General features: G+C 34.1%; 3 protein-coding genes across 3 annotated transcripts; 1 reads left to right on the forward strand and 2 right to left on the reverse strand.

Annotated features, from left to right (window-relative positions):
• Positions 1–799: 799 nt before the first annotated feature.
• On the reverse strand, positions 800–13648 carry LOC117338854 (alpha-S1-casein-like). The gene is made up of 2 exons (XM_033900217.1): positions 13179–13648; positions 800–926 (listed from the first exon to the last, which is right to left on the reverse strand). The coding sequence occupies exons 1-2, from the start codon at positions 13646–13648 to the stop codon at positions 800–802; spliced, it is 597 nt and encodes a 198-aa protein (XP_033756108.1).
• On the forward strand, positions 12009–32436 carry LOC117339636 (acid-sensing ion channel 2-like). Its single transcript, XM_033901336.1, has 9 exons — positions 12009–12313; positions 22239–22374; positions 23002–23547; positions 23780–23878; positions 24531–24717; positions 28536–28592; positions 29554–29698; positions 30231–30319; positions 30762–32436. Exons 3-9 carry the CDS (start codon positions 23110–23112, stop codon positions 30908–30910), a joined length of 1164 nt encoding a protein of 387 aa, XP_033757227.1. The 5' UTR covers positions 12009–12313; positions 22239–22374; positions 23002–23109; the 3' UTR covers positions 30911–32436.
• A 6094-nt stretch (positions 32437–38530) lies between these two features.
• On the reverse strand, positions 38531–42343 carry LOC117338855 (matrix metalloproteinase-24-like). Its single transcript, XM_033900218.1, has 8 exons — positions 42270–42343; positions 41562–41704; positions 41047–41307; positions 40375–40635; positions 39934–40095; positions 39443–39537; positions 38732–38883; positions 38531–38627 (listed from the first exon to the last, which is right to left on the reverse strand). The coding sequence occupies exons 1-8, from the start codon at positions 42341–42343 to the stop codon at positions 38531–38533; spliced, it is 1245 nt and encodes a 414-aa protein (XP_033756109.1).
• Positions 42344–72089: the final 29746 nt, after the last annotated feature.

The following is a 72089-nucleotide window of genomic DNA, read 5'->3' on the forward strand; positions in this document are numbered from 1 at the left end:
GGAACCCTCTCATCACTCAGGAACCCACTCATCACTCCGGAACACTCTCATCACTCAGGAACCCGCTCATCACTCAGGAACCCTCTCATCACTCAGGAACTCACTCATCATTCAGGAACCCTCCCATCACTCAGGAACCCTCCTACCACTCAGGAACCCTCTCATCACCGATGAACCCTATCACTCATGAAATGTTTCATCATTCAGGAACCCGCTCATCAATCAGGAACCCTCTCATCACTCAGGAACCCTATCACTCATGAAATTTTTCATCATTCAGGAATCCCCTCATCACTCAGGAACCCTCCCATCACTCAGGAACCTCACATCATTCAGGAACCCGCTCATCACTCAGGAACCCTCATATCACTCAGGAACCTTCTCATCACTCAGGAACCCACTCATCACTCAGGAACCCTCTCATCACTCAGGAACCCTCTCATCATTCAGGAACCCTCTCATCCCCGAGAAACCCTATCACTTATGAAATTTTTCATCACTCAGGAACCCTCCCATTACTCAGGAACCTCACATCATTCAGAAACCTTTTCATTATTCAGGAACCCGCTCATCACTCAGAAACCCGCTCATCACTCAGGAACCCTCTCATCATTCAGGAACCCTCTCATCATTCAGGAACCCTCTCATCACTCAAGATCCCTCTCATTATTCAGGAACCCTCTCATCACTCAGGAGCCCCCTCATCACTCCGGAACCCTCTCATTACTCAGGATCCCTCTCATAACCGAGGAACCCTCTCATCACTCAGATACCTTCTCACCATTCAGGAACCCTCTCATCATTCAGAAACCCTCTCATTACTCAGGAACCCTCCCTTTCGTGAGGAACCCTCTCGTTCCTGAGTACCCATCTCATCACTGAGGAAACCTCCTATCCCAGATGAACCCTCCCATCTCTGAGGAACCCTGGAAGGATGGAAAAAACTGTATGAAGCATTATTCTTTGTTCTTATCCTAGTTATATTTAAATTTCTATTTAAAGGTTTTAATAACTTCGTTTGTTATACCTCTCTTCGAATTTTAAGGACCATTTTCTTTAAAAATCCTGACTTCCGAAATAAATCTAACTGTGGCTTATGTTCTTATTTTCTTTTGTTGACCTGACCGTGGTATGCCGGTAGGCGATCTTAACCTCTGACTGTATTTACATAGTGATAGCTGATATACTCTAAAGTCAATATAGGTATAACTTGGAATTTCCATTTGTTTGCCACCGTATTTTGTTCACATTGTAACGAGGTTATTCTGATAGATGTTTATATTTGAATTGGACACTATTTTTAACTTTTAAGTATTAATTCCTTCTGCTTATATATTTCTTATTTGCTTATAGGTGCGTCAACCTCCAGATATTGTTTGTGTGTGAAATTAGGGACTTTACTAGAGAATTACAAAATACGAACATCCTTATTCATTCATTCGATTCATTCATTCATTCGATTCATTCATTCATTCGATTCATTCATTCATTCATTCGATTCATTCATTCATTCGATTCATTCATTCATTCATTCATTCATTCATTCGATTCATTCAAACGATTCGATGCATTCATTCGATTCATGCATTCGATTCATTCATTCGATTCATTCATTCGATTCATTTGATTCATTCGATTCATTCATCTTTCATTCATTCGTTGATTCACTTTTTATTCATTCGTTAATTCATTTTCATTCATTCCTTCATTTATTCAAAATGCAAATAAAGAATTATTTATTTCACATTAAATAAGAAAAATTGAGATGTGTTTTCCCACAATAAATAACCATGACTGTAATGTCATCGAATAAATAGACGCAGACGAATGCAAATGTCAAGCAGAATTTTCATTTATTTATTTCTCTGCATTTGCGTAAACATTTAAAGTAAACACGTTTTTTTTTTATTAAACCTAATTAACTAATCAAATGACAGGCATTGAATGCTATGACGTATTAGAATGAGGTGTTTATGTGACATCGATCACATCAAAAACAAATATATTTAATTAAACTAGAGTCTATCAACACGGACTAATCAATTGGAAATTTTCCAGTTAGTAGTACGGTGAAGCATGAGGTAATGGGCCATTGCCAATTAACAACAATGTTAATTGAGACAAATATCCAAAAAGGTCAAATAAAACCAATACTCGACTAGTTATTCCGCGTAAACATCAGTGCTAAGTTCATGACATATTAAACCAATTAATTGAAATCAACGACTACACATTAATGATGTTTTGAAGGCCATGGTACGGTTGGTTTTAGTTTTCTTTACCTGTTTACTGTACCTTAGACTGTTAATGACCTACATTTTACTGAATTGCCTGAAGACATCCTGACGTCTACCACACGCGGTAACAACAGTCCGCCGTTCTGGACCACGTGTTGTCATCTCGCATAGTTGGCGGGCAATGGTGTCTTTCTTTCCTTTTGTTTATGCTTGTTTTTCTCTTTTGTTGTTCTCGTCATTGTTTTCTCCTCCTCCTCCTCCTCCTCCTCTCTGCCAGTTCTTATAACATTTTTAATGTCTTGTCTGTGCTGCTTTCGCCATTTTTCACAATAAATTCAGAAATCTAGAAATATACAAATAGCTTTGTTCGATTATCGTTAACTAAAATCATTTCTCCCTCGAAGAAGATTCCCAATAAATGTTTACGACAATCGGTTCTTCATTTCCTGACCGTGTCGGATCTCTATACTAGTATCAACATCCTATAACTTTTTAACCTGATGAAAAATTATACAAAAATGTATGTTCGTGTTTCATTTTATCTAATTTTAGTTTGTTAATTTTAAGAAAGATTATAAACTATGTCTTTGTTTGGATTTGTATTCCGACGATGTTGCAGAGATTATTTACAGAAAACGATATCACAAAAAGCAGCGTGTTGAATCAGCCCACATCTTTATAAGGAAAAGGGAGGAAATATTCTATTTCAAGCTTCAGATGTGAATTTTGAAAAATATAGATTAATTTCTTTTAAATGTTATGCTCTATTATATAGTGGATGACTAGGCCAATTTAAATTAGACAAACCTTGAACAAATTGAAACCATTCTTCCTTTGAAGTACAACACAGAGGGCTTCAACTCTCTATGCGTCGAATTCCAAAGAAGTGTGGTTGGTATATACACAGACTGGTTTAATTGACATCATTAAGAATTAAGGTGTAATGTATTGCTATTTTCTAGGCCAAGTCAACACGAATCCCAAACTTCTGTGAGGAAACCTTACTTTAAATTCCACTTATAGAAACGTTATAGTCTATTTTCCAAAGTAATCGATTTAATAATGTTTGAGAAAACCAACAAAATGTCCTACCGATATCCACATCCCCTAAGTCATTCTTTTGTGGTTGTCGGTTTGTAAAATACACATTATCTAATTCAAAATGAAAATAAATAGTGTTCTATTGAAAAAAAAAAACTCATCCAAATGTCATTTGATATTTGTGAATGCAAACCAATATTTGTATAGTTTAGAAATAGAAAAAAGTTCGAACATAAACCATTAACTAACTTAAAACATGACCGAACGAGAAACATCAATGTGGAGAATCTTTCAGACTTTTGAGAAACGAAGATAAGACGTTTCAGAGGGGAAAGCGGTTTCTGCTTCATCAGTGTCATAAGGTCAAATACAAAAATGTCATGTTCTCAAAATTAGAACTAGAGCAGTATCAATACCTCGAGACTGGCAGATTAGCAGAATAACGCTGATACTCGCACCACTTTAAAGGTAGGCTGTTACCTGTTCAATGTCATCATAGACCTGCATCTCTCTAACCCTTATGCTAAACGCTTGCCCGCCATCATTCACCATTTATTAGTGTATATCGTTATGTTACTAGAAAGCCGCGGTGGCCGAGTGGTTAAGGTGTCCCGACACTTTATCACTAGCCCTCCACCTCTGAGTTGCGAGTTCGAAACCTACGTGGGGCAGTTCCAGGTACTGACCGTAGGCCGGTGGTTTTTCTCCGGGTACTCCGGTTTTCCTCCACCTCCAAACCTGGCACGTCCTTAAATGACCCTGGCTGTTAATAGGACGTTAAACAAAATAAACCAAACTTAACCAAATTATTAGAAAGCCCTTAAGATAAGAAAATTCATGTATGTTTTCTTATGCAATATATAGGGTTGTACGTGTAGATTTCCATGTTTTGGGGCTTGAGACTAGTTCTGGCTATTTGCACATTGGTATTTGACTTTTGTATATGGTTATGACAGTATGCTGTTGGCTGTAGGAGTGTTTGATAGGTGTGTGGGACGGTGTTAATGTGTATGTTCGTTGGTCCAGATTTCGTTTGGTGTGGTTGTTGCTTAAGATGGAGCATGCCACTTGTGTTTACGTTCAATAGTTTATTGACCTTTAGCCTTTCGGCTAATCAGCATTAACATGTACAACACATAATACCATACAGTCGGCGAATCACGGTAAACGGACATATCATGGCCAATTTGGACATTCGATCTTAATTAAGTAGCAGCAATGAGAAATTTAGAAAGATTATTTAATTTCTTCTTAAGTTTTGAATAACTTGAACATAAATGGTCGTATTCTATAATTTCTATCAATGTAACGTTCCCTGAGTAAATTGTAAAATGGACTGACAAGAATGAAATGTAATTCGTCCTCGATTTGGTTGTACAGGGAAATGTTTCCTTTCTATTTGATAAAGATGCGGTTGTTTTTGGCGCTGTGTGACTGTACGATTTGTGTGGTTATGATGTATAATTTTGTGTTTTATAAATGTACACCTGTTCACTAGCCCTCCACCTCTGGGTTTCGAACCTATGTGGGGCTGTTGCCAGGTACTGACCGTAGGCCGGTGGTTTTTCTCCAGGTACTCCGGCTTTCCTCCACCTCCAAACCTGGCACGTCCTTAAATGACCCTTGCTGTTAATAGGACGTTAAAATTAATTAACTGGGAAAAAAAAACTGTGAGAGGGGGATTAGCTTATATGTGATGTAAGAGAGTATTTTCGTGTATGTTAGTTAGCCGTGTAAACTTATGTATATTAATATATAGGTATTCTTTGACCAAATAAAATTAACTACATCAACATCATGCCAAATGGTACTTGTGCAAAGTAATGTCACTAAATGACGTGCCGGCAAACATAACACTCATGTAAAAACTCTCGAAGTGTGTGTATATCTGATTGTACCCTCGCGACCTGCATACGTGGATAAACAAACTTTATATCGCACAGGTATGTCCTAATTTGACCCCTTGTGACCTTCTACCCGAGACCAGGTAGGAAAATGATATATGAATGAGGTTATTGTGTTTACGTTGCGTGAGCAACATGCCCGAGTTATTTTCCGGTATAAAATAAATTTCCTTCGGGGACAATTATTGATTTTTATACGTCAACATATTGTAGCAACTCAACTGGATTTATTGGCATGATTTCCAGTCTGCGAAAGATAAACTCTGTTTGCGTCGTAATTAATGATGTGAACGATTATATGTTTTCTAATGGACGTCATTGTGTAGGCGAAGATTGAAGCGAGTATAGGAAAACTGAAACATTTCTGTGTTAGAACGTCTATAATGGTAATAAAGTAAATAATTAAGTATCGTTGATACAAAACTAGAAAATAATTATTTAAAGTCTGTCAGACAATACACCATTTAAAGTCTGTCAGACAATACACCATTTAAAGTCTGCCAGACAATACACCATTCGTAAACAATAGAAATCTGTCAGACAATACACCATTTAAAGTCTGTCAGACAATACACCATTTAAAGTCTGCCAGACAATACACCATTCGTAAACAATAGAAATCTGTCAGACAATACACCATTTAAAGTCTGTCAGACAATACACCATTTAAAGTCTGTCAGACAATACACCATTCGAAAACAATAGAAATGTGGGAGGACAACAACATGAAAAGAGGTGTCACAAAAACAAAAGAGACAATAATACAACAGAAAACGAGGAGAAGGCAAAGTAGGGCGATGGATCACTATTGGATCAGGAAACACGAAATACAGGGAAGAGATATTTACCAACACGAAATGAGGAAATATCAAATCCAGGGAAGAGATATTTTACCAACACGAAATGAGGAAATATCAAATCCAGGGAAGAGATACTGTACCAACACGAAATGAGGAAATGTCAAATCCAGGGAAGAGATATTTACCAACACGAAATGAGGAAATATCAAATCCAGGGAAGAGATATTTTACCAACACGAAATGAGGAAATATCAAATCCAGGGAAGAGATATTTTACCAACACGAAATGAGGAAATGTCAAATCCAGGGAAGAGATATTTACCAACACGAAATGAGGAAATATCAAATCCAGGGAAGAGATATTTTACCAACACGAAATGAGGAAATGTCAAATCCAGGGAAGAGATATTTACCAACACGAAATGAGGAAATATCAAATCCAGGGAAGAGATACTGTACCAACACGAAATGAGGAAATATCAAATCCAGGGAAGAGATAGTTTACCAACACGAAATGAGGAAATGTCAAATCCAGGGAAGAGATATTTTACCAACACGAAATGAGGAAATGTCAAATCCAGGGAAGAGATATTTACCAACACGAAATGAGGAAATATCAAATCCAGGGAAGAGATACTGTGTCAACACGAAATGAGGAAATATCGAATCCAGGGAAGAGATAGTTAACCAACACGAAATGAGGAAATATCGAATCCAGGGAAGAGATAGTTTACCAACACGAAATGAGGAAATATCGAATCCAGGGAAGAGATAGTTAACCAACACGAAACGAGGAAATGTCAAATCTAGGGAAGAGATAGTTTACCAACACGAAATGAGGAAATATCAAATCCAGGGAAGAGATACTGTACCAACACGAAATGAGGAAATATCAAATCCAGGGAAGAGATATTTTATCAACACGAAATGAGGAAATGTCAAATCCAGGGAAGAGATACTGTGCCAACACGAAATGAGGAAATATCGAATCCAGGGAAGAGATAGTTTACCAACACGAAACGAGGAAATGTCAAATCTAGGGAAGAGATACTGTACCAACACGAAATGAGGAAATGTCAAATCCAGGGAAGAGATATTTTACCAACACGAAATGAGGAAATGTCAAATCCAGGGAAGAGATACTGTGCCAACACGAAATGAGGAAATATCGAATCCAGGGAAGAGATAGTTTACCAACACGAAATGAGGAAATGTCAAATCCAGGGAAGAGATACTGTACCAACACGAAATGACTAGCTGTTATAGTATTAAAGTCATATATGTCATAGTATTATTGTCATATTTGTCATAGTATTATTATCATCATATCTATCATAGTATTGTTGTCATATATGTCATAGCATTTTTGTCATATGTGTCATTTGCTACAAAAACAATCAAAGCAATAGAGATGAAGATCAAACACAAAGTTAATTCCAATTCAAAATTATATAGCATGAATTTTTCAACAAAAATGATTGAAAATAGAAACTAAATACAATCTCTACAAAAAAAACACACTAGTGAATCAACGAAAATGACGGAAGGGAAATAACTCCTTCTTAAAGTCAGTCAGACTGTTTAGGAATTTAGTAGCTGATGTTCCTATTACCACTGACAAATCCTAGAAAAAAAACGAACAGCTAGCCGTATGCTTGTATTTCCTATTTTCATTATCCTGCATACAGTGTGTCTCTTACCAAATTACTATTTGATGGTCCGACTCCCTCGTGGGGTTTTGTACCATCCGTGATATTACTGAGTGGTTAGCTCTGCTCGCAATCTGATTAAAATCTGTCGCTTATAGCTTCGTCACATGTACGTCAGGCGTATAACAAACGGTGGACAAATGATTTTAATTAGATTGGTTCTGCATGTGTCTGAAATTTCTTATCGTCGCGGCATCGGCTTAGAATATACGTATTTGAAATTGCTTTTTTTTTTTTTTTAATGATTTTTTTTTTTTTTTTTGTCATATCGTTGTTGAGACTGCCTTTCTCTCCTCAAAGTGTGATCTGGTTAATTTTAACATTTTTCGCTACTTTTGGTCTCAACCATCTTTGAAGAAGCATAGAAGTAGAAAGCATTAGAGTGATAACTATTCATTCATTATTCGACATGATACGATATAGATAGTACTAAAGCTGTATATAAGGCTTGTAAAGACAATTTTTACATGGGTCTTTCATACAGTCATAGAAACAGAAGCCATGGCACCTTAATACTTTGTCAAACTATCCCGAAAGGGGTTTCACAAGAAATCACAAATTGTAGTCACCACTTACAGACAACACAGTAGTCTTATACAACACAATGGTGATTTATTATGTCTTCTATGAAATGATGTAAATTTAATCGGTCTCTCATATTGTTTTACTTCCCTTTATTTTCCCTCCTGATTATCGACTTGTCTTTCCTTTTGATAGTCTGTCCTTGAACGTTTGTTATCGGAAATGACTCGATAAAGCATCATGTTTTCTTGTGTCTCGTGCTTCATATATCAGCTTTGTCGCATCTATTGATGTCACCGTAATCATATGACCCGGATTTTTTAGGAAGCAAAGTTAACAATTTTTTTAAATGTGACTAAACAAATATGTCTGTATTCACGGTGCTGTGATTATCAGTACATCAATTACTATAGACAACATGTTTATGCAGTATGAGTCTACTTTACTCGGCTCCTGAATATTTAACAAGAAAGTCACAAAGTGCGTGTCCTTGGGTTCCAGTATTGTATCAATCAATAATTCAACATATTTTATATAAATAGATCCATTTCCAATGTCTCTACATTTTAGCTGCTTTGTGTACACTGTAGTTCAAGTCTGCTGTTGCTGCTGTTGCTGCTGATTCTACCGCCGCCGCCGCCGCCGCCGCCGCCTCCCGCCGACGACGTCGTCGTTGTTATTGCTGTTGTTAAGAAATACATGTACACCATTTTATATAACATCTATCAGTATTTCTGTTGCTGGTGATGCTACAGACTTCATTTGGTAAACACATCACAGTTTTATCTTTAACTTTTCAAAAATATTATGAAATATCTTTGACAAAGTGTAATCCAGAAAAATGGGACAAGTGTAAGGTGGTTGTCATAGTAAAATGTGTGTATTGTGGTTTGATCGGCAGTAGCCCGGATGACATTTGCAGAAATAGATAGATACTGGGCGTTTGAGGAGGGACAACAGGAGGAAAGGAAATGACTGATAAATATTGAAAGACAAATTTTAAAATACGTTATCCTATGTATGGTATTCTTTATTCTCAAAATTAAAACCTCAGCGAGTTTTGAAACCGATAAAATATGTTTCAAAATCGTCATTTTATCTTAAACGACTAGATGAATTATGCTCTTGTGCCTGGAACTTCGTATTTCAGCCTTGTGGTACTTTTGTAAGTAGAACCATACTCGTATGATCTGGATTTTAAAGAAAAGATTTTTTTTTTTAAATGTGACTAAACAAATATACTGTATCTGTATTAACGGTGCTGTGATTATCAGTACATGACTTACTATAGACAACATGTTTATGCAGTATGAGTCTACTCAGCTCCTGAATATTTAACAAGAAAGTCACAAATCGCGTGTCCTTGGGATCCAGTATTGTATCAATCAATAATTCAACATATTTATATATAAATAGATTTATTTTCTTTGTCTCTTCATTATAGCTGTTTTTTGTAGTTCAAGTCTAGTGTTGTTGCTGCCTCCGACGCCGCCGACGCCGCCGACGCCGCCGCCGCCGTCGTCGTCATTCAGAAATACACAAATACAACAATGTAGTAGTTAACATGAAGTATATCAATTACTAACTGTCATGTAATAGGTAAACTGTGTCAGTTACAATGAATTTTTACCGTTTTATCGATTCAGTTATTTACAATAAATAGAAGCAATTTTTGACGTTTGATAAATAATTTACCATGCACTGAAATGATTCTTTTTCATTACAACAAAGGAACAGTGTGTTTCCAATTATTAGGTGAAGGCGATTGAACTGATCCATTTAGGATGGCACACTGTACACTTTTTTCATAGAAAAGGACAAATAGTCGTAGCAACCAAGGTGATTTGATGCCTTGTGAGTTCGAGGCCTGGTCAGGGGACGAGTCATAAAATTGTCATCATTTGTCATTTGTATGGTGGCTCCAAAGGGCCAAGTATCGAATCTTTTCGACCTAAGGTCGAGAGTGCGAGAATGCGAGATTTGATACTTGGCCCTAACGAGTCACCATACATTTGTGTTTCCGTTATATAGAATCTACCAGCATGTCTGTTTGCTAGTGGAGCTGCGGACTTCATATAGAAAAAAAATGAAATTTAATCTTTTTGAACTTTTCCAAAATATTAATATGATACTAAGATTAACACCAATCAGTATGATGACAAGTTTTCCTGTAAACCTTATTAGTGATGTCACTCTGGTTGTTTCGTATCGCCATTTTGTAATTGTAGGCGTGATTTTTTGACGCTATTTGTTAAATCAGCCAGATATTGTAATAAACAATATCACTTTGGTTTGAGATGTGTCTTTGTAAAGATGCTATTTATGACGTAAATGATGAGCTATATAGTAGAAAATACAACAAATACCAGGTCATACTTACTGTCCGGCGTCATTTTGATTGGTTTGGGTAGATTTTGTATTGATCATCACGTATCAAGGACGGCCTACATGTGTGCATAATGCACGCATGTAATATAAGTGTTTTGGGAGGCTGCGGTATCTTCGTGTTTGTGTCCTTCTGATAGCGCGAACCTGATGCCGTTTTCATAGGCCTAGTGCTTTGCCTCTTTTTAGCAGGACATCTCATCGGCTGGTTACGTTATAGGAACCAGGGAACCAAGGAACCACGGAACCAAATGATTTCCCATAGATGGTAATGTTAACGTTTACCACTGTCCTGCTTAATGGAGTTTTCAACACTGTTCGTCCACTAGCCATAATTTTTGAAGAACGTCATCTCGAAAACCTGTAAATAGAATGTTTAAAAATTCCACCATCTTGTATTGAATTCAGCACCAAAAATTCACCTAAATTTACTCCCCCTGACAAAAACAGGCTAGAAAAAAATCTATATATTTTACATCAACATGTATTGCCCAGCACACACATAACACTTTGGAAACTTCTCTCGCCTGTTACATGTATCCAATCAGTAGGCCCCGATGCATTCACCTTCCTATTAAATCTCGGGAAAACCCACAATCTATTTTTGTCTTGGTTCTGTGGTCCCTATATACTGACAACGGGTGAACCCAATCGACCCACTCCCTAAATGATGTGCTACCATTTTATAGACTCTGGTATGTCTCGGCAAGGGGACAGAACCGATAGTCTTCCTCACAGGGGCGAACGCTTAACTAAAGGCAGAAAGTGAGGCATTGTCAAGGGAGACATTAGGAAGAAGAAAGTTGCTTATAACGAAAAGAAAAGATCCCAAATTTAGTCGCCTCATCATGCAATAGGGGCAGCAGGTAATTTTTTTAGTCCTACCTACAAGGTAGTATATACTTTGATATATAGATGAATGAGGGAACGAGAGGTCGGACGACAGGAGGAAATGAATGGACAAATAACTGTTCAAAGACAAGTTATGAAACAAGATATCTATTTTTTGGTATTCTTTATCCATACAGATTAGTCAGTTTTTGACACAGATTAAAAATACACAATCTCATCAATATCATAGCACTATCCTATGCTCGCTATGTTCATTCAACAATTACACTTTTTACTTGAAAATCGTTTAGTTTCGAAATAGAGCCATTCTACTTGGCGCACTTTACGTTATCATGTTATATAAAAACGAGTTTGCTTTAATTATACCCCGATTAAACTATTATCTATCAAAACCTAATTATTTTTCAAGTACTGACGTAAATGAAAGAACAGCTCCAGCCTCATAATGGCAAAGCACCGTGTGAAAAATACAGGTTTGAACAGATTATCCAAAAATCAATCAATTAAATAGCTGTATAATCGCAAGCCACTAGCACGTTTGTATTAGCATACCTGTGCGCGGGGCGCCAAGCATCAGCAACCGAATGAAGTCAGCCAACCGTGACATTGTTAATACAGGTGAAACAGAACAGGTAAGCTTATGTCTATTAGCGTTGTAAACACGGCCTGGCTGTAGCGAATCCTTACTTGCAGACCGGAAGGGATTTATCGTGAAGTGTAGTATTGTAAAGTGACGTGGCCACTGGATGGTCATCGGACTTGTAAGCCGCCCATTGGTTATTGTGACAAGGTTTACAGTGTCGTGAATACCACGGACAATCGGCAGACGATACATCCATATATGACAGGACTCCTTGTTTTGTGTAAGTATCAAATATATATATATATATCTAAATACCATTAAGGTACCGTTATCCAGAATATATATTTATGATAATTACAAAGTATTATATAGGTATAAATGTACCATATATATTTTGTAGATATCAAGATATAATATTCTTGAATGCAATTTAAAGTCAATGACTACTAATACTTTAGTTTTTTATGCATTCTGGCAGATATTATCTTTATAATGAAGAAAAAATTCTTCATCATTTTCAAGAGTGATGCAAACCGTTACACAATATACATCATACAACACTTAACACCCGATGAAGACGTTTTTTGTTATATTCAAAATATACCGATAAATACTTGGTTGTAATATATCAAAGACAATGATATAATAGCAAGCAGTAAATTTTAAAACAAATGTATATTTAACTGATAGGTAGAAATGTACAGAAATGGCGAGAAGTGGTATGTATTTTTGTAGTGCGAGATGTCACATGTCTCGTTACACGGTGGCGTGGAAGATAATCCATATTGATTGCGACTGTTTACTTATTCACGGGACACGTGGAGTCGGGACAAGGCAAGCCAACATTGCAGAACGAAACCCAACAATCAGAATGGCGGCTCGATTCGCTTCGCTAGTTTATATCAAGACTTGTGTGGATTTATTTTCAGACAGCGAAGGGTTCCCATTCTTACCCGGTGATGACCCTATGATAGCATATTTTTGGGTACAACTCGTATACAGACTTACCATGTCAGTCTGTAACACGATATATTTGGGATAAAGTAGATTTACAAATGTATATATTCATACAACAACACAGAAAACAGGATCGAATTCAAACAGTTCTCTCAAGAAGAGGATGTTCTGATAGTAGACTAGGATACATCTGAGATAAAGACGGTTGTAGGAGGGTAGGATACATCTGACATAAAGACGGTTGTAGGATGGTAGGATACATCTGAGATAAAGACGGTTGTAGGAGGATAGGATACATCTGACATAAAGACGGTTGTAGGATGGTAGGATACATCTGAGATAAAGACGGTTGTAGGAGGGTAGGATACATCTGAGATAAAGACGGTTGTAGGATGGTAGGATACATCTGAGATAAAGACGGTTGTAGGATGGTAGGATACATCTGAGATAAAGACGGTTGTAGGATGGTAGGATACATCTGAGATAAAGACGGTTGTAGGAGGGTAGGGTACATCTGACATAAAGACGGTTGTAGGATGGTAGGATACATCTGAGATAAAGACGGTTGTAGGATGGTAGTATACATCTGAGATAAAGACGGTTGTAGGATGGTAGGGTACATCTGAGATAAAGACGGTTGTAGGAGGGTAGGGTACATTTAAGATAAAGACGGTTGTAGGAGGGTAGGATACATCTGAGATAAAGACGGTTGTAGGAGGGTAGTATACATCTGAGATAAAGACGGTTGTAGGAGGGTAGGATACATTTAAGATAAAGACGGTTGTAGGAGGGTAGGGTACATTTAAGATAAAGACGGTTGTAGGAGGGTAGGGTACATTTAAGATAAAGACGGTTGTAGGAGGGTAGGGTACATTTAAGATAAAGACGGTTGTAGGATGGTAGGATACATCTGAGATAAAGACGGTTGTAGGAGGGTAGGGTACATTTGCAACAAAGACGGTTGAAGGAGGGTAGGGTACATTTGCAACAAAGACGGTTGTAGGAGGATATGATACATTTGCAACAAAGACGGTTGAAGGAGGGTAGGGTACATTTAAGATAAAGAAGGTTGTAGGAGGGTAGGGTACATTTAAGATAAAGACGGTTGCAGGAGGGTAGGGTACATTTAAGATAAAGACGGTTTAAGGATGGTAGGATAAATCTGAAACAAAGACGGTTGTAGGAGGGTAGGATACATCTGAGATAAAGACGGTTGTAGGAGGGTAGGATACATCTGAGATAAAGACGGTTGTAGGAGGGTAGGATACATCTGAAACAAAGACGGTTGTAGGAGGGTAGGATAAATCTGAAACAAAGACGGTTGTAGGAGGGTAGGATACATCTGAAACAAAGACGGTTGTAGGAGGGTAGGATAAATCTGAAACAAAGACGGTTGTAGGAGGGTAGGATACATCTGAGATAAAGACGGTTGTAGGAGGGTAGGATACATCTGAGATAAAGACGGTTGTAGGAGGGTAGGATACATTTAAGATAAAGACGGTTGTAGGAGGGTAGGGTACATCTGAGATAAAGACGGTTGTAGGATGGTAGGATACATCTGAGACAAAGACGGTTGTAGGAGGGTAGGATACATTTAAGATAAAGACGGTTGCAGGAGGGTAGGGTACATTTAAGATAAAGACGGTTGCAGGAGGGTAGGGTACATTTAAGATAAAGACGGTTGTAGGAGGGTAGGATACATCTGAGATAAAGACGGTTGTAGGAGGGTAGGATACATCTGAGATAAAGACGGTTGTAGGAGGGTAGGATACATCTGAGATAAAGACGGTTGTAGGAGGGTAGGGTACATTTAAGATAAAGACGGTTGTAGGAGGGTAGGGTATATTTAAGATAAAGACGGTTGTAGGAGGGTAGGGAACAAGGATACAATATATGTCATCAAATGTATGATAAAGAAGTACCTGGTAGATCTTTATTGTAGAGCTACATCAAAGTTAGGATCCTGACCGGTAATGGTATTTTGTAGCCTTAACTCTCAGTATTTTAGCGAGTGGGACGACAGACTCACCCGTTGTCAGTATAATGTGACCGTGTGCGGTGTCCTGCTGGATGTCTTCGGCAGTATGCTTCAGTGAGGTAGCACTATAAGGTCGAAATCAGATTCGCACTACCACAATGAGACAAAAATACATGCAATACACTACACGCACACATCTCGCAAACAGTGGAGGCCGTCCTGAAACGACCATAGATATTGATAGGTCAAAATCAAACCAAACACCATATGACCGTAGCTGTTTTGTTAACACTTTAAGAAACCGTTCTCATATAACCTACGTCATTGTGTGCATCAGACGTCTTTATTGGCTGTTTTCATTCGGCCTTCGTTGTTGATGCAGAATTCTAACAATTAAAGATTGGCCAAGGTTGACCAAGTGTTATATCACACGAGTACCGGAAGTCTGGCGTTCGATTTTATCGTGAAATTAGTGCTCTCCGATTTTGCAAATTCAACGTTATTTCTTCTGTTAGTGGATCAATGTTTTTTCATTATGTTTGTTCAAATAAACAGGATGGTTAACACAAGGTTTTACTGTGTCATAAAATTACAAACAAATATGTCCTGTAGAATGTCAAGTGGAAATAACCCAATACCACCTACTCAATTATTGTATAACAACTCCAGTGCTGCACAGCCTGCTATCAACAAGCTATTCCGTTCCATTAACACTATACATGAATATCCAATAGGTTTATGAAATAATAAATAGCTATAAGACACTATATAGGACGCAAATAATAAAAAACCTAAACAAGTATTCATTTATAGCTTTATGAAATAATAAATAGAGGATATTGAATGGTTTCCCGTTTAAAATAACATATTTCACGAGTATGAGAGAATATCGATATGTTTAAGAGTGCGAAGCACGTGTGAAAAATATCGAAATATTCTGTCATACGAGTGAAATATATGTTATATTAAACGGGAAACCATTCAATATCCTCTATTTATTGCATTTCATGAACTTAAAAACAAAATTAAAAACATCGAAAAATTAATAATGTCAAAAATCGCGGGAATCAGTAATGACGTCATCTCATTGTGACGTTACTCCACGTCAACTTGACAGCGCCATTTTGAAAGGACTGATCAGCGCAATTTAAGCGTTTTCTGCTGTTATAGGAGAATCTGTGCACGAATAGCTAACGTCTAGTGGGTATTTTGTCAAAAACTAGTCTTAAAATTTCAGAAATACAGCAAAATAACCAATTTATCTATCTCCGCTTCGTTTGGAAAAATCGGCAAGTTTCAACGATATTTTTCACTTTGTGCTTCGCACTCGTGAAAATATCGATATTCTGTCATACTCATGAAATACATGTTATATTTAACGCGAAACCATTCAATATCCTCTATGTATTTATTACAGAGTTTAATATAAATAATGTAAGTATAACACTTAAACCTTTGTTAGATTGTTTTTATTGTCAACACAAACAAACACAATGAGGACGGCGTTCGTTTTATCTCATTCTGTCACCCATATTGTGTTTATATTGACAATGGACGGGCGCCATTCTATATGTCATCCAGACTACATTTATATTGACAATAAGTACAATCTAACAAGTGTGTAATTGTTAATTACTGGTATATATCTAAATCAATATAATTTAATGTAAAACAAACACACACATGATCTATATAAGGGATACTAATGGAACATGCTTCACATATTGAACTCACAGCTTCATGTTTGTTCTTCGATCAAACCTAAAACAGATTCATATCGTTTTGCTTCAAATTTCGAAAAAGAATCGATTTTTAGTTGTCTTGTTTAGTCTTGTTTTGTTGTTGTTGTTTTTTTTTTTTTTTTTTTTTTATATCAGCCAATCAAAAACGAAGTTACAAACGGCGACGTAGAATGTCACGCAAATGTACTTTTTGTAAAACGAGATGGGAACCCTTCATATTCTATGAAATATTATTAGTTATATATGTTAATGTTTGACTGAACTATTCAAGTATTAATTTTACACGTTACGTTATAAAAACAGGAAAGCGAGCGATGGCCGCCATCTTGGGAATACACTCGGGTTGAAAGGGATTTTAATTCGACGCCCCAAAGGTGCCGGGCATTTCGTTTTAAATTACAGGTGCAGAACAGGACTTTTTTCGAATTAAAATTTTTTTTTTAATATATTGGATTTTTCCCTTTTTTCCTGTTCTTTGGTTTTTAAATTTTGTTTTGGGAAAACGAAAGTTTGGGGAAAAGGGGTTCATTTAATTTTAAACCCATTCAAACCTGCCTCTTACATATTTTGAATTTTTTCGGAAAATTGGTGGGGAAACTGAGGTTTTTTATTTTTGTTTTTTTTATTCCTTATTTTATTATCCTATCTTTTTAAAAAAAATTAAACCTTACTATTAAAAAAATTCCCTCCCCTGGAAAATAAAGTTATTCTGGGTATTCTGGCGTTAGCCCTTATTACTATAAAATTCTGGCGTTGACACAAAATAACTACTACTACCCCTCAACTATTCTATTTTCTTTCTCATTTAAATCCAGTTTCTTTATTCTGTGAACACTTCAGCCAGCTTGATCATTATCAGAGTAACGTTGGGTGTTTACACCTGACTCAATTAATCAGATGATTCATCAATAACTTAAATATTATATATGCGATGTAAAGTGGAATTACATAGATAATCAGTATTACGAAGAATACTTTACAATGCGTTAAACTCTTTGACATTGTCACTGGCGGATTTAAAGCCCCACCACCCCACCCCATCCCCTAAAATTGTCAAAGTAAGGGTATCTCAAAAAGCGAATTCCCGTATCAATCAGCGAAATGATAGTATAAAATCATTAAAAATATCTCTCATATACTTGTTTTTATAAATCTATCGTGAAATACACTAGAATGCAGGATTTTGCATTTACCTGGTAAATTTTTTTAAGGGGAGTACCCCCGGACGCCCCCTCCCCTCCCCCTATAATTTCGCACGCCCCCTAATTGAAAATCCTGTTTCCGCCCCTGATTGTTGACACTAAGCGGCCAAATGTTATCAAGTTTATTAAAATCGAAATCAAGTAAGTAAGTAATACTGTTTCGAAAATTTGAATAAAAAGGGGTTTAAAATAAAATGAAACTCCTCAATATTTCGATAATCATACAGTGATAGATCTATAGATAAGTCCCTAGTCTTGTACATGTATGTACTCATGAAATGCTGATTGAACTCGAAGAATTTCTGGCAAACAGTAAATCTAACATTCTGGGAAATGAAAATGAATTGATGATGGATCATCGATCACAACGTACAAATCGTTTGGCAGGTCTGAAGTATGATCTTCGTATTTGACGACGACATGATATTTGTAAAATGTGTAGAAAGAAATGAACAAGTCTGAGGTAAGTAATGTTGGTACACATGTATACGTTCCGGTAACCTGATGACAGTCTTATTCGTGATTCACTTTTCTTTTTGTTCGTCCAGATTTCAGTAAACTAACAAAAGTAAATCTATAAATAAGCATTTTGTTTTACCTTTGTGACAAACGTATGCGAATCCATTCCCCCATTTATCTTTTTTTTTTCTTTCTAATTTTCAAGTATAAAATGTCTAGGCCTACTACGTGAATGTGATTGCAGAATAGGCATTCTTGACTTCGTTTGCTTTTCCTGTGTACTGTCATATACGGTGCATGGTACTCTCACGTTCAAAATGATAAATAATTTATGATTATAAATCATCATTCATTGACAAAACTCTTCAAATAATCGTAAATTAGACAAAACTCTTCAGCGAGCCGAAGCGTTTTCCGGACAAAATGCATGCGGAGATGACCCCCAAAAGTGCACCTGGCGGCAGCCGATTATACAATCACATGACCTTTCAACTTTGTATGTAAATGAAGAATCTGGACAGGCTCAGGGAGCCGTTTGAAAAATGGCGTTCAGAGCGAGGAATTCGGCGATGTTTTCACGGATTATTGTGTTTTGGATGTAACAATTCGTATTGAGTGGCACGGTAGGTTAAAGATGAATGTTTTCTGATGACGGTCGCATATAGAGTGCGCCGTGTCAGTTTGAATAAAGTGTTTTTTAGTCGATTGAAGTGTAGTGGACTGCCGTTTCGCTCGTGGCGGAGTTTCCGGCCTTCTGTATTACACAGTACACATACCACTGATATCATTTTTTTTAATTTTTTTTTCTCTAATTTTCTATGCAAGCGCCTGTGAGTATAATGTGACCGTTTGCGGTGTCCTGCTGGATGTCTTCGGCAGTATGCTTCAGTGAGGTAGCACTATAAGGTCGAAATCAGATTCGCACTACCACAATGAGACAAAAATACATACAATACACTACACGCACACATCTCGCAAACAGTGGAGGCCGTCCTGAAACGACCATAGATATTGATAGGTCAAAATCAAACCAAACACCATATGACCGTAGCTGTTTTGTTAACACTTTAAGATACCGTTCCCATATAACCTACGTCATTGTGTGCATCAGACGTCTTTATTGGCTGTTTTCATTCGGCCTTCGTTGTTGATGCAGAATTCTAACAATTAAAGATTGGCCAAGGTTGACCAAGTGTTATATCACACGAGTACCGGAAGTCTGGCGTTCGATTTTATCGTGAAATTAGTGCTCTCCGATTTTGCAAATTCAACGTTATTTCTTCTGTTAGTGGATCAATGTTTTTTCATTATGTTTGTTCAAATAAACAGGATGGTTAACACAAGGTTTTACTGTGTCATAAAATTACAAACAAATATGTCCTGTAGAACGTCAAGTGGAAATAACCCAATACCACCTACTCAATTATTGTATAGCAACTCCAGTGCTGCACAGCCTGCTATCAACAAGCTATTCCGTTCCATTAACACTATACATGAATATCCAATAGGTTTATGAAATAATAAATAGCTATAAGACACTATATAGGACGCAAATAATAAAAAAACCTAAACAAGTATTCATTTATAGCTTTATGAAATAATGAATAGAGGATATTGAATGGTTTCCCGTTTGAAATAACATATTTCATGAGTATGAGAGAATATCGATATGTTTAAGAGTGCGAAGCACGAGTGAAAAATATCGAAATATTCTGGCATACGAGTGAAATATATGTTATATTAAACGGGAAACCATTCAATATCCTCTATTTATTGCATTTTTGCCAGTGAAATATATAGAGGATATTGAATGGTTTCCCGTTTAATATAACATATATTTCACGAGTATGACAGAATATCGATATTTTCACGAGTGCGAAGCACGAGTGAAAAATATCGAAATATTCTGTCATACGAGTGAAATATATGTTATATTTAACGGGAAACCATTCAATTTTCTTTTTATTGCATTTCATATACTTAAAGACAAAATTAAAAACATAGAAAAAATAATAATGTCAAAAAGTGCGGGAATCAGTAATGACGTCATCTCTTTGTGACGTTACTCCACGTCAACTTGACGGCGCCATTTTAGCGTTTTCTGCTGTTATCGGAGAATCTGTGCACGGATAGCTAACGTCTAGTGGGTATTTTGTCAAAAACTAGTCTGAAAATTTCAGAAATACAGCAAAATAACCAATTTATCTATATCCGCTTCGATTGGAAAAATCGGCAAGTTTCAACGAGGTGAATACAAAGGTCCGCTATCATTGGTCAAAAAACGGAAAACTTATATTTTCACTGCAAAACCTTATATTTTCACTGCTCATCGCTGTAGTGAAAATAGAAGTTTTATTAGTTTGATAAATTTCTATATTTCAGTGACGAAAATGTCATAAAGAAAATTATCAAACTAATAAAACTTATATTTTCACTGCAGCTATGAGCAGTGAAAATATAAGTTTTCTGTTATTGACCAATCAGAGCTAACATTTGTATTCACCTCGTTGAAAATTGCTGATTATTCCTGTCGAAGCGGAGATAGATAAATTGGTTATTTTGCTGTATTTCTGAAATATTCTGACTTGTTTTTGACAAAATACTCTTTTGACGTTAGCTATCCATGCACAGATTACCGATAACAGCAGAAAACGCTTAAATTGCGTTGATCAGTCCTTTCAAAATGGCGCCGTCAAGTTGACGTGGAGTATCGTCACAAAGAGATGACGTCATTACTGATTCCCGCAGTTTTCAATATTGTTTTTAAGTATTTGAAATGCAATAAAAAGAAAATTGAATAGTTTCCCGTTAAATATACCATATATTTCACTCGTATGACAGAATATTTCGATATTTTTCACTTTGTGCTTCGCACTCGTGAACATATCGATATTCTGTCAAACTCGTGAAATACATGTTATATTAACGGGAAACCATTCAATATCCTCTATGTATTTATTACAGAGTTTAACATAAATAATGTAAGTATAACACTTAAACCTTTGTTAGATTGTTTTTATTGTCAAGGCAAACAAACACAATGAGGACGGCGTTCGTTTTATCTCATTCTGTCACCCATATTGTGTTTATATTGACAATGGACGGGCGCCATTCTATATGTCATCCAGACTACATTTATATTGACAATAAGTACAATCTAACAAGTGTGTAATTGTTAATTACTGGTATATATCTAAATCAATATAATTTAATGTAAAACAAACACACACATGATCTATATAAGGGATACTAATGGAACATGCTTCACATATTGAACTCACAGCTTCATGTTTGTTCTTCGATCAAACCTAAAACAGATTCATATCGTTTTGCTTCAAATTTCGAAAAAGAATCGATTTTTAGTTGTCTTGTTTAGTCTTGTTTTGTTGTTGTTGTTGTTGTTTTTTTTTTTTTTTTTTTGTATCAGCCAATCAAAAACGAAGTTACAAACGGCGACGTAGAATGTCACGCAAATGTACTTTTTGTAAAACGAGATGGGAACCCTTCATATTCTATGAAATATTATTAGTTATATATGTTAATGTTTGACTGAACTATTCAAGTATTAATTTTACACGTTACGTTATAAAAACAGGAAAGCGAGCGATGGCCGCCATCTTGGGAATACACTTGAGATTCAATTGCGTTCCATTATGCAATATCGTATGTATTTGGAACAACTGGTACGAACGCGATAAAATCCGTAATTCAATATAACAGATCGATTTGGCATTTGATGACAGATAGATTGACGGTATCAATATTAACTTTTCGCTCTGTATATTAGTTGATGATGATGATGATGATGATGATGACCAAAAAAAATAAATGATTATAAAACAGATGTAATATTGCATAACGTTTCAGGTTTTACAATGACGCCCTAGTTGTATTCATGACTGAAGATCACAATGCGACCCCGAGCGTCCAATAAAAGGACAAACGATGGTGACGATGATCAGGATGGCACGTCATACAAGTACTACGATACGCCCTTTAACAGGTACATGGAATATACAAATATATAATTAAGGATATTTTCCTATTCCAGACCATGCTCTGGAGTTTCTCAGTATATGCCTCATGTTTATACGCATACAGGGTTTCGTTTCGACTTTGCTATATCAAGACATATGTATCTAGAATTTGGGTTTATTTTTTCTGATTCAAGTATATTCTCTGCCTTGATAAAACAATGGTTTACTGTAGGAGAGGTCTCTGTGATCTTCGTGCTTTATTTGATTCGACAGACGGATATATAGATCATAACGAGTTTCATTTGTAATGACGACAGACACCATGACAGGTGGCAATACCTCTTAAAAACATGCTTTATCATAAATTTCTTGTAAAGTTTATACATGTTATTTATATTGATATCTATCTGAATTCGAATTATATTTCACATACAGCGTTGTTCCTCAATTGCATTGTTTTTGTAAACTTTCTAAGGACCAAATGAACGTTCTGTTTTATGACCTTTTGATGTGCACCTTGGTACTTACTGTCGCATTTAACAAACTTTAGTTTAGATTCTCGTAGTTGCTATCATTTTACTTTACTGGTAATTAAAAGAGAACATATCTGGTATATCTCAATTTTGATATACTTACCTCTATGTATGTTTCAGGAACATTTGGCTGGTGCTTCAGACCTTGGCCACTATCCTCATGTTACTACAGATGTCGGAGCATACTAAGACTTACCTATCATATTATACACCTACACCAACATCACCATGGTAACGGCGAAAGAACTCGAGTTCCCGGCGGTAACCATTTGTAATCTTAGTCCCTACAACAAATCAATAGCCGTAGAAGAAAATGCCTTCACGGAATATCTTTTGAGGACTAACACATTAAGTTTCATGGAGACCACATTGAATTATACTGACTCCAGGACAGCGGGATATAAAAATGGATTCAGTCACAACTTTGTGGGACGAACTAACAACGAATTGAAAAATTTCTTTGTAACCTGTGTTCAAAAATGGCAACTTATTTACTGTGATGATTTCTTCACACCGCGCATGACGGAACTTGGGGTGTGTTTTACTTTCAATGGTCCAGACCGGAAGTCCGTGATGACTAGCAGTACCGGAAATACGTCATCTCTCACAATGTATATCAAAGTTGAACGTGATCATTTTCTGTTTGATACTGAGAATGATATTAAGGTATGATTTTCCATTTCCTATTTTTATAGTAATAACGTATCAAATATGAAAAATGAATAATGAAAAGCTGTATACCACTTCTTATGAATACACTGAACATAATTAAATATATATATACTATATTATACATATTGGCCAAAACGGAAGGTATTAGGAACACCTTCCATATATTTTTTTTTTTTTTTTTATTATACATTTTGTATTACTTTTATTTGTCATATGATCCATTTAGGTCGTACTTCATGACAAATTTGAAGAACCTGACATCAGACAGAAGGGGTTCTTGGCAGTGCCTGGTTATTCTACATTTGCTGCGGTGTCTAGTACAAAGGTAAATACGCATACGCAGCTTGGATTCTGATATGCATAACCTATTTGACAAAAAAAAAATGCTTTAAAGTATAACTGCATACTAAACAAAGATATGTTTTCAAATGCTATCCAGTCAAAGCTGCCTTCAAGCCCGCCGCTATATAATATAGCCCTGTCTAGATTTTCGTTTCAAGTCCCAATATAGCATTTGCTTTCATTTCAATCCAGTATACATAACCCTCTGTATGAAGGGCACCTGTCTAAAAAGACCATGTTTCCGAAGTAACGTTTATGTAGGGGTTTTACTCCTAACGCTTGATGTATTAAACTTGCTATCATTGAGCTCATCGCCCTTCTTAAGATAGACGGTCTGACCCCACATTGATAAAATTATATTCCTGATTCAAATGCAGTCTTCTTATCACCAAAAATTATTCAAACTGACGCAATTTTGTTATCCTTGCTGAAACGCATTAGTTGGTTAATTTATTTCACCAGCAGTTTTACGTTATAACGACCAGCATTAAAACTATGCCGTTTATCTTTTTTTTTAAAGATATTTCTTGTTTTCTACTGAAATATGCCTATTTCAATAAGCATATGTTGTTGATTATGATTTATTGTTGTATAAGATTTATTGTCTAATATGAGGTCTCGTCTTTACCATACAGAATAGGTACCTTGGCCGTCCATACCGGAGTCTACCAAGGGAGGAAAGCTATTGTATCGATACCAGTATGCCCTCGTTCACCAGCCCACTAGGGTTCTACCGTCGATATAGCTATACTGCTTGTATGATTGAGTGTCGACAGAATTATACAGCACGCAAATGTAAATGTCGAAGTCACACAGATCCAGGTAAGTCCAAGTATACAGGGGTCTTAAATAAATACCATACAACTACTCTATGATATATAGTACGATTAAACTATTCTTGACATTATAATGAAGTTATGGTTGTTTTAAGATAGACTAAGTTAATTATACTTAATACATGTTATACTACAACAATTCCACTGCCAAGCATTTGATGAGGGAATTTTTGGCGTGAATTGGGACAATATATGGAGAGAACAGGAATTAGTCTATGAAATACAATAACGCTAACATTATGTAGGTGTTTGCTACAAAAATAATATATATTATATAGGTAATGGTACTATATGTATAATATCTGATATATATTATATACGTAATGGTACTGTATGTATGATATATATTGTATAGGTAATGGTACTGTATGTATGATATATATTGTACAGGTAATGGTACTATATGTATAATATCTGATATATATTGTACAGGTAATGGTACTATATGTATAATATCTTATATATATTATATAGGTAATGGTACTGTATGTATAATATCTTATATATATTATATAGGTAATGGTACTATATGTATGATATCTGATATATATTATATAGGTAATGGTACTATATGTATAATATCTTATATATATTATATAGGTAATGGTACTGTATGTATAATATCTTATATATATATTGTATAGGTAATGGTACTGTATGTATGATATCTTATATATATCATATAGGTAATGGTACTGTACAATGTATGTATAATATCTTATATATATTATATAGGTAATGGTACGATATGTATAATATCTGATATATATTATATAGGTAATGGTACTATATGTGTAATATCTTATATATATATATTATAGGTAATGGTACGATATGTATTATATCTTATATATATTATATAGGTAATGGTACTATATGTATAATATCTTATATATATATTATATAGGTAATGGTACGATATGTATAATATCTTATATATATTATATAGGTAATGGTACTATATGTATAATATCTTATATATATTATATAGGTAATGGTACTATATAGAGGATATCTAACAGTGTCTTCAGTAATACCAAATATATTTCACGAGTGGGCTAATATTTTGATATTTTTCACGAGTGCGCAGCAGCTCGGCGGAGCCTCGGGTTTTACCACATTTTGTGACCCCTCGGGTGGAATATCCCTATCCTACATGACCACATATGATAGAGTCTTATAATATTATATAGGTAATGGTACTGTATGTATAATATCTTATATATATATTATATAGGTAATGGTACTATATGTATAATATCTTATATATATATTATATAGGTAATGGTACTGTATGTATAATATCTGATCTATATTATATATGTAATGGTACTATATGTATAATATCTTTTATCATATGACTACTGTTATATACGGTGTCATAAACCCATCACATAAATTTTCTTTATGACACTAGTGTAATAACACCTTTCGCTATGCTGATTGGCTGGTTCCGTGAGAACTGTATTGATACGCGTGGGAACGACCTACTTCTTTTTACTACGACTCGTAAAAATGGCGACTAGTGCTTGTAAACTTTGAAAAAAAATCAACTGAACGACAAATTGGTCTATTAACATAACATATTGTACAATCAAAGATAAAATCCAAGATGTAAACATCCTAAGTTTTTTAATTATATTTATACTATAAGATGTTAAATTAGGCCTGGCAAACATCTATTTTATGACCCCTAGTCTAGTAACATATTTCAACTCCGATAGAAAATTGCGGTTGCGTTGTCCGATGAGACATATCTAGTCTATATTCTTTTCAAATAAACAAATAATAACATTATTTAATAAAATCCTCATGAAAAACGGCAATGTAGTTTGTTACAACTTGCCTTCAACGGTTACTCAGAATAACATGCTGACACTGTCGTCGACAAACACGTGTAATGTCAAAACAAACAACACTGCCAACAAATCGGCATCCAAAGTCGCTTTTCACGGCAGTCTGAACACAATGTTCAGTGGGAATATTCACGGTGGAACATTTCACATCTCCATAAACTCCCGCGAGGACGAGGATAAACACAAAGCAGTGAAAAGGCGCCGTACAATGGTTCTGTACGACAGCGACAGCGAATAGACATTTGTACAACGAAGCCTCCATTATCGCGCCAAGTGACGTCACGGCTTCGTCACATCAAAAACAGTCGCTCATGAACTTTCAAACTAAAATATTTTCCTCATTGTTTCAAACACCAAGGACAATTTATCTATTATAGATTAAATGAAAAAATGCTGAAATTTTGTTTTGAGACGTGTATTTAATAAAATGAATCCTTTTCAAGAGTCAGTTGTGTTAGAACTATTTCTTCTCTCGTCGGTATAATTGACCTATTTCGAAGGTTCGGGTGATTTGGTTGAGATGTGACGATTCAAGGCAAAAGAGAAAATCAGTTTTTGATGGGGAACGATGAAAGAAAACGTCATATGATAAAAAGAATCTGTCATTCGTTTCCCTTCATATTAGATTGATGATACTCGTTTAGAATTTTTTATTTTTGCTCGCCAGAGGCTCGCAAAAATAAAAAAATTCAAAACTCGTATCATAAATCTAATATGAAGGGAAACTCATGACAGATCCTCTATATATATATTATATAGGTAATGGTACTGTATGTATAATATCTTATATATATATTATATAGGTAATGGTACTATATGTATAATATCTTATATATATATTATATAGGTAATGGTACTGTATGTATAATATCTGATATATATTGTACAGGTAATGGTACTATATGTATAATATCTGATATATATTATATAGGTAATGGTACTATATGTATGATATATATTGTATAGGTAATGGTACTGTATGTATAATATCTTATATATATATTATATAGGTAATGGTACTATATGTATGATATATATTGTATAGGTAATGGTACTGTATGTATAATATCTTATATACATATTATATAGGTAATGGTACTATATGTATAATATCTGATATATATTATATAGGTAATGTTACTATATGTATAATATCTGATATATATTATATAGGTAATGGTACTATATGTATAATATCTTATATATATTATATAGGTAATGGTACTATATGTATAATATCTTATATATATTGTACAGGTAATGGTACTATATGTATAATATATATTATATAGGTAATGGTACTATATGTATGATATTTATTGTACAGGTAATGGTACTATATGTATGATATATATTGTACAGGTAATGGTACTATATGTATAATATCTTATATACATTATACAGGTAATGGTACTATATGTATGATATATATTATATAGGTAATGGTACCATAGGTATAATATCTGATATATATTATATAGAAATGGTACTATATGTATGATACATATTATATAGGTAATGGTACCATAGGTATAATATCTGATATATATTATATAGGTAATGGTACTTTATGTATGATATATATTATATAGGTAATGGTACCATAGGTATAATATCTGATATATATTATATAGGTAATGGTACTATATGTATGATACATATTATATAGGTAATGGTACTATATGTATAATATCCGATATACATCATGTATATTGTACAGGTAATGCTACTATATGTATAATATATATATTATATAGGTAATGGTACTGTATGTATAATAGATATTGTATAGGTAATGGTACTATATTTATAATATATATATTATATAGGTAATGGTACTGTATGTATAATATCTTATATATATTGTATAGGTAATGGTACTATATGTATAATATATATTGTACAGGTAATGGTACTATATGTATAATATCTGATATATATTGTACAGGTAATGGTACTATATGTACACCGATGCAGTTTGTTTCCTGCTATAAACCAAAAACACGTAAGTACCAAAATTAGCATTGAAGTATAACGCATATAAATGCAATACAATACTATATAATACTATACAATAAAACATAATACACAACACAAAATAATACAATACATTATGTTATACAACGATATACAATACAGTATACAATAATATATAATACAAAATCATACAATACAATGCATATTGATACGATTATTATGTTGAATATTGCCATTTAAAAAAAATCCCCTTTAACCATTAACAATCTATCCTCCAGTCCAAATTTTCTAAAGTTGCATTAATTATAGGTTTCAATAAAGACTATATTGAATTATACCTTGTGAAGTTGCAGACATAAATAATTTTATAGAACAAGTATTTCCGGTAGAGTAGGTCAACATTATCATCAATTTGTTCGGGAATGGAGACCAGAAGGAGGGAAGGGTGATGATTTGTGTAAAACCGGTAGGAATTTGAATGAATACATTTATTTTATGTATAAAACATTGGTAACTCGTAGGTCAGTTTTTGCCGAGCAAAATGGAAGAATTCTTCTATGATGCAACAGTTAACCCTAGAACAAAATTTACTCTCAAATTGACAGCACACTTTGGAACCTCTATCCTTATATTTGTGTCACAGGGGCGTGGCGCGAATTCCCAATCCACGGTTCATATATATATACATACATAGACCATGGTTTGGGAATTCGTACCAAATCCATGTGCTTTGTATGAATATAAGAGAAATTAAAAATTTCAAATAAAAAGCACTTTTAAACTCGTGTCTCTCTCAGCGTTAAGCTCAGTTATTAAATATTGATATTTGCAAATTATTTTTATCTTTGATAAAATATAGATAGAAAATATCATGATCACATGCACGTTTGTCGCTGTTGAAGTTTATTCAGTATTGAATCGTTCACGCAAAAAAAAAAAAACAACACTGCGTACCCGAGTTTTTAAATTGTGAACTGATCACGTTCCAGATTATTTTGAAATGAGACTCCAACACACGTGCAATTGTCCTTTTCGTTGTGAGAGTATGACCTACACGGCCAATGTCTCTATCATGGAGTTCCCGTCCAACCACAGTACTGACATGCTTCATAACAAAGGATTCTCTAACCTCAGGTATTTAAACTGTAATACGCAGTGTGATAAAGAGTAGGAAACAGTCTATTGGCATATTTGTTTGTCTTTCTTTCTGTCTGTGTATCTTCTCTGTCCCCCTGTATGTCACGCTCTAGAATTGTTAAACATCCATGTGAGTCGGTGTATGATTGACATTTAAATTGCCCTGATTTTCATAAAATTCATTTTGATACATTCGTAAAAATATTATGTAATATATGTAAGTGACTCCAACATTGAAAAAAAAAAGAAATGGCTAAAGTGTCAACAATGTTTAAAGATGAAAATGCAGGCTTTGAGACTAGATGAGTCGTGTTTTTACGTTTTTCTAAAGCTATGATTATATCTACAGTACACTTATAGTTCTTCTTAAAGATAACTGTTGATTGCCATGTCTCATTGTTCTAACAGACGATTCTGTTAACGACATGTCGACACGCTGTTTACTAACTGGAGATGACTTTTCAGTTTTACTTATAAAAGACATAAGCGGCCACAATATGGTGATGTATCCATTTTCTCTTTTAAACAGGGAGTATGCCGAGATCCGGATCTACTTCAATGATCTAAACTATACGATAGCGGAACAAGTACCAGAGATGCTAGCTAAAGATTATCTTTGTAAGTTTTATTACATCATTAAAAAACACAAATCTAAGTTATCGGTTATACTCTCTGTGAAATTTTCCATTAAATCAAGGAGAAATAATTCTGGAAAATATAATAACTGTATTTTATAAGATCTTTGGATATTTTGAAACATGGCAAATTGTAGGTTAGCTTGTACTTATCTATATGATATATATCTTGGAGTGAGAATTAAAATCTTTTATCATTTCATGTACTATCATATTCTTTCAAAGATATATTGACGTTTCATTAATCAAAATTGCAAATTTATCGAACGATATAAATAAGACGTTCATAAATGTGTTTATCTTATTAAATAAGGATACATTTTCGTTGATCACGACTACTTCAACTAGTTGAGAGTTGTCGTGTGTCCCGAATCTGTATTTAGAGGTAACAGTGCAGTGATATACTAACATTTTGATATTTACAGACGGACTCGGATGGATACTGGCAGTGTATATTACCGTGACCGTAATCACTTTGCTCAAGGTTCTCTCATTTATCATCGACTTCATTCTCAGTATTGCATTTACAATCTTCGAAGTCCTCTACGTGATCATCGACAGCTGCCTGGAATGATGATTTGTTTAAGTGATTTATACTTTCTCAAACAATGGCATTAATACCTTGATAATACTGCTGAAGACTCTCTCCCTCATCGCGGACATATTTCTCATTCCACCATTTATGGGGGTTTTCATACAAACGTCGATAACAGCTAACTCTGATAGGATGGTTGATGCCTATTCCATATGTTCAGTTGTCAAATGACCATAAATGTATTTGCCTATTCTTTTTTTTCATCCTAGCATTATACGTTAAACGTGATAAGCAACTTTTCTGAAGTACCTTGAAGTAATCGCTTAAGTTGATAAAAAGAATTACAAAGGGACTGTAAATATTTTCCGAAGAATTCGAACAAAAAGGCAATGTGTAGTGTTTTGAACATTGGGCACACCTCGGCGGATTCTGCTACCCTACATAGGGTAGCGAAATCTGCCGAGGTATGACGAATGGTGTTTTGAAGTGAAATTGCATTTGTCTGAGTTTGTCCATGTCTGCAACTATATGATAAAAATGATGACAGTATTAATTATGTAAATGTATGGTAAACTTTAGCGGTTTGTTAGTTATAATTGTTCCATCTGTGTACTTGTTTAAAAATTATGAGTATTAGTTTAAGCTGTCATATTCAATAATTTGATTTTTTTTCTTCAACTTGTGTAGGTGTATTGATTTGTGAAGATTGTATTGTATTTTTGTAATCGTCTCGAAAGATATCTTACTCGTTTTTATCGATATCTGTCTCGTAAATCTCGTCATTTATCGTTCATTGAACAATTTTCTAAATGTTCATTGGATATAACTTCAAACATCAAAGGTGAAATACAAACTTGTTTTTGTCAGTACAATTGAAACACAGTGTAAGAAGTAAATATAGAGACGCACAGAGTATGATATTTTGATTATGAAGGGTGAAAATATTTTTTTATTTATAACGCGCTTTTTGACCTCTAGGCATCAAACACTAAGGATTCCCGTATAGTCATAGAGATAAACCATGGCTTTTCGCACCCTTTCAGGGGAGCGATTCCAGATCGTCTTAATGAAAAAAATGAGTGCACTAACCACTGAACTACTTTTCCATTGAACTGGTGATGCTAGTTCAATTTTATAATCTACGTTGGGAATGTATCTATGTAAAGCGCTGCCTGCTGATTTTAAATAATTTTATCAGAGTTTTCTTTATTCAAACATTTAAAAAGTGTTTTTTTTTATCCCAGAAGTCTTTATATAGCAAATACATGTCATGTATAACCACATGTGAAAATATTGTCCTTCTGTTTTTGAAATTTTGAAAATAAGTTATATCTACAAAACCAAAATATCCAGTGTTATATTAATTACATTCAATAGATTACAGTAAGTTGTGATTAATCTTTTAGTAACGTCAAATATGCGTAGGGTACACAGAGTTTAAAATGTTCAAAACAGTCAAGTCCATTTTTATTGTCCATGTTTGTTTATTTTGTATCTATTTGTTGTTCTAATTTTGTTTTGTAAATAACATCTAGTCATTAAAATGCTATTACGCCGATTTATAGCATCATGATTATAGTTTTGTCGGTAAAATATACAGATATCTCCCTCAACGAATTTAAAGGGCAAACTGGGTATATATTATCAGTCTATCGGTCTGTGTGTCTGTTAGCTTTTTCTGTCTGTCCATTTACCTCTAAAGTACAAATCACTTTTATTTAATAACTGTATGCAAATTGCTAGTCACTTAATACATCTTATCTGTGACGTCGTATTATTTTCTGTTATATTTCAGAGTTAATGCCCTTGGTTTATTTTTTATCTCACTAGTCACATAGTATGGGAGTTTGTGCTGTTATGACACAACCTAGAAGTTCAGGCCTTCGATAGAAATGTATTTCATCCTTCATATTAACTCAGATTGTCATATAATTTCACGAAGTCGATAATGACCTCCAATTATCCTGTTATAATACTCTCCAAACTTTCCCTATGTAACAAGAGGACATGGTGAAGTCGGCTACTATTTTCATATGCGATTTGAAAAGCGTATAACATAGACTTCAAATCAAAGATCTAGTCGGTTTTGTAAGATAATTGTTCATCATAAATGTCATATACTACAATTCCATGGTCATCCCCGATATCAACAAAACCATATACAGACTTACAAGCTATATTTTGTACTATTTTTTAATATAAATTATAAAAACGCTCAATACAATGGAATTATACGATAATACCGAATATGTCACAGAAATGTTATAAGTTGTTATCGCAATATAGATAGATATACATTGTACATGTATATATATATAGTACTTAGTTACCCACCAGGACCGGGGGACTTTAGTTTTGCGTTGTGTCCATCCATTCATGTTTGCTTCCTTCCGTTCTTCCGCACTTTAATTTGTCCGGGCTGTATCTCGTACACTTCTTATTACTGGAACTTCATACTTCGGTCATGGATTAGGTGACGTGTTGTGTCGGGTACCAAAATTAAGTCAGTTTAACCTACATTTTGACCTTCGACCTACAAAAACATTTGTCAAGGCTGTGTCTTATACTCTATTTTCCATTGGAACTTTATACTTGACATGTGTTCGCCTTGGTGAGGCGGTGCGTCATATACCAACAGAAGGTCACTTTGACATGCATTGTCACTTTCAACTGCAGTTCGACCTTTGACCTACATTAAAGAACAAAATCGTTCGTGCCTAATCTCCTGCACTTCTTGTCGCTGGAGCTTCTTACTTGATATATGGATTCTTTTTACCTGAAGAATGGGTTCACTTCCATTGAACTTCCCACATCGTCAACTATAATTATTGATAATCCTTAATTAATTCCCATGAATACCAACAAATGCAATAGTTGATATTTTCAAAGCGATGTGCCTGTTTAACATTAAGTTCTCCATCATTATCTGTGCATTCTTAGTAATTTCACGTCCGTTGAGGACTGTACTTCTCTGAATTGTGTTGTTGTATAATGCTTTACTTCTATATGTGGATGTATGACTTAATGACGTTTCATCTGCCTTACAATATTGCCTTTCACATCACTTTAAACGTTATGTTAATGATAATAATTTGTGCAATATAGAATTCGATTATTTTTCTTGGTGCAAATGTCGCGTCTGCAATGCATTCCATTATACGAAACCAAAGAAATAAGTCAGATGTGTTAGAAGAATAATGATAATGATAATGATATTGAGCACTTCTAAGTATAAGAGATATTCATAAATACATACTCAATAATCAAATACATGTATATATCATTAATCTTATACTATTGTATTATTATAGAAACAAATAACTCTTCTAATGATAGAAATAGATTAATACAGGTCATATTTCTATAATTCTTTATCTTAAGCAAACTTTGATTTTGATATTAATTTTATTACCGAAATAGATTTCATATGGTAAGAAATATTTAGTTAATTGCGTTATTATGTGTTCTTTTTTATTAAAACTTTTGAATTCAAATACGTGTTAATGAATAATGAAAAAGTGCGTGTGACGTTTTCAACATCATTGGTGTTAATTGGAATTGACGACTTCGCTCAATGTTGTGCTTTTCATAATTCTTCATCCTATGTGCTACACTCATTCTATGAACCAATTTGGCGCTGAAAACGATATTGATGATTTGTTTGACCATAACGCTGATGTGAAATTACGCAACTATATTTGCGAAAACAAAACATATATATATATATATATCTGAGCTTTCAGTATATGTTTGATTTTTTGTTTGTGTTTGCTTCATGAACAGCCAGGGACATTCCATTTTGAGTTGGGGTCTTCTTGAAGTAGTTGGTGACCTCCTCACTGAACAAACATACGGGAGTCCCGTCGCATGCTATCCAGAGCAATTAGGGTTCTTGCCCATGAACACAAAACAGACAGCACAGAGCGGTCCGATTCTTAGCTTCCTTAATTTTCAGGATTATAGATGTTATAGATGTTTTACAGAAAACAACACTTCTATTTTTTGCGTATTTTTAGACAAAAAAAACTTTTTCAATCAATGTCGAAATCAATATGAATAAACATGCATTTGTGTTACGTTTTCTATTTTTACACAAAGAAATCCATATTAGTTTATGCTAATAAAGGAATATTTCTGATACTATGCGTATATGGATTATAAGATGCCGTTAAAATATATAACAGCGAATTTATATTGAATTTACTATGTTTCCAAATGATAAAATTGCAAGTTGTGCTCTTCTTACAAAATGTTGCAGACAAAGAAAGATCATTCCTGCTTTTCTCGAGGAAACTTTCATACCAGGACTTCTTCCCCTTTGCTCTCTGAAATTATTACATTTAAGCATTGCACTGATGCAAAATGTACCAAATGATAGAATAAACTCAATATGAATTCAATTTGGGTGATAGATAAATGATATTTCACCGTAATATGCGCCATTCTATTCATTTGATAACGGGCGTTTCCATTTTCTGACGTTAACTGGAACAGCCACAATTTCAGAAAAAAAATAATGTAGTTCCTTGCCTCATAAACATGCAAACAATGTTTTGGATACACATTTTGATCTTTATTTCTTAATAGTTTTTTTGATACATATGAGAACATAATATTCCATTTTTTTTTTATTTGTAACAGAAAACGGCGTAAATTGCGCATTGATATATGATTCTGAAGTGATTCGACGTTTCGTGTTTCCATTTTTTTTTTTTTTTTTTTAATTTCTAAATGTGGAATTTAAAGGGTGACCAGGGACGTATATCATCGAAATATTGCTCTTAAAAGAGATTTGAGAAGCTAAACATTCGTTTTCAGTCTATTCTTTTAAGATTGTGACCGACAACCAACCAGCTGTATTCCTACACTGACCGAATCACTGGGAACTGTAGTACACGAACCAATAAACTGTAACTGATTTACTGTAACACATAAAGGTAATTGCAAAACAAAATGTAAATATATACATGTAAAATTACCACACGTCCTTAGGCCAATATTTTCTTAATTTGTAATTATAATTTCAATAAGGATAAATTCATATTCTATTCAAGAGCGGAACATGTATACAAATCGGGTGAGTTTTGTACTAAATGTAAATGGAAGTCGTATGTAAATGTGCGACATCACAAAATATAAATGAAACCAAATTTTCAAGTAATGTGATATTTTTTCCCGATACTTATACCTACAATATGTTTATTGGGAAGATAATAATCAGTAATTGATGTATATGATTTTGTTTGAAAACCAACATTATCATATATATCATCATCATATACACTGATATGTCCGTAATCGTAGGAAATGCGGTGAAAAACTGTATATTAATGAATGTCACCTAATTTGAAAAAAAAAACTTACATAGGAGGATTCCGATGCCCTAGACGACATTAACATGTCTAGATACATCAAAATACAATCGCACAAAGCATCCAACCTTATACAGAAAATATAGAATGTTATGAAAAATGTAATAATGACGTAGCATTCTTTAATGATATTCGTCCTGGCAAACTACCCAGTAATTGCACATTTCTTCTTACCAATGTAAGTAACCTTTTCCACGAGTTAAACAAGTTTGTGATGGAAATATTCAGTGAAAATAGCATTCATGACTTGCAAATTCGCGTTTACATATATATCATCGTTAAGTAAAGAAGGACATCTCTCGAAACAATAAGTAATACTACATTTGCTAAAACATGGTCACACAGAAGTGATGTTTATATTGTTAAAAAATACAGGGCCATTATTGCTTTTATGACGTCATAACCATTGTAAGGTCATGTCACAATAAAAGTTTCCTGTTATCAAGATAAATATCATGCATTAAATTTAGTAATAAACATTTATATTTTAACGGTGCTAAAGATATAACATCATGAAATAATGTCATCGTAATACATTAATGTGAGTTATTTTCATAATGTTACTTGGAATTATTATACAAAAACTTATATTAAAGACAATCCCAGTAAAATCCTGGAAATTCATACTGACCTCTTTTTGAAATATACAATACAGAGTAATATTTTTAAAGTAAATGCTTTGTGACTTTAATTCACGACAAACTGTTCATACGCCACGTATACAATATTTTGATTTTTTTACCATACTAAGTACAGGTAGTTCACGGTCTAAACTTATATATACAATGTGAAAAGTTAACGTCAGTAATGATTGAGCAAGGAAACATCTTTCTTTATCAAGAGTCAAGACTGATAGATTATTTCTAAGTATATACAATGTATCTCGCTTACTCACACAAGGAAGTATAACTCCACAAGCTGGTAGACTAATGCTAGGCACAAACTTTACACATATGGTAATATGACAAGGTATGTACAGAAATGGAACGCTAACAAGCCTAAAATTACCTAAATATATATTTATATCATGTACATACCTATAATATAGACTTTTAAATTAATCCAGCGCCAGGTAATACTGCTCATTTCACACTACCCTCTGAATATCAATATTACTTACATTTATGTGGTTCAATAGAGATACTTTGGAAGTGGATATTAACCTTTCATGTAAAGAATGATTTATATTGATTTATGAACGTTTTCTGCTAAATATTTAGACAAACTAATATCAAAAATAGAATATTTTCGTTTTTATAGCCTTCTGATTAGACCAAGTATTTGATAGATAGAAACAACCAGGTCTGTTTTCTTAAATCGCTATTTTCATTTTCCAAAAAATTATACTTTAATTGGTATAGTTTTAATTTTATAGTTAAAATGGACAATTGGACAAATAATTAATGAGACGAGTCACAAGTCTTACATACACATTCTCGGTTGCATTCATATATAACGTGCTTTATTTGGCGCACTCAAATTTTAGAGCATTTCCAAATTAACAGATCAGCGCATTGATGAATTGGCGCACCAAAATCATTTTGATATAGAACCTGTATGTAGGAAATGCAATTAGCGAAATCTCAATTTAGCGTTTTTTCTTCGAAAAGCGTTGAAGTAAGATTACCGCTTAATTATGTATGTTTACTGTCATTGTAATGCATCTTTATCTATTTACATGAAAGACATTGGGTTTAAATGACAATTATAAAAGAGGTAAATTCACTTCCCTTACAGCTTCACCGAACTTAATCATCACTATATATGGTACTACAATACTACAGTAAATACTGTAACGTTAAGATGAATCAGACATAATATCTACTGTTTTGTTTAAGATGCTACATTGCCGGCAGCGTATACACTAAAACTGATTGTAAATAGAAATGCATAGTAGGGCAGTCATGGTATGGACATGAGACAAATTACTACAAACAAGTGAACAGGACAGCCACCTAACAGTGACCGGAATAACGTACCGAGTCTGCATCTTCAGGATATTATCATTTATTTATTCACTTACAATTCAAGAGATAAAAAAGATAAGCTCAAATTTTTGGAGAGTGTTGATGTAAAGTAAGTACCGCTAACTTTTGACATTGGATTTACTCTTTGTCGGAGACGTAGCACCTTTGAATGTGACAAGACAACATTTTGGTATGTAAACAAAGGAATTACATTGTTATTTAAAAAGACTTTTTGTCGTTTGAAAATTGTTGTTATTCTATCTCAATTTAATTTCGTATTGTATTTCTCACTTAAATTAACAAAACAATTTAATGACATTTTACTTCTTTTCACATATACCCCTCATCCATGGTGCAGGCATGTGCTTTGGAAAACGTCTTGAAAGTCTTCTTGTTCTTTGGCTAACTTTGTAATACCTGAAATGCGAATAATTTTGTTTTCAAATATCCGCTCTATAAAACAAGAAAATGATAAATGTTATTCGATTTTTCAGGATTTAGAAAACTTTTATAATACTTACATATCGTTTTTCACAAAGTAAATAGCTTGATCTGACCAAGTTACCGCAGCATCGGGAGAGCTTGGTACACCTTTCCAGAATTGTGTGATGTCATACTGCCTTCGGCCAATAACATTATCATGCCAAATACTCCATTCCCAAAATTTAGTTTTCTGCAAAATACATAAAATTATCTTAATACATAATATGTATTAAGCAGTAATATTTGATCGGTTGGAGGAAAAGTTTAATTTGTTTAAGACACTTATTTATGCAATTAGAGCTATCAATCAGTATTAATAAACAAGGACACGATATTGGGGGTAACAATGCAAGCATTTGGTTTGGTTTATTTCATTAATGTCCTATTAACAGTCCTTTAAGCATGTGCCAGGTTTTGGGAAGTGGAGGAAAGCCGAAGTACCAGCAGAAAAGCTTCGAGATACCTTAACCACTCCGTCATCACCCTCATAATATGAACAAAATGATAACAAAGCAAATAGATAACAGATAAAGGCGACAAAAAAATGTTTATCCGAAAAAAAAATCATGAACAAATGTGTATCAGAAACGTAAAAAATAAACAAACAAAAAATAAACGGATTTGTACACAAAGATGTAAGGCAAAACCTTGTGTTTTAAAGCAATCTGACTTCTCCAAACCCGTACTTTTCATTTACAACTTACACCAAATAAATAGATCCGCCGATTTCGGTGTCCTTTAATGTTTACAGCGGCCCGAGGGTACTCGCCATTTTCGTGGGTCAATACTTTCTTCGGAAATCCATAGTCCAGCTTGTATTTGGTGTAACGCCAAACATAGTTGTCTACAATAAGAAATAAAATTCAATACGCAATATCGTTCTTTGAAATACTTTTAATTTATAAAAAAAAAAAAAAAAAAAAAAAGAGATATCATAGTCTTTTCAAAGGGATCAATACTTATGTTCTCTTGATTATCTTCAATACTTGATGTAAATCGCAGGAACGTTTAAAATATCATACATATATATATATACAATAAGTATAGGTTTTACCATCGAGAAAAAAAACTACAGCAAAATATATCACTTCATTAGAAATCCGCTACATTGCCAACATAAACAAAGAAAATATACCATATTTTCGACTGAAATATAAAATTTATCATTTTCTCAAAATACAAAAAAAAAAACAACAACAACAGAAATAAAAATTTGTTTCGACTTTCGTTTGACGTTTACCTTTAAATAGATACAATCTTCCTTTTACATAAGTTGCTGCTCCCACTGGAATTGGGGCGTTGGGATAAATTGACCTCAGCGCTAAGGACTTCCGGGTGCCGGACCGCCTGTCGGCTTGGAACAACGTATCGTTTACTATAACACTAACGTAACCGTCATTTCCTGGAAATGAGAAGGAATTTGATTTATATAAAGAATACCTAAACTGCGTTTTTTAACGATATCTCAATGAGATGTTAAATTAATGCAGTTGGACCCGTGTATTCTCCATAGACTGTGATCTTCGTCATTTTGATTAATTTTCTCAAAGTGTTATGTATTGTTCCAGTCATCAAATATGCGATTTGAGGACCGTTCTTTATCTTTGTCAAAAATCTTTTCTTGAGGACATACACAGACGAATACGGTATTTTTGTGCAATATGGTAAATTGTATCCTTACCTAAAAAAGTAGCGTCGACACCCTGGCACGGCGAAAGCTTCTTTAGCGTCGGCGTCGGTGAATCAGTCGTCGTTCTAGGTCTGAATCGGAACCAGGGTTTGGGCGTAGTGTTTCGTCGGCGGTTATTTGTGGGAGATTGAGTGGTCGTTGTAGGTCTATGCCGGGATCGGGGTGTTTGTGCAGTGTTGTTCCCGGGTATATTTGATGTTGTTCTTGTAACAGAATTGTCTTGAGGTGGTGGAACATATACTCGTTTGGAGCCTAAAATAGATTTTTTAAAGTATCCATATATGTTTTATTTCCGGTTATTTTGAAGCTATAAATAGTTGTACAGAGTAATGACAAATATCATGTTCATCAGGTGTCTTTACAGTCTCTGGATATTTAAACGTTACTCAAAGAAATTAGTAATGAAAATGTGATGGTAGACGTCGATTTGTTTTAAAACAGACAGTTCTATTCGGGCAATATTTCTTATTCTCTACACCAGTTATTTATTTATCTATTTATTATTTTTACCTTTCTCATTAACTTTTATAGTTAATTGTAAATGAACCACTTTATTCGTCTTCATTAGATCCATCTGATTTTGTTTATCACTGAAAAAATCCCATGGAATCTATACACTGCAAAACAGGTTGTTCATTTCTTTAGACATAACATGCTACTTACCGTAAATAGTTTGAGCGGCTCTGATGTCACTATATGTGAGTTCAGTCTTACTGGTGGAAAAGAAGGCTGACATCACACTATCGTAATCCGCAGAGTGATCTAGACCAATGGCGTGTCCGAACTCATGTATGGCCACAGCGAGTAGGTCGGGATTGGTAGCGTTTCCTCTTCCTTCTCGACACCATTCCTCGTCGTCATCGAAATGAGTATCTCCCGCAAGGGGGACCGTCCCGGGTCGGAAAGCGTGGGCCAACGTCATTCCTGTTTTACAAACCCGGATATGTTATGGATTTTCTTTAATTGAAGTCTTTTAATGGAAGATATTTCTTCATAGAAAACATAAAGAAATATAATGACATGGTTTTAAATGATGTACACTACATATACCGATAGTGTTTACATTAGCCTGATAGTTCTCTATAGCTAAATGATATTTTCAGTTATTGCTCTAGCAATTTATTTTGGGTCATGGTTGTGAGTGACACACACGTGTATCATTTATTCTGTGTTTGTACCTCTTCCGTCAAATCCATTGTAGTAGCCGTCACCATGGATACCTCGTGCAAACTTAATGGCGATATCCGGATTTTCTATTGTGAACTTGAAATGTTTTGGTATAACCCGCGACCATGTCTGGAAGGCGATTTTTAATGTCTTCCTGTCATATAAGAAAACGCAAAGAAGAGAAATTAGGATGTATCCAAGTATTTTATGGCGATAGTCATTAAATTAATCATACACTGGTTTAATCTTATCTGAATATATATTTTTGTTCGCGGGAGGGGGAGGGAGGAGGGGGTCATGAATAACCAGTTGTCGCAGGAAACGGGATAGATATAGCACGATTTTATTTAAATGAAAATTTTGGAAGATAGTTATCATTCAACTGATCAGATTTTTGTTAGTTAACCCATCATGATATAACGTACTTACCACTGTTTGTATATTGGCATTTTTCTTGAGTATGAGACTGGTCTCCACGTTATAATATTTTGTTTCCATCCTCGACCTGAATAATAAGAATTTAATTACCAGTGTGTGTGCCCTCCCGCTCAGTTAAAAAGTTCTTGGTTACATTTTCTTTCCAGCATCGCATAGAATCATTTAAAGTGGTGATAACCTCCCTTGACCATCAACAGTTGTTGTGAGCAAATATATTATTTCTAGATCTTTTTTTTTATCTCAGAATCAAGTCTAACTGAAATAATAATATGTTACCATACGAGGCCTGTCGTTTCTTTCTCTTTTTCACTTCTGGATGTACGTCATCCGGGATACCACATCGAGGTTCAGCCATTTTGTGTACTGTTCGGCGGTTCAGCTTTCCAGTCTCACGAAGGCCATTGTAATGTTGGAAGTACCTTGTTTTTAATAAGAAAATATAAGAGTTAACCTTGGACAAGGTTTGTTGTTTTTGTTGTTGTTGTTGTTGTTGTTGTTGTTGAATTACATTGTAAGTATAGTACTACGACACAAATTATATATTACAGTCCTAACCTGATTTTTTTTTTCTGGTATTTTTACTATTGACCCCCTGCGTGGCTTGTAGATTTTTTCTGTCGAACCTACATATTTCTGTGATTTATGGTAGATAATATTAATGAATGGGATAGTGTTATGGTGCTAACCTCGGTGGGCCTGGAGAAACTAAAATGTACATGTGGGTTACGCCTGATAGACTTAACCACATGTTTTTGATATCAATACAGAGCCTGGTTTTTAAATGTATTATATGCCACCTGAAAAAATATATCATCTCCGGATACAGATAGTTCCTTTCTGTGGCGTGTAACCTAAATATGGCCGATATCAGAATCTACTTTACCGTTGTACCTGTTTGATTATAACTGTAACTATGAGCTAATATCAATGTTGTAATTAATGACGTTTGTTATAATTAGACTATTAAGACAGTTCAATCAATGGTTTTTGTAACATTGCCAAGATATATTTCTAATATAAAATATGTTTTTTTTCTGTATGCAGCTTAATTTATTTTTGACTCTTCTATATCTAACAAATTAATATCTTGTTTTTTCTATAATTTTGTCGTATATCAACATTTTTCTGATACTTTTTCTTTAAGTTTTTAATTTTTAACGAGGCATAGAAAAAAAAACTACTTAGGTCATCAAATTCTGAACATCACGAGTGATATGTACTAAAACCATTCTCAGTCTATTTTGATTATGCTAATACCCTTATGCCGTTACTATGGTGAGGTAAACACTTGTTTAACCATAACCTTGTCCATTAGGTTACATCAAAGATCACCCTCGATAATTATATGATGCTCAAAGACTTAAGATAAGAGTTTATGCGTCCCATAGGTAATAAAATTCTTCCATAAGGAAACTCTGGGATTATATTACATCCGTTTTTAATGCCAACAGCTCGCCCCTTCTCCTCACATTGATATAAAAATATGTCGGCTTGAACAAAAATTGTACTTACAAGATAGCTTGTCTTCTATGCTTTCTGTATGCATGTCTGTCGTTTTCCATGTAACCATATTTCACTAGATAATTCTGTAACAGATATATACTTCAATCAATCAACAGTCAATAATATGCATGCTGTTAAGTGGAATGGATCTCATTTTGTGTTAAGACATACTTAACAAGACCATTACATAGCAAATGATCTTTGTTTGTTTGGGTTTTTTTTTTTTTTTTTTTTTTTAATAACAGACAAATATTTAATATCAAAATGTTTGTATTTTAACTGCTTTATCAAACTAATATTGTACAATCTTCCATATCAAAGGGACTCGCTTGCTTTAGAAAATGTATCATCGGCTGAACTATATATGCAGTTTTGAACATTAAATAATGTCATTCATTTTATGCCCACCGATCGATGCTGGGCTATCGGATACTCACGATAAGGCCTAAAACGCAACTATTTAAAGAATTTTTGAAAATATTATATGCTAAAAAAAATTGCTTATAAAGTAATTGACATATCTCCGAAAAACGTCAATACAATAAATACATCTTAAGAATGATATATTTCGTCAGAGTTGTCAGTAAGTTTATAAGCTTCAAACTAGGCCAAACTCATTAATCATCTGACCAACCAACATACTGATGTTAAAACGCCAAAGAACATGCATGAAATACATCTCATTTGGATAAATACTGATACAGATGGACATACAAATGACTGCAGAATTATAACATCTGGTCAACCGACAGATGGTTCAGCACTAACTTCCTCTGAATACACCGTGCCGAGAATGTTAGGTCGTGAGGAGATATGGTATTAACATGACAGGTGTCAGCCTCATCAACATAGGTAAAACACATTACCAAAAACATATTTCACTTTCTCGTACCTGCAACTTCCTACTAATGATACAGGGATAGTAGAGGTTGTACGTGTTCATCAGCTAAAACTGATTGGATAGGACATGTGGTATATTAATTAAGTTTGATGGGAATTCAACAGTTCTATTAAACCATATTGCATTGGTTTCCGGTTAAAAAATGTGATAATTCACAGATAAAGTTTAGATATATGAGGAAGTTTCATGTGTTTCCTTTTCGTTCGGTATACATCTGGTCCTACATGTATCATTCGGTTTACATCGGGACTTGTTATTACTGTTGATTATCAACTTCACTCTCGATATTTTACCGATGTTTATATATTATATCAATGTTTTTTAAATAATATACGCGTATATGGTAAATCTTTAAAATTATCAAATATCTCAATTTTACCAAAATGATTACAAAAGAGGTGCTGTGTAATATTTTCCTATCTGCTAGGACCCTCTGTAAGACTTTAACATCACTGAAAAATACTGGAAGCACAAAAAAGCTGTATGCTGCATAATTATTATGTGGCACAGTTCTTATTTAAAATCTGTTGTTATATTGAGCGTCTTTTTGCACAATCTGTCCAAATATATTATTCTCTTTGGAGAACATGTAGATACTACGATATTCTCTGGGTTTTTTTTTTTTATTATTTTTTTTTTGGAAATCATAGCTAATGAAATTTCATAAATTCTGTAAGGCGTTCCTATGGAAAAACGTAAGTTAAGGGGTTTCCTAAGTTAAGGAATATTGATGAAATTAGGGCCAGATAATTTCTAATAAAAATATTTGTGTGTGTCAAATACAGCATACGCATCAGGGCATTATTTTACCTCAATATTCGCTTTAGCCATACATCCATGTTTTTAAAAAAAAATTCTATTTACCACAAATGATTGACAGCTTATCTACTGGCACTAAATAAACTACAAGCTGTTATTTGATCGTGGTTTAGATATTATAAAAAGTCATTGTAGTAAGCAGGTGCTATCTGATCTTCTGTTTAGATTTGTTCCTTTTGACTTGGTACAGTCTCTGTTCTGTTTCAATGAATTGAATGGACCCTGTTCCGTGTCGATAGATATTTTACAATCAATCTTTGAATCCCTTTTGTATGCGTGTATGTTAAAAGGGGAGTATGTTTAGAGATAAAAAAAACTACTCAAAGAAGAGCTACGAATGAATTAACTCAGACGAAACTTTCTCCACAAAGAGTTTTATATTATATGGTTGAAGTTAGTTTCAATGATAAAAGAAAAACACAAAAATATCGTCAGCATTCAAAAGATACTATAGCTGATACGTACGTTAATAAAGAAGATCATAATAATAAATTTTAATACAAAATGGATTGATACTTCACAAACCAAAACCATTATTTCAACTTAAAATCAACGAAACAATACTAAAACAAGAAAGGAAAGAGTTTAACTTAATGGTAGGTTAAAAATAACTAAAACTATAACTATCAAATAAAAATAAATGTATGTAACTTTAATGACTAAGTAATTATGATGTAGAAGCAATATTACGGACACACCTGTCGTATATTGAACAATGCCCTTCTACATTTGAACCCTTTTTAGTTCTTTTCTCTGGATTTCTCTACTATATTTGCATGTTATTGGTCCTTAGTTTCACTGAGGATCACGAAAAGGACGAAAAATATGTATGATGTAGTATGTATGATGCAGTTCTATATTCGTTATTCGGCATATACTGTGTCTAGAGTTGATTGTCGTTATCTCAAAGTCGATAAGGCTTCGAGATATCCGAGATGTAATAGAGTATATTTTACATAGCATGCTTACCGTCGAAACTGAATGTTTACTTCGAGTTGAGCATGGTTCTTGATATAATGAAGCTAGTATAACTATGCTCATATTAAAAGTTGTTTTCCTCTTGTTTGTACGGTTTATAAATTTGAAAAACATAATTTCATTGTGCGATGGAAAACAAGTTTTCGGCCATTTTTAGTAGTATAATTGATTGATACTCGTTAGTATAACTGGTGCTTTCGTTCTCACTAGTCCAGCTCTTATTTTCAAACGTTACTTTACATTGATTTTAGTTGGTTTATTCTGACGTGCCAGGTTTTGGAGGTGGAAGAAAGCCGGAGTACCCGGAGAAAAACCACCGACCTACGGTCAGTACCTGGCAACTGCCCCACGTAGGTTTCGAACTCACATGGATTTGGCATAGATTAAGATCATACATATAAGAAGTATGTTTCCTATTCAAAATACCAAAAACTATAAATAAAAACATATCACATAACGATATTAGAACATCCTAATCAAATACTGGTGTGAGGTATGTGATAATGGTATACCTCATTAACTGTGGTTAATGGTCCATTTTAGGGTCGTACGTTTTCTTTGATAAAAAAAAATCGCTATTGAACCGATGAAAATGGGAACAACGCAATGAAACCGCATCTTGTAACAGCCATACATATTCTAAAATATCGTAATGTTTTTTCAATCAGCAGTCATCCGGATCATACTATATAAGTCCATAGCCTATATACATTAGGAGTTCATCTGAAAGTCTATAAAGAATTCACCTGAAACCTGAACTAAAAAGACCAGAAATATGCCACAACGGCAATACACAGACAGGCAGCCTTAACTGAAACTAGAGAAGACCTGGGGTTAGTGGACACCAAAACAAAGGAGAAGAAACCATGAAAATGAACTACTTTAACGCGTCAGTATTCAAAGACAATATCTTAACTGAACGTGAATAAAAAAAACGAGTGATCTGTGACTAAATATTAGTATTTTGTAGTTCAGCAGATGTGTATATATCAGGAACCTGTTGATTAAGGAGAAATTACCTTAATATAAGAGTTTATTAAGGAATATGCCAAATGTATATTTCATGAGCGTCTGAGTGCTGTATTTCTGTGTTGTGCATCCAGATAAACATTAACATAAATCTGTGAAAATACCACCTGATTGGTCAAAGACTGGCGGCAATAGAACCTATTCCTATGGTGCTGGTGTGGTCAAAGTCTAACGACGGTGATCAGGTGAATTCAAACGTGGTGATTGGTCAAAGAGTGGAAATAACGATTAAATCAGAACAAACGTAATACCGTGATCAAAGAGTGCCAACAATGATCAAATGAATTTTAGCTTGAGCTTTGAAAATGTCCTTTGATAGTATTTGATCAAAGATGGATGTCAAATCACCCGAAACACTCATATTATTTCGGTCATATTTGCATCTAAATAGCTAGTTATTTTCTCCCATACGGCATAGATATTGTTCCTGTACAGAGGTATTGTTATCGGTATAGTAACAATAGTTACAAGATAATCCATAGAAGCAAAAGCATAATCGTTTTCTTTCCAATATCCAGGAATATTTCATATATCTTTGCCGTAATAAAAAAAAAGCCTCACAATAAAAAATAATATAAAACAATTGTAAAATGTATTGGCATGTGCTGTCCAAAAGATCATAGTAAGTATGCATATCTTTCGTAAAAACATGCTTCCTAAAGAATCTTAATCAATTACGTTCATATATTTCCAAACTGTTTTACATTATATTTTTAGAGGATTTGCTTATGTGATAATTTAATAAACTCGTATCTGTTATGTATCTGTTCAAATAGTGCGAGCACTAAGTGACCTCTTTGAGGTGGGTAGATAGTTGACGGCAATTTTCACATTCAATACATAAAAAATAGCAAAACATTGTACCTAAAACTAATAACTTGACTTTGATATGACTTTATATACTACTTTAATTCAAATTGATATCAAACATATTTGATTTTTTCTACGATTAAAATTGGAGTTATATATATGTTACTAGTATCACGAGTTTCAATATCTAAGCAGATAGTGTTTCCTTTAATCAGAAAGGCTTTATGTATTCGGATTATGTCTATTAAAACCCCGGGAGTATAACACATGTAATTATACATTGTTGACGCTATTTTATCACGTTCTCTGCGACCTGTATAAGATCTAAAATCACGGATAATTACCGAATGCAATGAAAACCACCATCCTGAGAATAACTATGCTACCAATGTATATTGTGTCGTTATAACGATTTCCTTTGATTATTTTTCTTTTTAAGACAAGAAGTTCATATGCGAACCCATGTCAAATCAAAGCTATGTCACGTTATCAAAAATAGAACTTGGGTACTGACAACGAAGCTGCAAGGATAATAAATTTAAAACATTGACATTCGTGCCAAACAATATCATAATATATAATAGCCAATTACATTAAACGTTTGCCCTACAATGTAGGTATTCGTGTATAAACGTCATTTACTGTTTCATCTATAAGATATCTTGATATAAATAAGTTGATTGAATCATTTCATGTCTCACATAAACAACAACAAAGATATACTTAGAAATACATCGATATGGGACTGATTTAAATGAAAACAAACATTTAGTGATTATTAAGATAAAAGTGTAAACAACGAAACAGGGTCTACTTGTGATGCTCACTTCTGCACTGTTGCACAAATCTATCTTACATCTTGTACATATACAAGTATCTTACGGTTAATTAAACGTGATCAACAGTATCATGTAACTGTGTACCCTTAAAGGGCAAAGTAGGGGGTTTACATGGTGTTAATCACTAGATAGATATGTACTCCATATATACGGTTGACCTGGATCCCTCTACTCCAGATATAGAAAAGTACGGATACGATCGTCGAGGGAAATGCTATCTTATTTTACAACATATGGACGTGTGAGGTTATCAGTGTTAAGAAATTGCGTTATATCCTACAATGTGTTGTAGTGTTAATGGCTTCTCTATCATACGAACCTCGAAATAGTGACAGGAGCTAACGAACCATCAAAGAGATTCTGGTGAAATGTTTCTTCAATTTATTTCAAATATTTGCTTTTTTTTCGGGAAAACGAGCAGTGATTCTTTTAAAAACAAATATGCTTACATGTATATGCAGTATGTAGATGCGCTTTAATGTGTTATCAACATGTGCGATATGTATTTGTATTTCTTTCATTTTTGGCACAGCAAACTTCAGCAAAAATAAGAATAAAAAGCTGCGTGTATGTTAATTGTACTGATATCCTAAAATATAGCGAAATGATCGACTGATATATATCTGTGCAACATCGGTCTGAATACATTTTTCATTTTAAACCCAGAGGTATATAAAAAAAATATATGATGTGATTTTACAGGCCTTTTCACGATTAGATATAGGTTGGCTAAACTGAGTTCCCGTTCATTTGCATGAGTACTTTCCACGTGACAAAAACAATTTGAGTTTAAATCGTTGGTTGATAAAGGTATGCAGATTGAGCTATACGGGGATACATTTTTAAACACGTAATGGCGTATAACAGGGAGAGTGTGTGGTCTTCAGTCCAAAAATCCATTTTTTTTGACAAATAAAAGAATCATACTTTAACTAATCAACAAGTTAAACAGATTTGATATATATATATAAATCATGAAATACATATATAGGTAAACCTCATTCTTACGTTTCGTGTAACTACGTTTTGTCTAAGTAAGATTGTTGATGTAATAATAGTTTGTCTTGTTTTTCTTTACATGATTTCGCAAAAGCTGATCTCGAAATGACTTTAAATTCGCGAGTGATGATTTATTAGGTCATGAGCTCCACATGACTTCTATATCGGTAACCGTTAGTTTGGCCGCCATCCAAAGGTGCTATTCATGTGCATAAAATCGCGAATCGTGAATTTAATATTGATTATCCTCGTGTATTAACGCGAAAATAAGTTCTACGCAAACAATCAGTGATTTACAGTAAGTCATACTCCTTTAGTTACGACTCACTTACAAATATATTTTGTCATTTTATGACGTAACGGTGACGCTTATGAGCCATAAGAGTGGAAAACCAGAAGGGAAATTAGCCCTGAACGGTTATTAAGCTATAGAGAGGATGGCGTACTAGTTCCATACTTTAATCTGGTAATCATATATGATACTGTAGTCTGAGTATGATAGTAACGTGAAGTGTCTGGTCATTGTCTCTACCTCAAGGCGTGATTACTGGCTGTTTTTATTAGAGTTACACTTACTTAACGGTGATAAACACAGACGGAGGCCTTTTTTTCTATTAACACCACATGAAATCAACATTTACAAGTATATAACTTGTATATGTGAGATTAGCCCAATAAAAAGGAAACATAACACGTCACATCATTACAGGTCAGTGAGGGGTCGAGATTAACGCTTACTCTCAGATCGAGTAATAAAACTGTTGTTGAAAGCGGTCCGTTCAACTAACGACTAACCTTCGTTATATTTAAATGTGTTTTAAGTTGGCTTGGATTTTGAAATTGAGACACCAAGCGTTGCTTTTCTGTATTTATGTTAATAATGTTATTTAGAATAGAAGACGATTAAGTGAAACAATACATTTTCAATTTTGATTGAGTAAGTACTAGTCAAAGTTGTGTGTTTATCGTGGTACCTCAGCGTCATCCAAAAACAAAACGCGAGTAAATGTGACTAAAATAGCTGCATTTTAACTGACCGTTTCTTAAATACACAATTAAATATTCATATATATATATAGAATAATTCGGTCCGTTCTGATTTCAACAGGATAAACCATATATAAATCTTAAGACGAGGCTTCCAGGGTTTCATAACACAATCAAATACTCATACTGGCAACGAGCGAACATTATTACGAAATCCTTTGAAGTATTGTAATAATACAGACTAATTTAAAAACATAAATGTTATTGAAATAATATAGCGATGTAAATACATTTGTCTGTTTATCACTATAATTTATAATGGTGCAAATCCTTTGCCGAACTGTAATGAAATAATCTTTCAGAGAATCAAGGTTTTGCAGTTGTTTTGTGGCTTCGAAGCTTTGCAACCCGGTTTTTTTAAGGGTAAGAAGATGGAATGATCACGTCCCCAGTTAGATATGATCAAAACAAAGGTTTATACCAGACAGTCATTACTCTATCATGAGGATTGCATTTTGATGATTTTTTTCATTCTCGAATACTTATTAGTGTATATTTTATTTGTACCTTTTATTGTCCAAGAGTTCTAGATATGCCATAATAATTAAATTAGGAACTAATATATGAGATAAATGTATATTCTTAGCAGTTGTTTTCTTATTCTGTACGCCTAAATTGCCAAACATAAGTAGTACGTAATTACCTTTGCCTTAACTGTTTTATACTTATATAATTTAAAATATGCATGTTTTTTTCTGCTTTGTTCTGTATTAGCATATATATCAATAAGTTAATTTAATGTACATAAACATTGAAGAGTTACATAGAAATACTTTATGAGGGTTTGGAATAGCGATCAGAACAAAGACTCCTCTAGTAAATGCTCCACGGAAAAACTCGGAATCATGTAGATGAAATTACAAAATTTGTATACATTATAGTAAAACAAACAAATGTTATAGCATTGAGACATATTTAGAAATTGCAGAAAATTTCGTACTGAAAAAAAAATGTATTTTTAAAATGAAAGGTTTTATAAAGTGTTGATATCGTGTACACCAATAGAACCACCGAAATTCACAGCCATTTAGATGCATTACCAAGCAGTTATCATAATGGTTGAAATAATACTAGGTCGTTTATCATGGAATTATTCCCCGATACATAAAGAACATTGATGATATCAATAAACATTAAACATAGATACAATTGGATTCAATAAAAACCTGAAATCTTCGTTTCAAATGAGTAAAGAAGCACATTTTAGTACGTTTCGACTGCTGTTAAAATTCCGTAAAAATTTTTTGTCGAAATCATGAAAGGAAATCACTACTGGTATACCTGCAATCAACCAAGAAAAGTACACCCTCAACAATATCAGTCATAATGGTCTCTTTAATTAACCTATAAAAACACTTACCTCAGCTAAGGAAAGTCTGCCTGAGTGACTATGATGGCGATGTACCCTTTCATTACCTTCTTTCACATATCCTGTATTATATACATGTTTGTAATTCTTTTTATCGTCGCTTATTACAGCCGCAAGAATCGGCAGTAGGACCACATTTATAAACAGTAAACCTCCTAGTATATATCTACTGCACCCGTTCATTACTGATGTTTATAGAAGTCACCCGGATCTCGCCTAAAGTACTTATGGTAGTTTATATAAGTTTAACCCTGCTTTTTATTTACATATCTCTGTGTGGTTGAAAAAAATCACAAAAGCGTGAAAGGCCTCAAGTGTAGCATGTCGACATGACCTGACACAGGGTCAGATTGGAGTCCTACTTTAAAGCCGACGATATCATTGGAAGCTATCTGGCGTTGGTTATTTTAATTAACACACCTCCAGCTATCGGAGAGTTCCTCTGGATTAACGTTTTAAAATTCCACACAGCGACTCTTTGTGTTACCCTAAATAAGAATAGTCAACTTGCGGCAGAGATAAAAAAAAAAAAAGCACAAGGTAACGTTTACAGACGCATACGAAGAAGGCTGCTGGCAAATTACGTACATACCACAGCTGTATTTAAATGTTTTAATTTTTCTTCGTTCCTTTCGTATAAAAACGTATACATGTACAGATGACAAGACAATGTCAATTTGTAAACAAAGCCATACACCTAATTAAAAATCAATAAATGCAGGCAAAAAAATACGATTAAAAAAAATCTATATTGTAGTAAAACATAGACCTTTCAAATAGTACAAGGAGGATAAGACCTCGTGTTCAGTAAGGTAGAGCGTCATTTGTTTCACGAACGATAACTGGTATCTCAGATGCTGAATCTTATTAACGGAAACCTTAAAATATACGAATTCGAGAGCTGTAGGTTGGTGAACACCATGGGAAATTGTTATGGGCGACATCATGATCTTATTTGGAATTTTTCGATTTCCTTATGTGATATGACGTCAGACGTGTTGGATTCTTGATGATATGCCGAGTGTCACCGCCCTAAGTCTCATTTATGTGACCTTACCTGGATTTGACCTAGATTTGCATGGCGAGTGTCATCACTGACGCAAAAGACGCTTTACCTCCCGGGACACCTGGTATTATTGTATTTGTACATTTTATAGGGATTCCGTGTAAATCTATAGTTTCGCTCTTGTTTAGAGCTCGCCTGCCCGTCAAGTATTTTAAGTCTGCCTTGAAATTTATTTTGAACCAGAAAGCTAAAATAAGTTAGAGGGAAAAGTTGATAGAAATATGTGGTAATGAGAGACAGATCCCTAAATGGTAAGAATATTTATAATATAACTTAAAAGTGCTTTGACATCATTACTGAAATATCCAGGTGTACAATACAGGCCCAATGAGCCTCTTGTTAAGATAGAATTGTGGTTTGGTTTTGATTTCGGCGTTCTCTGCTGATTTTGCATAGATGACTTACTAATTGTTAGAATTAAAAATAAACAAATATGCATGTCTAAGAAATAAAAAGACTACTCTTATGTGATAGACACAAAAATTATCATGTTTTACAAAAAGGCATAGAACATTGATTAAAAGAACCATTTCTTGCTAAATATATTATGGGGACAAGAAAGAACAAGAGAGGAGAAAGGGGTTGTATCATTGACCGTAGATAATATTTACATCAATGTAGCAATCAACAGGGAAGCAGATTTATGTTAGGTGTAGTCAATGCCAAGCTCTGAAAGTTTGGATCAGGGCAGTAACAACAAAAGCACATGGTTTCCTAATGAGTATTCCAAAAACTGTCACCTCAATACCGAACAAGGAAATATTTCTCATTAAAACGACCATAAAAAATCCTAGTCTTCAACTTGTAGGCTGTCAGGTGACACAATGATGGCGATATTTAACCTTCAAAATGTAAATGTTTTCTTCCATTAATCATACTATCAAGTTGACTGGGTGTGGAATTGTTCAGCAATATTAGAGCATGTATGTACGTAATCAATCTAAAATAACGTTTATTTCTACTTCGCTAGTCACTCCGGGAGATGAATTAAGTTTTTCTTGCCCCGCATTTGAGGTACTTACCAGTTTGTTGATACAAATTCCAATTATTGCCGTCTGCCAGTATAGCTAACCATCCAAGTTGTTATCAAGAAAAAATATATATACTAAATGATTTAAAACGCGGGTGCCATGTCAAAGCATACAGCAAGGTTATTCTTAAGACATGTGTGCGTGGTATATCATTTAATAGGGTTTCGTTTTCTATGTATAATTATACTCAATGTACAATTAAAATTATGTCATCATCGAAATACTTCAAGTGAAGAATTTTTAATTATCGAAAAATTATTTTGGAGTGATTTATGTGGTTATTTTACAGATTAAGTTTCCTACTGTCATGTCTGTTCGTTTGATTCCAGACTAGTCAGAGTTTAAATAGACAACACACAAGCTCAATTTAACAACAGAGTTGTAAATCATCCCAATCTTAATCATTCATCTTCCCTTTTTAACGAGTAAGTCAGTTGAGAAAATGTTCATATGTGAACTGGTTTAATTAGTAAGTCGAGAATAGGCCGCAATTTTACTTAGTTTAGTAATATAAGTGTTGTAACAATTCCGCCATTTTCCCAAACGAAAATGAAGCCTTTGTGCATTAATACATGATATTAGACTATTGTCAAAAAATTAACAATTACGTATCACAAATACGGAGTAATTAGCACATATTCAAAAACTAGGTCAGTGCAAATATCCAAAAATGCAACATTACCTACTATATATGGCCATCTCATTCCGTAAGATCTAATCGATGGTTATTCATATGGAAAGAGTAAAAACAGATTATTTGACATATTGTGATTAAATCTACACCATAATACAGAACATAGTCAATGAATTACTTTATAATATCACACTTGGCTATAACTGAGTGTTTACTTTAAAGGCACATTCCTTCGTCCGCACATCAGAAAAATGCATAGTTTTATAGATGACATATATGGCCGAGCGAGATTATATGAGTGTTTGTGCCAAAATGTAATGAAATTAACGCCGAAATGTACAGGGAAAAGGCGTATAGTATACAAATACCGTATGTCTTTATGTTGGTAATTAGTGATACTTCGGGTCGAATTAAGATTTTCAGGACTTAATACTCGAAGAACTTTGGTTTATCTTGAGAGTAAAACTACCCTATTAGTATAAAGATTACAACGTTAACTTCATCTTTTTCAGTAAGTTTAATTGTGACAACCTAAACTTTATTCAAACGAAGGAATGCCCCTTTAAGTTTAAGTAATGATTTTATGTGAAAATATGGTCATTTTAAGAATATATGACATAGCCAGGATTTTACCTAGATTTATGTGGCGGGTGTCGTCGAGAAGCAGAAGACCTTGACCTCCCTTGGCCCCTTTTCTTATTATCCGTGTTCTTTTCAAGGGTCTCCTCGAAAAAAAATATATTTTTGTTCATCTTTTGCCGTCGGTTTATCTACTATGATTTCGGGATTATGTCTGTATTCTTTGTTGATATTGTGAAACTGTAGACTGTCAATAACTGTGCGTCATATCATCACATCCTCGAATTCCCAGGTGTTCCGTTCACAATACATCAAGATTTCGACATTGGAATATCACCATTTCTGTAACAGATCATGTCGACTATTGACACGGATTCGAGAAGTTAAAGCAAGCAACGTCGTTACTTTAACTATAATTTCATTCATCGAGTAACATTCACTTTCCTTGTATATTAAGAAAATCGAGTTTTTTTTTGTTTTTTTTTTATATTCTCTGAGATTTCGTAAGGTTGACCTCATTTCACTTTGCCGGGATTCCCACGTTTATTTTCTGAAGTTTGGTACAAATATACTAACTGACGTCATAACATAGGACTTAAGGGGCATCTAAACAGCGAATCCAGTCAAAACAGTAATATTTTACAAGCCTATAAACCTCCATATTCCAATCATAACAAACTATGGGGCTTGCTGTTGACGTGTGATTAGTTAAGCTGTTTACTAAATTCCAACAAAACATGCGAAAAAAACATGTTCCTTGGGGACACAATTAGCTCCTTTGTACCACATATATTGCACAAATTAGCCATGTCATTTTGCTCGCGAGTGTCTAAAGCACACAATAGGAGCATTGGTTTGGTCGGATTTGTCTTTATAATATGTATAAACACGGATCATATGTTGAACTTGAAATGCAAATGGCGGTTGTGAATAATACCACACAAATATGGCATATAAAAGGTACTCCAAATATCAAATATGATCTTATAAGACACTAAAAAACTCTAGAAACAACAAGATAGATATTTAAGGAAAAAATGTTCAACCGTTCAGTTAGGGGTAAAAGATGCATATCTCTAAATACAAAGGCCATACATTCACCAGTTTAACAATTTGTCGTAAAATGTTTTTCTTACTATGATCAGCTATCTTAAAAATATGATGTAGGAGCATTTTTATTGATCGGAAAGCCTACCTTTATACCATATTTGTGTAATATTATCCACAGTCTCCTTTTGAATTTCAAAGTCAAAACAAAATATGCGTTTAAAAACATAAAGTCATATGCGCTCAAACAACTGCTCCTACCCTGTGCTAGAGACACTTGTGAGCATTACAGCTTACCTATTTTTCAGGCTTGGTTATTTATGTCACTTAGAATTAGTCCATGCTTCATCCTACCGCACAGTAACCATAAAGAAGAAACTGTTTTCATTTACAGTAAATCATTGGCGATTTTAAGAAACTTCATGTCCTAACAAACATTTTGGTATATTGCCTGAATATTTTTGTGCAAATTGTAGATATTTATTCGTGTTTAAAATTCCACATTATTCTCCCTATATATATGACCCTTGATGGAGGCAATCATTGATCCAGGAGAGACAGTATGTTAACAACAATGAACTTTTATGTACATCAAAGACCAGATTGTTTAGTGTTTTTGTACCCGGATCTCTGAAGGGATTGGGCGTAGTATATACACTACAGATGGAGGGTCAAACTCACTGTATCACCATTAGTTAAGGCGTTGTGGTGTATTTCAACTGCTAATAAAGTCAGGAAGGGAAGGGAAATTGTCAATTTAAATAGGTGTTTAAAATTCATATATTTCACAACAAAAATGCCCAAGATATGAACTGAAACCTATCCCCGGACGGAAGCACACATTCAATATTAAGAGAGAAAAGCCAGCATTAATAGACAAGCGATACACGGTGGTCTAGAGGTCTAGTCATAGGACGAATGGCTACGTGACTGAAGGGTCGCTAGTTCGAATCCCGACACTGCTGTATCCCTAAACAAGATACTTACTCCGTTGTATTCCAGTCGACTCAGTTCTAAATGAGTACGTGGTAGGGCAGTGTAAGAAATGCTGTCTGTAAGCTGTTAGCGCCGAAATGGCAGCTCCGGCGGTATGATCCCCGTAATGATTAGACAAATACAAAGCTAGAAATTGATATGGCAAGCAGTTCGTTAATGGAGGAGGGGAATTGGGTGGCGGGTTGTTAAAACGTATTAAGAATAAGACCAGCTAACCAACAAGAGTAAACATTTCTGCTTCATCGACGACACCCGCAAATCTAAGTGAAATCCACATAATGTAATGTTCTCTTATTGAGAACCAGGGTAGTGACAATAGAAGCACTAGGCATGTCTTAAACATCGAACACAACTTATAATTACTTCTCACCGCAAAAGGAAAATCGGCAACCTACATCTCTCGAAACCATGTTTTTTTCCGCAGTTGTTTACCTGGAAAGGAAGTGACAGTTACAAAAAATCAATTGGATGACATTGGCAGGCATGTTTTTTATAGTATTAGTTTCGTATTTATATCACTTTAAGTACATGTCACTAAGAGAGAATCTACAAATCATGAAGTTGATACCGAGAATACGAGTCCCTTTCCAGTACAAAACTCGCGATACGATTTGACCTTTATCTCTAAAACACACAAAAAACAAATATTTACAAAGTACATAACATTTATCTTTAACATAACTTATGAGGATGTCCACGATACCGTATATACCTGTCAAGTTCCACATCTTATCTCCATCAGTGTCAATCAGACGCTTAATTGACACTCGGAACTCTTTTGTTTAGTTTCACCGGATACAGATTAAATCATCCTCGCTATACTTCAGCAAACAATTAGACGCGGAAGGTCAGAGCGATACATATGTTTGGAACCTAAACTGATACGCCATTTTGTTCCGGTCCGTTGAGTCACTTTGAAGCGACTATTGCGGTCACATACATATACATTTATCATCCGTTGTTGACAAGTCTTAGACGGACGGATTAAGTACGCATGCGTCACAATGAGATTTTCAACATTTGGAAGACTTTGCACGAGGATTATATTGTATGGATTTCAAAGTTATTTTTTTATATTTACAGGGGTGGGGTGGGCGGGGGGGGAGGGGGGGGGGGGGGGGGGGGGGGGGGGGGGGGGGGGGGGGGGTAGGCAGACGTGAATGTTTATCTCCATGCAATTGTATATACAATATCCTTACATCCATTTAAATGTTTATAACTTGCGGTGACAGTTCCACCATCCCTGATAAGTGGCACGCACGTGCGTATAATGTACATCTTTTCCCATCTCGTGTATTCCCGACAATATTTTCAATATACACGTATTTTAATCCAACTTTAAGTGATTACCCAATTTTAAAAGCCAAGTCTATCCGATACCTTCTGTTTGTTTTGTCTGTTGCGTTTTATTCTGGGGACACGGAATTATACGACGTTTTGTGTACAACTATATGTTAATTGTAGGAAGCGGTCATTGTGATGTGGGTGGCATCGAGGACGATTTTCATTTTATTTTGATATTTCCATTATATATACAGATCTGAGGGTAAAATATATCAATCAATATTACTACAAAAGACTATCTGTTTTTAAATGAACACATTGCTAACGCCTTAAGTTCACGTGCAGTGCACGTGGATTATGTCGAGTTTATAAAAGTGCAAATTGTGCATTTGAATATACAAATGTACTTTTAGTTTGTATTTCATAGTCTGTGAATGAAATGATATATAAATAATAAATAGTTTACATGTTGTGACGCATGCGCGGTGTTTATTCGTCCGTTTGATGGGAACAAGATGGCGTATGAACAGAAATCTCTATATTTTTCCATGTTATTTTGTTTTTTGAGAGATGACGATATATCGTAGTATAATCAAATGTACTGGAAAGGGGTGTCCGCTCTAGTTGTAAGGATCCAACTCTATTTGGACTCTCCCACTTAATTAGCCATCTACGAATTATCATCTGTTAACATAATTCATGACTATGCTTATATACATGCATACCTACCTGCACGTAGCATTATATCAATTTATCAATTGTCACTGCTTTTTCATGTTTGGTGTTTTTTTCTTTTCAAAAGAATTGCTAGATATATCTACTTTTTACAATATAACTACTGTTGCATATAGATATTGTGTTAAGATCAAATGTGTAGTCACTGGGGTTTGTGTGTACATCGATAATTGTAACTATGACAACTAACAATTGGCGTCTTCTATTTATAGAATATATATCTATCAACAGCTGGAGGTAAACTCAGTAACATTGACCGAATCATTTTTAACCAGACAGACACCAATATGAGAATGGTTGAATTGCAATGTTCTTGTCCTATGTGGCCCCTATCTGTGGGTCATGAAACCTAATCAGCCAGATCAGAAAACCTATTTCCTTTTATTAACCACAGAAATACCAAATAGGCGGATAACAATGCAATGCACCACGGACACGTGGTACCACATCCTGGATATGCTTTACAGCACACTCAGTCACTAGTCAGATCCGGGTAGTACAGTCCGGCCATTATTGTCTTGTATTTAGATGGGAAAGATCTTTTCCTTAGCTGGTGTCGAGTAACTCAAATATAATTACACATTTATAGTTCATATATGACGTCACATAAAAAAAAATGTGAATTTTCTCAAATTTATCGCTTATGATTTTTTATTTTTATTTATTTATTTATTTATTATGTAAAACCATTATTGGGTAAATATACTTTGCATAGTGAGTATTTTCGTCAGATATCAAAATAATTACTAAAGCATCTCTGATACGTCTTATACACACCAAGATATTTCACTTTCTTTGGCGAACTCTTTTCTGTGATAAATTATTACGCAACGTCATCAGCCAATCAAAAATGACGTTACATTTCGCAACGTGATTCTAAGTCGTTATAACGAGATGCTAAGTCGTTATAACGATATGTTATGTCGTTATAACGATATTCTAAGTCGTTATAACGAGATGCTAAGTCGTTATAACGAGATGTTAAGTCGTTATAACGAGAAAGATTTAATATTTTGTTGTCCTCAATCAGCCACCGTAGACAAGTAACATACGGCTTCTGTTTTTCCATCCAGACAAATGTAAAGTCATGAGTATTGATACCTGTAACAGTAAAAACTCCAATAACATCCCAAAAGAACGAACTTTAAACTTTTGACGATAAAGTAGTACCCAATGTTATACATACGTTAACTTATTGTATAGTTTGTAATATTCGCGGGGGATTAAATTTCGCTACATTCGCGATCATTACACATCAACGAATGTATATAGGTGTTTACTGCAGAATTACAGGGTGTGGTTGGTCCGACTGGTATGACCACTCGCTCGCATTACCACTTAATTACTGGACCCCCCCCCCCCCCACACACACACACACTTAACGAAAACAAGTGTTGTTCTTTCGAATTAAGGACAAATTCATTACAGTTCTGTATACACTCATTAAATTTTGAGGTAAAACCATAATTTAAAAAACTACGACACCCGTACTTGTGGACACAAATTTTGCGCTGTGGACACCGTGTCCACAAAGACAGTGATAAATATGCAATACACACACTATATAAATATGAAGGCACTGACAGAGAAATGTTGTTTTATCGAAATATTTTTGTATGCCATTTCGACTGAATAATAAATAAGCGATGTCGTATCATTAAACGTTCACATCTTTACATCGTATGTACTTGGAACCAAATCATAGTGTCTATTACAGACCGACCATTCCATAAAATGGTGCGATTTAGGTTGTCATTGTTATCAGCAGCATATCTAAATATATTGTTGGTATGGTCCCTGCTAGATTTTGTTTTCAATATGTAAATGTTGCCAGCATCAGTATTGTCAACTGGCTATAAATAATTAATGAATAACAGAGTGATATTTCAAATAATTTACACTATTACCAAACAAAATACAATTGAGGTAGATAAAAATAATAAGATGTAGTTGTATGATTAATGTTCATATGGTATTTTATTCAATTTTACATTCTAACGTTCACAACAACAACAACAACACTACAACAACAACAACTACTACAACAACAACAACAACAACAACAAAGTTTAGATTCGGTAACTTTTATTTTCACATTTCGATTGACAGTTTTTGTTATGTATTCAAACGTATACCAAATAACATTCATCGCGGTTAATTGTTTTAACATGTAAATATCATTTCACATCTTTGCTATAGGTCACAATAAAACATTGCTTTGACATCACCGTGTCCACAATGTTATAACATACATCAAAAACATGGATGCAAGATACAGTTACATATATTTGGGGCACGTAACTGACTAATGTAGATTCCAAGACAGACTTCCGACAATTTAATGATATCTTATTCAGAACACTAAATAAAATTGTTCTCTAAATATTTAAAATCAATAAAAGTCATTTCCATGTAAAGTAATCGTTTCATGTCTTTCTATATATGTATTTCTTTATCATAAAGGATGTGACATCACCGTGTCTACAATGTTTTCACACACATCAGTATACCGCTATATAACCCTGCCTTGTGGACACCGTGTCCACAATGTTTTCACACACATTAGTGTACCGCTATATAACCCTGCCTTGTGGACACCGTGTCCACAATGTTAACACACATCAGTGTACCACTATATAACCCTGCCTTGTGGACACCGTGTCCACAATGTTTTCACACACATTAGTGTACCGCTATATAACTCTGCCTTGTGGACACCGTGTCCACAATGTTAACGCACATCAGTTTAAGTTTAAACATATTTTATTTGAAATAATTCAAATGGAATTGGACACAAGTTATATAACTTATAAACGTCCTCTTCCATACAATAGTATACAATGGTAAATAATATTAAATAAATATGTGGCAGCTAATTGTAAACAGATGGTATTAATGTACATATCTAATATTATATAAAATAAAACAAAACAAAACATTACTTTATACAGATAGTATACTATAAAGTATTCCCAATATCAACAATAATGCAGAAAATTTCATTTGTATGACAGTATACCTATAGGATATAAATATATTAACTATCAAGGGTTTGAACAAATAATTGTATATAAAAAGCAGTTACATAAAGTATATAATAAGAAATTTATTTAAAATACTCAGTTGTAGCAGACTGAATACAACTAATAGATTGGATTATGCAAAACGGTTAGTGTTTTTAATATATTCTTGTACAAATAAACGTATACTATCATTATCAGTCTGGTTTAAATTAACAGAACCGTTCAATAGTACATCTAAATCGACGACTACATCATATCTGGATAGTTTTCTGAGAAATATATCACGGCAAAAGTTGTATGAAGTACACTGAAAAAAGTAATGAAATGGGTTTTCTAATGGGTAAGAACAGCTACATGCTGGTGATAAAACTAAATTACACCTGAAAAGGTCTGCATTCAAAGTGCTATAACCGTGACGAAGTCTAGTATGTATTATGTCAAATTTTCTGTTGCCTATAGACAGTTTAGTAACAGGTTTGTCTTTTCCAGTAATAGATTGTTTAAATTTTGGTAATGATTCTATATTTCTGGTAGAGATGTCTAACGAGTTCCACATTCTAATAGTACTAGGTAAAAATGATTTTTCATACAAGACTAATCGACACATGGGTATAATGTAATCTTGACCATTTCTCAAATTGTATCTACTGATTTCGTTTACTCTATTGGTTACGATATCATGTAGATATGAAGGAGCTAAATTTTGTTGTATTTTATAAAACAATAACAACTTTCTCTGTTTCCGTCTGTCTTCAAGTTTTTCCCAACCGGTTTCATTATATAGAGACACCCTACTTGCAAATAAAGGCAAACCTGTAACTATTCTGGCGGCTTCTAGTTGGACTTTTTCTAATTTATCACAGTCTGTATAATTACAACCATCCCACACTTCGCTCGCATATTCTAAAATAGGTCTGATGAATACAATATACAGTTTAGATAAAATTTCTTTATTTACAGTAAATTTCAATTTTCGTAAAACAGATAAATGCTTAGAGGCTGATCTTACAATATTGGAGATATGTGTTTCCCACTTACCATTTTCATTAAAAGTTACTCCTAAGTGTTTATGTGTAGCACTGTTCGTAAGCGTGGTATTATTAAAAGTCAACTGAACATCGAATCTGTCTAAAGAGCCATTAAAAAGAACCACATCAGTTTTATTAGGGTTGAAATTCACATTCCATTTCTTAGACCAGTTATCAATAACTGCTAAATCGCGGTTCATATAATGTTCAATTTCTGCAGCACTATTTGAAGAATATGCTAGTGAAGTGTCGTCGGCAAACATTCTAGACATCGAAAATAGGTTTTCACAAATGTCATTGATATACAATAAAAATAAAAATGGTCCTAAAACAGAACCTTGTGGTACACCAGCTTTTATGTAACCTGTGTAAGAGACAGCGTCACGTAAATATACAATTTGATTTCTACCACTTAAATAATCTTTCAGCCAATTATAAATTTTACCTTTAAAACCGTATGCTTGAACTTTTTTCATTAAACCACCATGCCAAACTCTATCGAAAGCCTTCGAAATATCAAAAAATACCATACATGTTTGACGCTTGTTTTCTAGTGATACACAGATGTTGTGATAAATTTCCAGTAATTGTGTAACAGTTGAATGGCCTGGAACAGAACCTGACTGGTGTTTGTACAAAAGATTATTATTAATGATAAAATTGTATAAATGTTTGTAAATTACTCGTTCAAATACCTTACTAACTGTACTAAGAAGAGAAATAGGTCTATAATTAGACGACAAAAAACGTTCACCCTTTTTAAATAAAGGTACTACTATAGCTGTTTTCCACTGACTTGGAAACTTACATTGACTCAGAGATAAATTAAAAAGTAATTGAAGAGGTACACTCACACTTTCTGCAGTATTTTTCAACATTTCATGACTAATTTTGTCTTTACCGGTAGCTTTATTTAGCTTCAAAGTTAAAAGAATGTCCTTAATTTCATTTACAGAGAAAACAATATTTTCAATGGAATTGTGACATCTAGAAGGAAAATCAGGGACAACAGTGGATTCATCGACGTTATTAGCAATAGAACAAAAAAATGTATTGAGCAAATTTGCCTTTTCTTTGTCCTCATAAATTAATTCACCTTTATCACTGTCATATAATGAAGGAATAGATTCTGATTTACTTGTTTTACCAATAAGTCGATGCATAAGTTTCCAATAGTTTTTAGAATCAGACAACGATAAGTTATCAACAATTTCATTAATATTTTCAAAAAACGATGTTTTAGCATACTTTTTCATGTTATTTACTTTGTTTCTCTGTTGCTTAAATTTTAGAATGTCATTTGGGCGATTAGTTCTACGAGCTTGTTTGTGTAGCCTATCCCGTTTCCTGATTTCTCTTCGCAATTCTGAATTAAACCAGGGTTTATCATTCTTCCTAACAGTAATAGTTTTCTTTGGTATACATTGATTAGCAAACTCAAGAAATGTTGAGGTGAAAATATCACAAGCTTCATCTATATTACAATTTTCAAAATATTCCCCCCATGAACAATTTCTGATCAAATTATTTAATAGGTCATAATTAGCATCTTTATAAATCCAAACATCCCGTTTGTATGTATTCGTATTTTTACCTGGTATCTCAATAACTACATGAGTGGCAGAATGGTCACTTATTCCATTTTCAACGGGTATGACAGAAGATTCTAAAACATGTACAGTATCGCTAACAAAAATGGGGTCAATAAGAGTCTGTGTATTATAGGTGATACGGGTAGGTTCATTTATTACATTCGTTAAGTTAAAAAGTAAAACAATATCATTAAGTCTATGATTTCGAATCTTTAACAAATCAATATTAATATCGCCAAGTATGATGACATTGGCACAATAATTAAAAGCCCTTTCAATGGATGCTTGGAAATTGTCCCAAAAAGGTATATTTGATCCTTCAGGACGGTACACAGTACAGATCAGATAGGAGAAACCAGTACAATTCAATTCTATCCATAAAATTTCACCCCCATTAAATTCTAAATCCTGTCGACGTTTAAAATGAACATCTTCAGCTATGTAGGCCATTACACCGCCACCAAAACAATTCCTATCTAGTCGGAGTGGCTCCGAGAAACCTTCAATTAAAAGATCAGAGTTTGGCACATTTTCGTCGAGATGTGTTTCAGTAAACAAAAGAACTGTATATTCATGAGCTATTGATTCAATATCAGAAATTTTATTACGAATACTTCTTGAATTCAGATGGAAAAAAGAAAACTCTTGCGAGTGTAAATCAGGACCGGGATTGGTTTCGATGTCATTGCTTAAAAGCAATATCAATATAATAATGTAGTACGGGTTTTGAAGAACAGTTTTTAGATTGTTGAAGATAATATGCAGAGTCTGATAGTAAAGTACATGTAGTTTTCGAATACCAAGCAACAGAAAAACAAAAAGTAACATAAAAGAAAGTGCGCGTTTACATACACATCGTATAGATTTGCCATACATTTTAAAGTAATATGTCCCGATTGCCACTCTGTACGAAACTATATCAATAAACATTATACAAAGTTGATTTTAAAACTTGTTTTGATAAATGTACGGAGTAAGGCAAAAGGACACAATTTAAACTTTTTGAAAAAGTGATATGGGATACATCAAATATGCTATATACAACAAACATCTGAAAATGTACAGAAGAATAGAAAAGTAGAAGAGAAAATAAACTCACTCATGTACATGAACGTATAAAATAAGACAGAGCGTCTCTTAGCATTACATGTAAAGGTTTTGAATATCCTTCAATAAGAGAAGGATGGGCAGCGTAGCAGTTTATTTTATTATACACAATGGATGTAAAATAAAAAGACGAACAAGAGATCTTTGTGTCATAACATACAAAAAATATTTACAAAAGATGTACTTTTATATTCGTACAATTTAAACAGCTAACATTAAATTAATGCAAGCTAAAATATAATTTAATTTCTCACATAAGTTCAAGTAAAGTTACACTCATGACAAGATAAAGCGTTTACTATTACTAGATTACTATTACTGATGTGAATATGACACATGTGGACACTCGTGTGTGCATATTTCCACTGCACACCAGCTGTATGCATATGTGGCGTGGTGGATTAATTGTGTATAACATTACACACTTATACAATTAGTGTGCACTGTGCACAACCTCACACACAAAGTTGGACAGGCAGACACACACACAAACGGACGGACAGTCAGACATACGGACGAACATAGACATAACGTGGCGTTGAGTAGACACATTTACCGATGTATGGTATAAGTATAATATATGTCAGATCAACATGAATATTTAACGGTCAATTTGAAGTAAACAATGTTAGTCTGAACATGAATTATTATATTATCCACATATTTTCAAGTAATGTCACACTCGTGTGTCTCCACAGTGGACAAAGCATAGACAAACACGGCAAATAATGTACGGGTTTATATATGTAAAACGGAACTCGTAACCAGTTCCGAGTTCCGTTTAAGGTAATGTTGGTATTTATAAGCTTTACGGGTTTTGGTCCCAGTTCCGAGTTCCGTTTAGGAAAAACTGAAATACTATGTATTAGCTTTATTGATTAAGGTCCCAGTTCCGAGTTCCGTTTAAGAAAAACGGAACTGGGAACCGGCTCCGAGTTCCGTTTAAGAAAAACTGAAATACTATGTATTAGCTTTATTGATTAAGGTCCCAGTTCCGAGTTCCGTTTAAGAAAAACTGATATACTATGAATTAGCTTTATTGATGAAGGTCCCAGTTCCGAGTTCCGTTTAAGAAAAACTGAAATACTATGTATTAGCTTTATTGATTATGGTCCCAGTTCCGAGTTCCGTTTAAAAAAAACTGAAATACTATGTATTAGCTTTATTGATTAAGGTCCCAGTTCCGAGTTCCGTTTAAGAAAAACTGATATACTATGTATTACCTTTATTGATGAAGGTCCCAGTTCCGAGTTCCGTTTAACCAGTTTCGAGTTCCGTTTAAGTAAAAACGGAACTCGTAACCAGTTCCGAGTTCCGTTTAAGAAAAACTGATATACTATGTATTACCTTTATTGATGAAGGTCCCAGTTCCGAGTTCCGTTTAACCAGTTTCGAGTTCCGTTTAAGTAAAAACGGAACTCGTAACCAGTTCCGAGTTCCGTTTATGTAAAACGGAACTCGTAACCAGTTCCGAGTTCCGTTTAACAAGTTCCGAGTTCCGTTTAAAGTAATGTTGGTATTTATAAGCTTTACGGGTTTTGGTCCCAGTTCCGAGTTCCGTTTAGGAAAAACTGAAATACTATGTATTAGCTTTATTGATGAAGGTCCCAGTTCCGAGTTCCGTTTAACCAGTTTCGAGTTCCGTTTAAGTAAAAACGGAACTCGTAACCAGTTCCGAGTTCCGTTTAACCAATTCCGAGTTCCGTTTAAGGTAATGTAAGTATGTAGAAGATTTACGGGTTTTAGTCCCAGATCCGAGTTCCGTTAAAGAAAAACTGAAATATTAAGTATTAGCTTTATTGGTTTTGGTCCCGGTTCCGAGTTCCGTTTAAGATAAACGGTACTAGGAACCAGCTCCTAGTTCCGTTTAAGAAACTATTGCATGCGTTGTAACTTCTGGGGAAAAGGATAACAACACGACTGGTGTTGTAAAATTACCAGACATTGTTGTGTTGTAACCTCCAAGAGAGAATGTTGCAACGCAGTTTTCGTTCATGGTACATTTCTTTTCTTTTTTTTACCCTTTCGTAAATTACAAGTAGCTTGTTAAAGCAGCTTTCTAGATATCGCGAAATATGGGTCCATGGAGGGATATATGAGTTTTTATTTGTAGTTAATATATCTATATGTGTGAAGTTAAAGTACACAAACAAAGCAATAACTGCAAAGTATATTTCATACACCATTTTGTTTTTCAATATGGCTTCTACTTGTTGAGGTGAAATGTCTATATGACGACTGGGAAAAAAAAAAATTGGTATTACTGAAGTTTTATTCAACACAACTAAAAAAATACAATTTCATTGACTAATATTGAACAGTTCTTTCATTGGTACCTGGAAACATAGAAATACGCGGGGTAGCAGGAAACTTCTAAGGAGCTATTGCCAAAGGCCTTCCTTCTTATTCGCTGTCACTGATTAGACTAAATGATTAGATTCAATCTACAATTTGTGATATCACTAATTCGAATATATGGTTTAACGATATCATGAATTCTAATTTATGATATCATTTAAAGAATAAATTATATCAACAATTCGTATTGATATCACTTTATTCCTTGAATTAATGATATCAGTAATGGAATTATTCATATAAATAAATCGAATAAATGATAACCATTAATTATGTCTCCCCCGTAAGTTTCGGAGAGACATATTGCTTTGTTCCCGCGAGGAGGGGATGCTTGGGATTGCATTTGAGTCACATGATCTGCTACTGAACATATTAAATGTATTCATACGTTTGTTTCCATGCGATAACTTGTATTCTTGTTAACAAATCGCCTCCATTTTTTTTTTTTTTTGTATTTATTTTATTTTTCAAGTTTTTCAGCATAGTAAAATACAAAATTATAACCCATATACGTTTATCTTAAACGGAACTCGGAACTGGGACCAAAACCCGTAAAGCTTATACATAGTTGTTCCGTTTTTCTTAAACGGAACTCGGAACTACTTAAACGGAACTCGGAACTACTTAAACGGAACTCGGAACTGGTTTTACTTTAACGGAACTCGGAACTGGGACCTTAATCAATAAAGCTAATACATAGTATTTCAGTTTTTCTTAAACGGAACTCGGAACTGGGACCTTAATCAATTAAGCTAATACATAGTGTTTCAGTTTTTCTTAAACGGAACTCGGAACTCGGAACCAACTTCAGGCTCCCCCCTGCCTTGTGGACATCGTGTCCACAATGTTTTCACACACATCAGTGTACCGCTATATAACCCTGCCTTGTGGACACCGTGTCCACAATGTTTTCACACACATCAGTGTACCGCTATATAACCCTGCCTTGTGGACACCGTGTCCACAATGTTAACACACATCAGTGTACCACTATATAACCCTGCCTTGTGGACACCGTGTCCACAATGTTAACACACATCAGTGTACCGCTATATAACCCTGCCTTGTGGACACCGTGTCCACAATGTTAACACACACACACACACTAAAACAAGATGCGAGATATAATTACACATATTTGTGGCACGTATCTGATTTATACCGATTCCAAGACAGGCTTTCCACAATTAAATAATATCGCGATCAGAACGCTAAATAAAATAGATTTTGAAATTTTTTTTTTAAAAAAACCCGACAAAATCTATCTTCAGACACATGCTCTGTATTGTCATGTTATTCTTCTATTCTAATGTGTCTGGAGCCTGATGCTGTAATGGAAATATTTAATATTGAATTGATATATACATATAACACCAAATGAACCTCTGAAAGCAATTAATTATTCTCTGTGACGTATGTTTATAATAAAAACTTGCTTGATGGAGTCCTCATTTTTTTTTTAGTTATAAAGCATTTATTGAGGGTAACTGCGACCACATGCACACACTTAAAAATAAACAGAGTCAAAACATCATTTCACATATTTGCTATACATTTACATTTATCAAAAAGGGAGCCTGAAGTTGATTCCGAGTTCCGAGCTCCGTTTAAGTAAAACTATAAAAATAAACGGAACTAGGAACAAGTTACGAGTTCCTTTTAAGAAAAACGGAACTAGAAATTAGTTTCCTAATTCCTTAAAGAAAATATTCTACGTACTGTATTTCACTATGAGACCCGAATCTGAAAAAGAAATGATATGTCAAGGAGTCTAGGGACACTTATCAGTCGGGTATAAACTCTACGGGTCTTGGTCATTTTTCCAGTTCCGTTTAAAATAAATGAAACTAGAATCCAGTTTCGAGTTCCGTTTAAGAAAAACGAACTACTATGTATAAACTTTACGGGACTTGGTCCAAGTTCCGAGTTCCGTTTAAGATAAACAGAACTAGGAACCAGTTCCGAGTTCCGTTTAAGAAAAACAGAACCAGGAATTAGTTTCCAAATTCCTTTAGAAAATATTCTACGTACTTTCTCTCATTACAAGACCCGAATCTGAAAAAGAAATGATATGTCAATGAGTGTAAGGACACTTATCAGTCGGGTATAAACTTCACATGACTTCGTCCTTGTTCCCAATGTATGAGCTTTATGGGTTTCGGTCCCAGTTCCGAGTTCCGTTTAAGAAAAACAAACTTCTATGTATAAACTTTACGGGACTTGGTCCCATTTCCGAGTTCCGTTTAAGATCAACGGAACTTGGAACTCGGAACCAACTTCAGGCTCCTTATCAAATATACATTCACATCCCTGTGTCCATAATGTTATTATACACAATTGTGTATTGCTATATAATCCTGCCTTGTGGACATCGTGCCTACAAGGTTATCACACACATCAAAACAGGATGCAAGATACAATTACAATTATGACATGTGAATGTTCAATTTTACTTGAAATATACACGTAAACAATTGTATTCGACACAGAGACAAAATAATGGCTTCAGTCTATAAGTCAGACAGATAAGTAAAATAGATTTATGATTATTTAAACTCAAGAAAATTGTAAACAAAGTAATGATTATATATCTGTCTTCAGACACATGTTCACTTTTGTAGCTGTTATATAATGCATCTGTCAGGATCTTGGTGTTCAAATACAAACATTTAATATTAAATTGAAATATTCATTTCAAACAAAAAAGAACTTTGAAGATTTAATAACATATTTTTGTGCCATCTTAATGCGAATCAATCCGAGAGACAACAAGCATTGCTTCAGTCTATATAACCAAAGTAATAATTACATTTCTGTCCTCAGACGAGTGTTTTGTTTTTCACCGTTAGTCCCTGCCTCTAATATACAAAAGCCTATTAGTGTTAATAAGATAAACTACAGTTAATTGATACATCCTAAAGCGCGAAAAGAACACGTTATTACGAAAAAAAGTCGCTTGTTTTCTTTATAAGAAAAAGACGTAAAAACGGCAAAAACCCCACTTAATAACGCAGATCGGAACACGTTATAACGCGAAAAAAACCGTAATAACGCAAATGACACACGTTATAAGGGAAATCGACACACGTAAAAAAGTACATCGAAAAAGTAATAACTTCAATCGATACACGTAATAACGTAATTCGAAACACTTATTAACGTAAATCGAAACACGTAATAAAAAAAGTTTGTCATTTTTTGATACAATATCCATTGACACATCAAATATTTCAAAATGATTCGTTTGATTTATGATGATCAACAAGTTTTTTTTTTTTTTTTTTTTTTAGAGTTAATTTAGTGGCTGTCGGATGAGTCATATTCTGA

The sequence above is a fragment of the Pecten maximus genome, chromosome 12 (assembly GCF_902652985.1).
Source record: "Pecten maximus chromosome 12, xPecMax1.1, whole genome shotgun sequence".
NCBI classification, from domain to species: domain Eukaryota; kingdom Metazoa; phylum Mollusca; class Bivalvia; order Pectinida; family Pectinidae; genus Pecten; species Pecten maximus.

Bases quoted from the DNA above. Each gene is read 5' to 3' on its own strand.
- LOC117338854 (XM_033900217.1), bottom strand. From the start codon at position 13,648: ATGTACCCTACCCTCCTACAACCGTCTTTATCTCAGATGTACCCTACC. The intron at 927-13,178 runs GTATCCTAGTCT...CCATCCTTCCAG, and splicing joins CAACCGTCTTTATCTCAGAT to GGTTCCTCAGAGATGGGAGG.
- LOC117339636 (XM_033901336.1), top strand. From the start codon at position 23,110: ATGGTAACGGCGAAAGAACTCGAGTTCCCGGCGGTAACCATTTGTAAT. The intron at 23,879-24,530 runs GTAAATACGCAT...TTTACCATACAG, and splicing joins CTGCGGTGTCTAGTACAAAG to AATAGGTACCTTGGCCGTCC. The intron at 30,320-30,761 runs GTAAGTTTTATT...TGATATTTACAG, and splicing joins GCTAGCTAAAGATTATCTTT to ACGGACTCGGATGGATACTG.
- LOC117338855 (XM_033900218.1), bottom strand. From the start codon at position 42,343: ATGGCTGAACCTCGATGTGGTATCCCGGATGACGTACATCCAGAAGTG. The intron at 41,705-42,269 runs GTATGGTAACAT...CTTATATGACAG, and splicing joins AGAAAGAAACGACAGGCCTC to GAAGACATTAAAAATCGCCT. The intron at 38,628-38,731 runs GTAAGTATTATA...TTCGCATTTCAG, and splicing joins TACTTTGTGAAAAACGATAT to GTATTACAAAGTTAGCCAAA.